This window comes from Bidens hawaiensis, unplaced genomic scaffold, assembly GCF_021521415.1.
Source record: "Bidens hawaiensis isolate Kalapana, Puna unplaced genomic scaffold, B.hawaiensis_p1.1 tig00026235_1, whole genome shotgun sequence".
NCBI lineage: Eukaryota > Viridiplantae > Streptophyta > Magnoliopsida > Asterales > Asteraceae > Bidens > Bidens hawaiensis.
Window position 1 is genome coordinate 245,673 of NW_027494229.1, and position 72,089 is coordinate 317,761.

At 37.7% G+C, this 72,089-nt stretch overlaps 2 protein-coding genes across 2 annotated transcripts; both read left to right on the plus strand.

Moving 5' to 3' along the window:
- The first annotated feature begins 14,781 nt into the window (after positions 1-14,781).
- On the plus strand, positions 14,782-17,515 carry LOC143573191 (uncharacterized). The gene is made up of 4 exons (XM_077058132.1): positions 14,782-14,964; positions 15,073-15,186; positions 15,264-15,518; positions 17,053-17,515. Exons 1-4 carry the CDS (start codon positions 14,782-14,784, stop codon positions 17,248-17,250), a joined length of 750 nt encoding a protein of 249 aa, XP_076914247.1. The 3' UTR covers positions 17,251-17,515.
- A 42,450-nt stretch (positions 17,516-59,965) lies between these two features.
- LOC143573192 (uncharacterized) lies at positions 59,966-60,944 on the plus strand. Its single transcript, XM_077058133.1, has 2 exons — positions 59,966-60,511; positions 60,671-60,944. Exons 1-2 carry the CDS (start codon positions 59,966-59,968, stop codon positions 60,824-60,826), a joined length of 702 nt encoding a protein of 233 aa, XP_076914248.1. The 3' UTR covers positions 60,827-60,944.
- The last annotated feature ends 11,145 nt before the right edge of the window (positions 60,945-72,089 follow it).

Genomic DNA, 72,089 nt, shown 5'->3' on the forward strand with positions numbered 1-72,089 from the left:
ATCTATCACTTCCAAAGGTTGGATCAATTTTCATTTGAAAATGTTTTGAAGCTTCTAAAAAACTGTTAACTGAATAATGATATCACTTCTCAACGAATTACAGAAAACAGTTTAAGACTCAGTCTCCCCGGTCACTCTTAGTTCTCAGGTAAATGGCCATCCCGTATGTCCACAAGTGGTTAACGGGACCAAACACATATGTAGATACATGTCCCTCTAGCTTAGAACAACCGACATAGTTTTAAGCGAAAGAATAAAAAACACAACATGTCACAATCGCCCCGGATGCTTTCAGTCTTTAGGTAAATGGCTATCCTGTGAATCTACGAGTAGATGACAGGACGAAACATATACAAGTATATGTCCTTCAAACTTGAGCAGCCGACATAATTTTAAGCGAAAGTGAAAAAAAATAATAAAAGACACACACACACCTTTTTTGAATTTTTTTTTTTAATTTTCTCAACAAAAACACACACACACTTTTTGATTTTTTTTAATTTTCTCCCCCTAAATTTGTGCAAAAATTTTGACCGAAGGGAAAACTTTTATGTATAAATTTAATCTCAAAAAGACTCAATCGTCGAAAAGTAGTATTTAATAATAATATATGATGAAATGTGATAGTCAGCCAATTGATATACTATCATTTCTCATGTACGTTCAATTCATTTTCTCATTTTTTAGAAAGAAAATACATTATACTTGAAAAACTATACGTGAACATATTTTTGTATTTTTTTTTAAATTTAAAATTTTAAAATCTTTTTGATTGATCAATCTTTCATACCAAAGTGATACGGTTACCTTTTATCTTCAATACATCATTTTCCCATTTGTGAGATACTCCCCCTAGAAATAAGCTTGTTTTGAGATTCTGTATCCTTGCGAGTTGAATGTCTAGAACAAACTTTTTAATATGCAATGTATTCCCTGATTTGTTCCTATACACTTAGAGAGCATATTAAAAACGTTCTATCACCCTAAAATCCCGTCCATGCAACAAATAATCCATTTTATGGTTTAAAGATTTAAAAACAATGGATATTTGCCCTGTCATGTGCCTGGAACAGCCCATTTAATAAACAATGAATTTGTGGTTGTTCCTACACACATAGCGGGATCAGTTGAAAATAGGAACCCAAGTCATAAATGTCTTGGGGTTCCCTTGAGCATCAACATATGTGACCTCTTGCCAACTCATATCTTTCCCATCTTTAACAGAATCATTTGTTAATACAGATTCTGTTTGCTGAGTTTTAAGTTTCCAAGTCTGTCTTAGTTTAGTGAAATTTGATAGAACAGACTTTGGAGTGGAGTAATACGAATTCGAATTCTTAGAACTCTCAACACTCTTTGACTTCTAAAAATTTATTTTTCTTTTAATAGTTTCTAAATCATTTGAGTGCAAACAAGTCATATTAACTTTGAATCCTTGAGTACCTATGACCCATTGTACAGATACTCGTGGTTTTATAAAATAAGCATTTTGTTTAACCATTGGATTCGGTTGAAACCTGTTACCATTTACTTGAGAATATTGTCTTCTAACAGCACGCTAGTGACACTCCTTTGCCAAATGCTCACCGTTCCCGCAGACGAAACACTCCTTCATTATTCTTCTAATGTCAACGGAAGCACTTGCCTCATGGAGGAATTCCTTCTTAGGAAAGGTATTTCCATTCTTCTTTCCCCTTGGTGCAGCCTTCTGATTTTGCTTGTAATAGGGAACATATAGACGATGAACACAATTTCTGGCTATATGTCCTGGTGTGCCACAGTGGTAACATGTTTTCCTCTTAATATAAATAGCACCTAATGATTTATCAACACATGGAGATCCGGAAGATCTATAGAGACCATATTGTCCTTGTTGTGTTGATTTCTTATGTGCCTTTCCCTTGTAGCAACAACTCTGTGTATTATTATTAGTACAATTTTGTGTTGTGGTGTCATCTGAGTTTGATGACACGTTAGAATAAGATTCATTTTCGCTAGCCTGAACCCCTTTACTATCAGAAGCAACATCATTTACTATATCTGCACATGAAGTAGAAGCATCAACATTGTTCACACATTTAAAAACAGGATTGATTTTCTCTAGAAGCCTGATCCAACAATTTCATATTGAACCTGTTTACCATACTTCATGTCTTTTACCTTTTCTTCCTGCTCTTTGGTAAGAGAAAGACTAGTATAGTTGTCATTGTATGGTGGGGGTACTTGACTATCCTATACCCTCACATTCGTTTTCTTTTCACCATAATTAATTTTCAATAATTGAATTGACTACATTACTGGAACCCTCGAATTTTTTGAAATCAAGTTCAGCTCTCTCAAATTTAGCATTCAAGTTTAAAATCTCTACTTTGGAGGCTTCCAGTTTAGCGGTTAGTTCAGCAATTTCCTGTTTGGCATCTAGATGGTGACAACATTTTAAGCTAAATTCAGATTTAAGCTTAGAAAAATCCTTTTTATGTGCTTCTATCTTATCTAGAAAGGCTTTTTCATTTTTCTTAAGTTTAAAGTTTTAAGAATTTACTTTCTTCATGTCTCTAATCAAGTTATCATTGTGGAGCTTATATAAATTAATTTTATCAACGCAATCTTGAGAACATAATTGAAAACTTACCTCTGTAGACGAACTCTGAAATACTACTTGTGAGGGAGCAGATTAATTAAGAGTACTTCCAAACATTGAGATGGGTTGTGGGGAATCCATTGAGTAATTAAAGGAATTAATCTGATTTTCCCGCCAAAATTTTTCGATAAAATATGATCGCCAAAATTTTCAAGAAAAATGTCCCACTCAAAAGAAGCGTCTAGGAAAAATTTTGTTCAAGACAAATTTTTCCGACTTTCCCGCCAAAAAATTCACCGAAAATCACCAAAAAAATTTATTTTTGCCAAAATTTTCAAAAATGAATTTTTACTTATAAGGAGTATTCTGGAAAAATTTCGTTCAAAAATAATTTACCCCGACAAATTACTCTTTTTTTTTCTTTTTTATTTATTTTATCGAGAACCCATGACCGATCTCTGTATGACCGAAAACTATGGTTTGTCTGAAACTCTGACCGAGAACTAACATAGACCGAGAACTAGCTAAAAACGTTGACCGAGAACCAAGTATTCTGACCGAGAACTAAGTATTATGGCCGAAAACTAGTGTAGTTGACCGAAAACGATCAAAATGGCAGAGAACTCTTGGTTTTTAAGCCGAAAACTCTTGTTTGTAAAACCAAAGAGGATCAACTTTGGCCGCAAACGGTGAAAATCTGCCGAGAACACCCATGAGCAAGTTTGACCAGGTAATTTTGGTAACAATTAAATCCCTATTTTGGTGGGATTTAAACTGTTTCCAAAGATAAGGCAATCTTTGTGTAAGAATAGCCTCGTCCTTCTTCTCCGATCAACACCACACCGGAAAAACTCGTTTAACACCAAACAAGTCAAAAACTTGAATCTGTTGATATCAAACCTAGCCTTGAAAGGTTCAACCTGGCTCTGATACCACTTGTAAGTCCCGAATCTGGATCACTACAATATGATATCAACCCAAACACGATGTTAGTGCGGAATCCTAACACCGTGATGATTCAAGAACGATGTAGAAGAACAATACATACGATTCTATTATAATTAAATTGTCAAATACATAAACCGGTTCACACAGAATATTATGCTCTCTGGATGAGGTGGCTATCAAAGTGTGAGATCTCTAGTTCTGCTCAACAACCCCTAACCCTAAAATGATTAAACATGCTTTATATAGTTAGCATTTACAAGAGGCCCAATGACCAAGCCCAACTAAGCCCAAACAGAAATCAAGATGATTTCTGTATTGCTAACCCATGCAAACCAAAATCCCTATGGATTTCGGTATTACATGCTCCAAGCCATAAATTCCATCTTGTATAATACTTTGACTCTCGTAGATTATTTCTCTTTTGTATTGATCATGTCATGGTCTTTTGATATGCGTCAGTCTAACCAAATCATGACCCAACAACACCAATACCTCCTCCTCTTATGAGGGGAAGAAGCACCAATACCTCCTCCTCTTGAGAAGGAAAAAGAATCACCAATACCTCCTCCTCCTGAAGGTGAATCATTAACATCTCTTTCCCCGACATTCGCCTCTACTATAGATACTTCCGGTTCAAAGGGGAAGGAGCATGTTACAAATGTTGAAGCTACCCAACGCGCCAGTATTCTTTCCTCCCCACTCTTCGCCTAGATTCTTTGTCTCCCCATCACCATTTCTAACGGGTGAAGGGGAAGCTTCTCATTCCAAACAGTCACCATCGAACTATTATGGAATGAGAAACCCTAGGGAGGACGACCAACTTTACCTCCCTGCATGGACCTTGGTGTGGGGATCGCGTTTTTCGGATCCTAGAGTATGTGCTGGGTATATCAATCAAAGGGTACCTCCTGCTGAACGCGCATTTCAGCGTGGACGACCCCGCTATGAACTCAGTCAGAATTTCTCGTCTGTCTTAGCCAACACCATGGCTAGTGGGCAGGAAATTCTTCGGGAGTGGAGGTCTATAGGGTAAAGGTGGGGAGAAATGACCCGTGCTACTAATGTAGCCAAAAATGAAGCCGATGAGCAACGCTTGGCAGCCAACACTGCCAAGTGGAAATTGACTAATGCTGAGATCGCTCTGAGGATTGAGAAGGACAGGCATGTTGTTGCGGCTCAAAAATGGAAAGAGTCATGTGATAAACAAAATACCATCCTTCAAGCTGCACGGGACGAGGCCCAGAGGAAGAAGGAGGATTTGGTTAAGGCGCTTGATGCCAAGTCAGCCCTTGAGGCCCAAGTGACCCGCCAAGGTACCATTATTCAGGACCTTGAAGCGGATTCTAAGTTACAGAAGGAGCGGGCTGAACTCATGGAGAAGAGATCCGTTGATATGCAAGTCGCCTACGATTCGCTCCTTCTAGCACGTGATGGAGAGGAAGCCCGTGCTACCAAGCATCTAGAAGATAATCAGAAAATGTCTTATGGGCTCCGCGATCTTTGGAAAAGAGCGATGCGGGCTGAAAAGGACTGACATTGGCTTTTACACAAAGGTTTAACCTCAGTATGCTATCTCTCTCTTCTTTTATTCTTTCTTTCTGATTTTTAATCATGCCATCCATATATTACGAATGTTTTCCTGATAGGTCATCAACCATATTAAAGAAGGACCTGAATTGACGGATAGCTTTGCCTTTCTGCTCTCTGCCTCTTCCCAATCTGGCCGTCTAATCAGTTTTAACGAAGGGTTGGAGTATGCGCGGGCTAACCGTCCTGTTGAAGAGCACCCGCTGCATGGACTTGACGTCGCTCAGGAGGATAACATGCGTATAAATGAGTACGACAATCTTCCGTTCCCTCTATAAGGCGTGCTTCCAGAATTTGCAGTGGCGGGTGATGGTGTGAATCGCCTAAGGGAATATTTGGAAAAGAATCCGAAGACACTCCGCCAACGCCTCATTCCTCGTCGAAGCCTAATTCACCATCCTCTGAAGCCAAGGATTCTGTGAATCGCCTAAGGGAATATTTGGAAAAGAATCCGAAGACACTCCGCCAACGCCTCATTCCTCGTCGAAGCCTAATTCACCATCCTCTGAAGCCAAGGATTCTAAGGACTCGTCCGCCCCAGATTCCTAGGATAGGCTAATTTTGTATCTTTTGTAACTCTATCTTGACTTTGTAAGCATCTTTGTTAATATGAATAAAAGAAACCTTTCGTCTCTTATTTCTTTTTGTCATATATTGGTATATTGGATCCAAGATATTATCCTTAGATATTTTTGGGCTTACAAGTGGGAATGAAGAGATGACGTGGCATAAAATCAGTGATGGGACGGTTGAAGTGACGCGTACGGCAGCTTTCTTGCGTTCTTTTTACTTTTCATTTTTTCCCGCTTGACATGTCGTCCTCCAATTGACCATAATTTCTCTCTCCACTGGCAACCTTTACCATCGCATTAATTGCGATGTGTATAAATAGGGTTACCCTCACCTAATCTCATTCTTATCCTTTCTAAATTCTTTTCTTCCTTGAACTTCAATTGTTACGTTTGTATACCCATTAGATTAATGGCTAAGGATAAGAAAACAGTTCGTCTATTGATGACGTGGTGTTTAGTTGGAGAAAACGAGACTTTGAGGACATTGTCAATGTTTTTTGGTTTGGCACCAGAATGGGAGCCGGATTACTCCGTCGCTAGATCCATCGATTCGCAACCTCCGGCGAAGAAGATGGTCGTATATGCGGAAGACTTCACCACTGGGAATCTCCGATTTCCATTGACAAAGATCGTTGGGACTATCCTGACGGCGTATGGGATTCATTTATCCCAGATCCCTCCGTTTGGGCTTATGAGGATTCGACACTTCGAATTCTGTTGCCAAGCCCACAACGTAGCGCCTACAGTTGGCAAGTTTGCGTTTTTTATAAAATATCCAGTCGAGGTGGATGGTACAATTGGGCTACGACCGGGAAAAATACTATTGGTACTGAATAGTATCGTAGTTTACACTAGTGAAAGCCAAAGTTCTTTTGGATTAGGAAAGATTTCATTCCATTTTACATGACCTATCGCAGATCCGATGAAAATCTGCCGGAAGTCCGTGCTACTACTAAGGTGGACCAACCGTGGTTCACGAAACTGACCAAAACTCCAACTCCCATGCGTGAAATACATGAAGGAGCATTCGTCTGTGCCAGCATGAGTCGTCTATGGCCTTTCCTGGACTTGGAACCATACTATGAAAATTCTGATAGATGTACGTTTTCCTCCATTTGTTGAAAATCCGATGAAGTATTAACTTGTTTTGCTTATGCAGGTGAGGGATCCTTCTTTAGCACACTGCTGGATCATGTGGGAGGACTTATGGTGCGCCGCCCCATAGATCCTAAGGATCCGCCTTTCCTAGAACGCACCCACAACAATTTTTTGTTCTTTGTTGTTTTACGTCTGGAACCTATAGTTTCGGAGGCGATGTTTGTGAAAGGTGAGGAATTGCTTGCCAAAGGTGAGGGAGTTCTAAAACCTCGTCCCTTAACTGCACTCACTTCAAGCGGGGTGATAGTGCTTCCTTCCTCTAGTGAGGAGTCATCGCCTCATGAAGAAGGAGAGTTATCTGTTGATACTACTGTTGCCAAAGTATCAATCGTGCAATTGCAGGTCTGACCCACAAGAGAAAACAAAACCCATCCACCAGCAAGGCTACAGATGTGGAGAAAGATATTGATGAAGACGTTGGTAGTGGTGATAAACACCAAGTTGGTAATGCGGATGCCTCTAACCCAACTGAGAAGGGTAAGTCTCCACTACCCCATTTGTTGTTCCGAAAAAACGTAAGAGGATGAATTGGAGGATCACCTCACTCAAATTGCCTCGACTGAGGTTATTCCAGGTACCCTTGTTGATGCCTTTGTGTTTTCAGTTATATCTTTTTAAGTGAAACGTTTTAGTAATGAAAAAATGTGTTTCACAGATCTTGTTGAGAAGCACCCCGAAGGTCCCGTCGAACAGAAGGGGACAACGCCACCTACTTCTCCACCCCGATCGCCACCAAAGAGTGTCCCCGATCCCATCGCCATAGAGGGTACTCCTCCAAGCCAAGGAAAGAAGAAGGATTTTTCAACTCTCTTCAAAGGATCCATTTTCTCCTCGCTTCCTGATTCTCCTCCTGACTTTGCAAACTAGGAAGGACCAAGTGCAATTGCCAGTGGTCCTCAAGCGTCTTCATCAAAACTTCATGAGGATCCCATAGAGGACCGTCTGCATTGGTCTGTTAACCCAAAATTAATGTTCAACGAAACTGACATTTTCCATGAGTACCTCCAACAGGGAATTCCTGCGGCGGAGAGGGAGCGTCAGCGCAAACGTCCTCGGTTTGAACTTGCCAACTCATACTCTTACACTCTAGCTAATGTCGTCTCCACGAGTCAAGAATATATCGAGACTGGCTAACCATGAGTGATTCATATTCGGATCTGGAAGCCGAGGCGGTTAAGGCGTGAAAAGAGGCGGAAGAGGCTAAGAAAGAGGCGGAGGATCAACGCCTAGCTGCTAGTACTACTAGATGGCAGTTGTCTGATGCCAATAAGGCGCTGGAAGCGGAGACGGCACGTCGCACCATTGCTGAGGAACAGAAAACTGTCCTACAACAGTAGGTAGACGACCACGATGGTCTTATTTCTTCCTACATGGAAGAAATAAGAACTTTGAAGGCCAAAGCATCTGCCAAAGATGAAAGCCTTACTGCTCTTGCTTCAAAAAACCGATAGCAAGCCTTGGAATGTGCTGGGCACAAGATGGATCTTGTCTGAGCCAAGGCGGATAAGGAATGGTTGATGGCTGAAGGAATTCCCCAGGTAGCTTTTTCTTCTTCTAATTCCCTTACATGAGATATATATACCTCAATTGTTTTCTAAAACTTCCTATTTACAAGTCATCAAGCATGTTCAAGAAGGTGACGAACTTGAGAATTGCTTTACCACATTACTTATTGCCTCTTCTCAGGCTGGTCGTCAAACGGGATTCCACGAGGGCCTTCAATTTGCCGAAGTGAAGAAACCTCTCGAGGAGTTTCCCTTATACAGCCAAGATACTGCCAAGACCCTTTTCTGAGAAGACGAATGTTTTTGACGATTTGAAGTTCCTTATTGAAGACAAAATAATAGAACTTGCTAGAAAAGAAGACGGAATAGATCAACTGAAAGCCTTGCTAGCAGCTGATCAAGAAGACCAAGAAGATGCGGAAGATAAAGACGAAGATGTTGCATTGTAGTTGTATATTTTTGTAAACTGCATGTATTCGTCTTTCTTGTAATCATCATAAAATCTTGTAATCCCGTTTGAACATAAATAAGAAGTTGTTTCATCCGGCACACTTAGTTTTATTTTTCATAATATAAGTGTTTGTAGGATCTTCTTACTTGTCAATAAAGGATTACATTATGCTCAGTGTAAGAACATATGAGTCACATCTGATATACGGACCAGAAAATGTATGTTAAATAAAACTAAAATGTAGGTTTAATAAAGCTTTCCATAAAAAAGGGCGCAAGCCAGACTGAATTACAAGCAATGACATTAGATTTCTTTCTACTAGTCTATTAGGCACGCAAGCCAAAATAAAAAGTAAATAGCAAGTCTTGCTAGATGTAACACTTCTTCACTGTGCCACATTCCATGTTCTGGGGATCTCAGACTCGTCTAGTTTTTCCAACTTGTAGGCACCCTTTGATAGTACTTCTTTAACTTTGTAAGGGCCTTCCCAGGTTGGGGCCAACTTGCCCGAAGGCTCTTGACCAGATGCTTCATTGTTACGGCAGACGAAGTCTCCCGCATCAAAAGTACACTTATGGACCCGCGAGTCATAATATTTTTGCTGTTGGCGTTTATAGTTATGCTCGCAGATCAGTGCTAGTTCCTTCCTTTCTTCGAGGAGGTCTAGATTCATCCGCAATTCTTTGTCATTATCATTGATCATCAAAATTCATGCGGATGGGACCCAGATTTCAGCCGGGATCATGGCTATAGCGCCGTAGGTTAAACTGAACGGCGTTTCAGAATTACTTGAATTCTTCTGAGTCCGAAAGGCCCAAAGTATATGGGGTAGTTCATCGACCCAGCCTGTTCGTTTAGTACCCAATCTTGCTTTAATCCCTTCTTTGATTGTTCGGTTGGTCCGTTCGACCTGACCATTAGCCTACAAATGAGCTACAAGTGTGAAAATCTGGGCGACTTAAAGCTCTTTCGGCCACTATTGCAACCCGTTATCCGCAAACTGGTTCCCGTTGTCACTCACAAGTTCTTGCGGAATGCCAAATCGACAGATAATGAATTCCCAAATGAATTGTTTGACACTTGACGCCGTAATGGATGCGACTGGTTTGGCTTCCACCCACTTTGTGAAGTAATCAACTTCCACAATTAAAAAATTGACATGTCGCTTCTGGGAAGGGTCCCATAATGTCAATAGCCTGTTTTTGGAATGGCCAGGCAGACGTTACCGGAACCAATTCATTCTTCGGGCGCAGCGTATTGGGAGCATGACGTTGACAAGAATCGCATTTCCTGATTTCTTATACAACATCCATATGCATCCCTGGCCAGTAGTACCCGGCATTCATGAGTTTCTCTACGACCATTCTCGGGCCCGCGTGAAGACCACAAATGCCTTCATGAACTTCCCTAATCAAGTAATTCGTGTCCTCGGCGTCCACACACCTCACCATATTTTCTTCGTTGAGCTGCTCAAAGCACTGTTCGTACATTATGTATGACGTACTGCCAGTATCAAAGAAAACATACTGCGAACGATAATGACCAAAAAGGGTGGTGATTATCAAAGGATTCTTGTTGCAAGGGCCTCCTTTAACCCATGGAAAAATCACAAGTTCATTCTTCCATTCCTCATCAAGAAATTTTCTCCTCTTCCCACCAACTTTATGTCCGCCTTGGATCATGTGAACATTCAGGTCTTTAACTTGTTTTTTAGACGGGCCCTGGTTATCTCGCGAAGGAGCTTTACTAGTCCCTGGTTTTGCATTTTTGACCAAATATCCAAGTTTTCCAGATTTCACTGCTGCTTCGATCTCATTTTTCAAAGCTAGGCATTCGTTCGTGTTATGCCCTATGTCATCATGAAACAAACAATGTTTTTAGCATCAAGAAAGGATCTCCTCGTGAGTGGTTGAGGTTTCCTGAAATTCACGTTTTCAGTAGTAAGAATTTCTGAAGGTTTTTCGACAGTGGAGTCCAATTGTTGGTGACTCGTGCTGAAGAATTTGCATTGTTCTTGTTTCCTATCAAAGACCTGGCATCGAATGGTATTGATGCCTCCGCAGACGGCTGGAGTCTAGACCAAATTGTTCCTTTTGCCTGCTTGTTCGGCCGCGGAGTCTGGAATTCCACCTTTAGGTTCTGCTTTCGACTATCAGTAGCCAAAGTATTTTGAGTCCTTGCGAACAGCTTTGCCACAGACATAATTTCATCCCAAGACGTGGGCATTCCATCTCTACCGGTTAGAGTCCAAATCAATTCATCGCTCCTCACATTTTTGCGGAAAGCTCCCCGCAACATGTCTTCACTCACTCCGCCAATATTGAGACTCTCATTGTTAAACCGGGTAATGAAGTCTTCAATAGACTCATTATTCCGTCTAACCACGTCTAATATTTCGGACGGATCACGAGTGCGTTTTTCTGCTGACTGAAGTGTTGGGAGAATTTAGCAACAAAGTCATCCCAACTCTTGATTTGCCCGTCTGGCAACTTCTAAAACCATTCACGTGCTGCCCCGGTGAATGTTAAAGCAAACATGTGGCACCAATAGGGAAGAGTCCAACCGCTGACTCCTCCCACAGCCACAAAATTCAACAGGTGATCACTAGGATCAGTCATCCCGTTGTATTTTCCCACAGATGTTGGAATTTTTGCATTGACCGGGAACGGGGCTGTTGCAATGCGTGCAATGAATTTCGATATTTCAGAGAAAGCTGTCGGATGATAAAGCTTAGTGAAGTCTTCCTCAGCATCGCTATGATAACCCGCCTGGCGAACTATTGCCTGCGGACGACTAGTTCCTTCTTGCATATGAAGCCTGCTATCACCACTGTAATAACTGATATCACCTGGATGATATGACGAATCGTAGCTGTCATATTCTTCTTGGTGGGAGGACCATACGAGGACGGTCATGCCTTCTCCAAACTTCTCTAGGGTCTCTCTCCGTCTGAACACTGTGACGGATCTGACTCCTCCTCACCGTTGCAGAAGGAAAAGGAGATCTCTTGGGAGATTCATCATAAGTCAGAGTACGAGCATAGAGTCGCTCTTCACACACCCTACGCTCGTACTCAGCTACAACATTTTCTTTCTGAATACGGAACCACTCATCGGGAGATAAGGGTCCAATAGCTCTGGAGCTACGATGATGAGTTCTCACCGGTTCAGAATCGTCGGAGTCATCTTCTAGACCTAATTTTGTATGAGTCCGGCGAGTTTCCCTTGTGATTCGCCCCAGATTGCCAGGATTAGAACCTCCCGGCGCCGTGACGTGTCCTGGGTCAATTGGAGTAGGACCTCCTGGTGCTGTAACACGCTCTAGGGTACCTAAAGTACCTAGGGTAAAGCCATCAGGTGTTACATCATCAATAGTTCGTGAAACAGCTGCAGGAGTTTCCGTCGGCCCTTCGAGAAATTGACTCATATCGTGCGAACCAACAAAAACAAGAGATTATCACAGTTCTAACACAAGCACGGATGGCGCCAATGAAGAAACACGGGTCTACTCCCCTTAACGGGTCCTAGATCCAATGAGTCCACAGGGTAGGATACAACAACAACCAACAATGATATGAGCTCAATCTCCCAAAGTCTAGTGACAGAAACCTGCAAAATATACACCGTGAGCTCGTTACGGGAAGGACATGAGGGGGGTCTTCCCATAACCACCCTCCGGCGTGAGAATAAGTACAGTTCTGATAGAGAGAAAGTACTTAAGTATTTAGAGTAGACAGTGGGAAATGAATGAATACCTCATGGAGATTGAGAGGGTATTTATAGCCAAGTGTGGGAATGTGATTGGGCCAGCTGTCCCGTTCTAGAATATCTCTTGTAACCGACTAGACACGTGCCCTCATGTAATAGGTTGAGCTATACGTCCCATGTGTATGGTTATAACAACCTGGACACGTGTCTCTTTGTGATGGGGACGAGATAACCCTGGCCATGTGCACGGTTATAAAAACCTAGCCAGCTATCCGTCATTTATTGGTTGAGGGGTCACGTATTCTCCGAGAAATGATCTTGGTAATTCTTCTAGAAGGTAATTAGTTAATTACACATGTCCTGTGACATTGCCTTCCAGCCATCCTAGTGGGTGAATATGCCACTCTGCGGATGACTTCTAAGGGTGCTTGGATGCTTCCGCGCATGGTCTCTAGGACGTACCGTTGTTCTTCCTTTAATAAGTTATGCGGGTGGCATATGAGGGGCTTCCCTCTGATCCGCGGGCGATACTTAAAGGTATTTGGGTCCTTTTGATACCCTCCCTCTATATTTATAAAAACTTCACAAAGGTTTTATTAAAAAAAAAACTTTTTGAAAGAATCATGTTTGTAAAAAAATCTTAATTTATATGTCCAGCTTTAGGTCTTACCAGGTTAGTTTATAATCTCTCCTTTCACAAGTTATCTGTGCTCCTAATTTGAGTCTTGATTAACCTTGTGTCCATCTAGATTTGGATAATTATTTTTGGATTTCATGCTTGAACTTACTAATTACTACTCTTTTCGTCCCATTATAAGTGTTCAGTTTTAAAAAACACAAAATTTAAGGTGAATTGAATGATTACTTTTTTTTCCTTACCAAATGACAATAATGTCATTGAAATGTGAGTCCATCAATATTATTTACTAATATTAGTTGTGTGTGTTTAAGGGTAAATTTGGAAATTGGCTAATAAAATTTGAAAGTGGGCACTTGTAATGGACAAATAAAAAAATGTGGACACTTATAATGGGACGGGTGGAATATAACTAGGGTTAAAGATAATTTATTAAGGTAATGTCTGATATGTAGATATGGTAGGCAGAAATGCGGTATAGAATGAACCATTGTAAGAGAATGATAAAAGATGGTGTTTTGTTGGTCAATGAAACATAATCGTCTGCTAAACAAAAAATCGCATTCCCTCTAAGCCAATGACGGATCTTGAATATGTAGTATGGACATGCCGAAATTTACGAGACCCTTTTTTCCTACTTCTAAGTTTTGGATCGGCAGTCCAGTTCAGGGCCAAACCCTATGAAACATGTATCACAACAATTGACAAACTAATCGTTTAGATAGAATTAAACATAAAGGGACTGATTGTTCAACAATACCCAACATCAATGATCATAGATTGTCAAATACAAGTACAACAGTTCTAAACATGAGAAAAACTAAAAAAGTTACAATACTCTACACCCGTGGTGACTCGAATACACTAGCCGGATTAATGCCCCATGACTCCATCACGTGCTCGTACAAGTAAAATTTAGCAGCACTTATGTCCCACGACTTGTAACACAATAAACACGTATGAAGTATTATTATTCGTACAACAAACCAAATAAAAACTATACAATATTTATACCCCCACCATCAGCTATCCGTCGAGTATACCCAGAACCAATTGAGAAAAAAAACACAAATCGAAACCCGTTTAATTTATACTATACAGGACAGGCTCGCGGATTTGGCGCGTCAAACCCATTTCATGTACTCCCGAGTGTTGTGAAAATCATGACTAATCGTCGATTAATCCCCCATTAATCGATCGACCCACCCCATTAATTAGTTTTGGGTTAATTGGTTAATTAATCAGTCAATGGTTAAATCCAGCTAAAATCATGATTAATCAAACTTAGTCGACGTTTTCTGGCGAGTTTCCGCTCAAAGTCGATGGTTTTCAATAAGTTTCAGACCAAAATCAACGGTTTCGAACGAGATTTTGGCCTGGTAGTATATATAAAATTTAAAGTTATACACTACGTTAAAGTCCGTCCCGATCCGATCCGAACCAATTAATGATGATTATCGTTAAACCGCACAACCCAGATACGACTTTTACAAGGTTGCACACCCCCTACTTGGAAACACAATGTTAATTTTGGAGAAAGAAATAATAATAATAATAATAATAATAATAATAATAATAATCGTATTTGTGAAATCAATTGGAGAGAGAGAGAGAGAGAGAGAGAGAGAGAGAGATATGGTGGCGATATCGGTGTACAAAGGGAACCTCCACCGTGCAGGCGACAGTCCACGTGAATGGGTGATGCCTACCCGCAAGATCTCTCTTAAGGATTTCAAAACCCTCCTCCACCGACGCTCCAGGGCACTCCAACAACCCACCACTTCCTCACACCCTCACCATCATGCCCTTCAACCGAAGGTAGCTATCTTATTATTATTATTATTATTTCTCAATTAGGGCTTTTTCTTCAACTTTACTCATCCCCTAGAATTAAACCATTCTATTATTATTATTATTCTTTTGCAGCCCCCTATGGACGACGATTCTTTAGTTGACAAAGAAAAAAGGAAGAAAGAAGTTGAAGACAAGTTGCAGATCCTGAAAGATAGAAAGCATAAACTGGTACAAGTGCTCAAACAGGTGATGACTTTGCAAATTACAATCCCATGTTCATTTACAGTCATTCATAATCACCGCTCTTATTATGTTGATGATAGATTTTAAATGCCGAAGAAGAGCTGCGAAGAAGAAGTAATAATGTGCAGGGTCGCCCGTCTGTATCCCTGCAGGTGGATGTGACGGCAAATGACTCTGCTTCAATGAGTAGGCATGCCACTCCCCGACCTGGTTCAGAAGGCGGAGCAGATGCTGATGACATTTCAAATCCTAATTTGCATTCTCGCCATATGGCCAGGATGAGCAGCATGTCGCCGTCTTCAGAGTCTCTTCCTAGGAGGGCCCCATTCAGCATGGTAAGACATTAGTAACTAGTTCAACTTGTGTTATATTTCCTTTGCCTCTGCTGTTTTTGCTAGTATGTTTTAGTTGGAACATCTGGTAGAGAAGCGGACACATCGATACAACACTTTTAGATCAGTTACAGTTTCTTTGATGGAACCAGGTGCTTTTTAGCTGTAATTTATCTTTCTGCAGTGGTTGCTAGCCACCAGTAGATACAGTTGAGGGATATTTTAGATTTACAGAAAAATGAAGGTGATAATGATTAATGGGCTGTGAGCATTTTTTTTCTTTTTTTTGTTCTGGTATTTATACATCTTGTAGATGAATTAACAGCAAAATTAAAGATTTGTTTGATTCACAAAGGAAAGAAACACCAGTCAACCTTTGGCTTCACAAATTGAGCCCAGAATCAAACAAAAGATAAAAACGCAGAACACAAGATTTGATCAGAACTTGATCGGTCCTCTTTATTAACGTAAATAAACCGAAAAATAGACTTCAACCAAATACTAAGGGGGTATTTGTGATTCCTTGTTTTACCTTCTAACTTTTTCCCAAAAGTTAATAAGTCACGATATTGTGACTTATTAACTTATCCCCTCAAAATAAGTCACACTACCAAACACCTTTTAACTTTTCCAAAAGTTAATAAGTTATAAGTAGCCTAAAATAAGCAATCCCAAACACCATGTGAATGTTGACCCATTATGTAAGACTTAAAAACCTAATCATAATTGAATTCTAATCCTAACAAATAGAGAAACTAAACAACCCATAATTATCTTGACCCATTAAGATAACATAAACCAAATAAATAAGCCTTAAAACTCTTACCTGTGTATCCCTAACTAATAATTAAATAAACCACTAAAAGATGCAAATGCCCTGGAACTCTTTAATCCATTGCTTAGTTTCACAGACCCTTGCACGCCAAGTCTTGAACCTGTTTACTTTTCACACGACACACGTGAATTAAGCGATCAAGTCCAACAAAGTGACTTAACGACTTTCTACAATATTAGAAGAGAGAATGGTCTTTTTTCTTTAGTTAGTTATTAGTGATTACTAGATTAGTTGAGAGACCGTGTTTTTTAACGTATTCATTAATTAATATTATTTTACTCTTGATTAAATCATGATTCATCAATAAGGTAAGTCTTTTTTATCCTTTTATTCAAACAACACTGGTCGAAGTCGTCACTCAAAGTATTGTTTAGTTTTTAAAAGATTTATGTATGAAAAGATATCCCCAGTTTTACATTTTAGGTTTATAAGGTGTTTTTTGAGTTAATTCTTCATAAATAATGTCTTGTATAAGCAGCCGTTTAGTGTTTCCTGAACAAAAATCCTACGCGTTTAGAACTGATTATTTTCAAGCGGCTACACTAGTAAATTGTCTTTTTAAGTCTAAACCACATTGTTTTATTTCGTGGTTTTTGTTGGTTGAATGTCGTTTGGATTTTGAAGAGAAAAGGTTTAAGACAAATAAAATTGATTTTTGATCGATTCTAATATTAATGAAAGCGTTTATGGTTTAAGATGCAGGTACCAAACTCGTCACGAGGGATAGTTGCAAGTAGTCCATCACGGTTTGCTCCTACGTCAAATGGTCAAGCAAGTGTATCTGTTACAGGAACAAACTATGTCGCCTCGTCTCCTTCACCTTCCCCATCACCTTCACCAGCCGGATCAGGTGGCACCTCGGTCTTCAGGGATGCTGCTATTGCCAGTCCGTGGAACTAGACTACTAATCCTTTACTATTACGTCGATCTTTCTATATAACTCGCTGTCTAAGCTTTGTATATGTACACGTTTACATGTTTTGTGTTTAGGATATGAAGACATCAATCTGTTTTTTTTCTCTACAACTCTATTTTGGTTTACTGCAAGAACCCCACATATATACTTGTTGCTATAATTAAAAATACCGAATGTAAAATTGATTATGCGGTTCTTGTGACTTTCTGCTTAGCTTTGTATCATCAGGGTGTGTTTACGTTTATCTTGTACTTTATAGCAGTTTTTTAAAACCAGTTCAAATCGGCCAGTTGAACCGGTTAAAACGGATTTCGCACAGTAGGCCGGTATTTTAAGTCTGGTAATTTTGACCGGTTTGTTAGAATATCGTACCAGCGTTTTTTTGTCTAAAATACCGGTTTTACAGGCAAACTGGTTTTAAGCCTGATAAATTTTTTATATCTGCGACCCATATTTTTTCAAATTACTTTTAACCCAACAATTAACATTCAAACGTGTAAACTTTAGAACTATTTTTTTAAAATTGAGTGTTTTTGCATTATTTTTTTAGTATGGATTAGCTTTTGAATTATTTTTTTGTTATAGGAATCATTTAGTTTTGGGTTATCTTTGGAATGAAAATTATAAGGTAACTATTCAATCGGTTGAACCTTCCGGTATAACCCGGTTCAACAGGTTATACCATTTTTTAGCTTAATCAAGTACAAGTAAAATACTGGTTTTTAAAACATTGTTTTATAGTTTATAAGATTGACAATGACATTTGGTCAACCAACATAAAATTGAAAAGAAATTTTGATGTCTGAGTTGCTTGGAAAAGATAGCCCTTAGGATAATGGAAAATTTCCAAAATAGCCCTTCTAATGAGAGAGAATTCTCGAGATGGCCCGCTAGATTTCAAATTTCTATTATAGCTCTCGAAATCCGTCTTTCACGTGACATTGGGAAATTCTCCGTGACTTTTCAAAGACCAATCATAATCTGCCACTTGTCAATGCTTCCCACCTACCACGCGACTTTTCTGGTCAAATCCGTCTTAAACGTTCATTTTCACATCAAATCTTACCTGATGAAAGCCATTTTTAACGTGATGTTTCAAACGGTTTCCGTCTTCCACGTGAGTTTTCAAAATTGTGGTTTTTTGAGTTTTTTTGAAATTCCTCTCCAAAGATGAATTTCAAATGAATTTCGTCTTTTAAAAAAATTATATTCATCATCTTATTCATAAACTCCCACCATTTCGTCCGCCACCTAATGCTACCGGCAATGTTGCAAAAGTCGTTAGGCGGTCCCTAGGCGGCCGACCCCCTTGGAGGGAGTACTCGGAGAGTACTCGGACACGATAAATATAAAGAAAAATAATTTTTTGGGTAAAATATATATTTCAAATATCATAAGTTTACTAATATTTATAACAAAATAAGTGAATATCAATATAAATAAGGGAAATACATTTTTAAATACAAAATTATTCTAAAAAATGTTAATCATTAATTAAAAAAATGGTATTCGTTCTTTAATATTATAGAAATACGAATTATGTTGTATTTTTAAGTCAAAATAGGACCAAGTTAACCAACTAGATGTATTTTTGGCTGATGTGACCACCTTTGAACAATTTTTAGTAACTAGGCGGACTTAAAGAAACTCCCCTCGGCACCATACCTTGGAGCGAGTACTCAGAGAGTACTCGGCTTATAAAGCTACTTTTACAACATTGGCTACCGGACGCAACCACCACCAACATATTGATACTCTCAAACCAAACCCTCGTCATCTTCTTCATCTTTTTTACTATTTTGCAATTGCATATAACAGTATATATATATATATATATATGAAAACCAGTAGAATCTCTGTCATTGTTTCCATTTACACGCAACATCTATACAATATTATAAATGATTCACTCAACATTTGTCAATATTATTTTTGTGTTGGTGGATATGAATATTATTATAGGTTGGAATAACATCTCCTAGTAAGTTAAGGATGACGCTGACTGGACAAAAGAAAAAAGATGCAGCAAGAACATCTCCTTGTAAAGTTCAACAAGAGACAAAGTTTGTTAATAACAGTTTATTAGCTTCAGATTCTAATCAAGAATAAGGTTTTTGTGAAGATTATGAAAAACAAAAGGAAAATAGAAGTAGATAATGAACATTAGTTGAAAATCATCTTGGTAGTTGCGTTTTAATCGAAATATGTTTCGGAGTTGAAATCCAAAGATGAATTTCAAAAAAAAACTCAAAAAACAATTTTTTTGAAAACACACGTGGAAGACGGAGACCATTTGAAACATCACGTTAATGATGGTTTTCATCAGGTAAGATTTGATGTGAAATCCAACGTGTAAGATGGATTTGACCTGAAAAGTCGCGTGGCAGGTGGGAAACATTGACAACTGCCAGATTATGATTGGTTCTTGAAAAGTCACGGGGAATTTCCCAATATTAAGTGGAAGACAGATTTCGAGGGCTATAGTGGAAATTTTAAATCTGGCGGGTCATTTTAAGAATTTTCTCTCCTCAAAAGGGCTATTTTAGGAATTTTTTCTAGGATAAATTATATTCTATGTTTTTGGTTAATATATAATAATAATCCATGTGTTTTCAAATTGGTTTCCTTCACTCATATATATATACATTAGCTTTTGAACTCGTGTATTATACGGGATTTACCAAACAATAAAAATAAATTAGATCTGTTATTTCAATTGTGAATCTCAAAATACTTATAAATTAATTTAATGTAGATTTAATTGAAAAAAACAAACGGGTGGTTAACAAAAAAAGTACTAAAATAGCATGGTTTTAATGAAAACGTCAGGTGATGATTTGCAAGAAATTAAAAAAAAAGTACTAAAGTTGCGTAATTGGTCAAACCTCAAGTAAGAAAACGAAACTTTTTTCAATAATGAATAAAATTCACACTATGTTATAACCCACTTGACAAAATGGTTTTGACCCATGACCCATGAATAACTAGAATGAACGAGATTATATATTGGGAATTAGGAGAAATATAGGCTTGACACCTAAGCTTTAACATTTTCTTTTATTAGTATTGTGAGATTAAATATTGTATGGTACGTTTTATAATTCAACTTAGTAAGGATGATAATATTTGACTAAGGCCATTGTTAGTAGTGACTGATGGAAATCAAAAAACATGTACGTTAGTTTTGGTTGTTTTAATAATAACTAGTTGTACATTTGTTGGTTGTTTTTTTCTGTTTAGCTAGACGATTGCGCCGGTGTACCTTCGTTTCAATTGTTTCTCTATTTATCTAGGCAGTGGGTATGATTTGTTAATTGTTACAAAAGTTTCTTCCATTTATGGTGCTACGTTTAGCTAGGCAATTTGGTGTACGTTTAACACCAACACTTATCGTCTATCACCCACCTTGCAACAATCTCACCGGTCACACGATTCAACCACATATAAAACATAGTACGTTATAATAACTTTACCATCAAACCACCTTACTTTTCTATTACTTGATTTGGTAAGAAATCTATAAATACAAAAATCTGTTTTTATTTAAAATATACCTATTTAAAAAAACTAAACAAAAAAAACTAAAAAACCAGTTGTGAGTAGAATAGAACTCGCGACATGCTATAAACTACATTACTACACTACCACCAAAACAACTTTCATTTTTGTTACTTTTGTTGCTTTAAAATATTAAATAGTAAAACAGGTTTCAAAATATATAAAAAAAACAAAAAAAAAACTTAGTGGCAGTCGCTGATTGGACCTCCCCAAGATCCCTGTAGCAACTTAGGTTTCCTTTAATATATAATATAATATGTGGTATACCGATGTTGTCAAATTTGTTGTGTGATTGGGGTGGGGCCGGAAAGTTAAAAAGTATATTACCATTTACATGTAATGAATCCCGGGAGTGCTTACCTCTTAGGACGGCAGCCACTCACTGAGGGCTAAGGCTCCCCGTTGTGAAGATATGATTTAGGCACCATGGTCCTAGTCATCAACCCATGGAGCCGTTAAACCACAACACCCAAATAATCATGATAGGGTCCACTCCAAATAGCGCCTAGCCATTTTTAGCCCTCCAACGCTATGTCAACAACAGTGGATGGGGTCTAATTCAAACTCACAGATCATATTTAAACAAACACACATTTATTTATTTTTTCTTTTTTCTTTTTATTTTATTTATTAGTTGAACAAAGTTAATCCACAATACATTAGTTAAGTTAAACTCCAATGTTGGTTGGCAGTGACGTGGCGCGATAACTAGCTCTTGTTGATTATCATACAACACACAACCTAGTAATCCTTTGGGGGCCTGGCACCATGTTCTAACCTGGGTTTGCCTTCGCGTTGATCTCCTACGGAGCTTAAACGTGCACAAATGCAGTCATTGCGTTACATGATCTTTAAAAAAAGTGTGTGTTTTTAGCTTGTCAAAATCTGAAATCCGTACCAATTATCCGTGATTATTTTGCCTGCTACTTTGCTAAAACATTCCAAATTGACATTTGATTGTAATTTGACCTAGTACTTTGTTACGTTATATCCGTTTTGTTTAGCTGGTATTCAATTGTCACGTCTAACCCTTTGTGCTGGATGTGACAACATACCATCCCCAATATTCTACTCGATCATTCTTGCATGATCTTATCTTATTGATTTCATGTAAAACATTTATGAAAAATACATCTGTTGTAGTTGACTCTAAAAACATTTTCAGATTTTTGTTAAACACAAATATAATTTTTTGTATAACTCAGCAGACATCTGCTCTTCCTGGGGTGTATCACTAATATACACACATTGGCCAACGGAATCTCCAGGAGTCGTGCCCATTGGAGATATGGTTTGAGCTTGACGAATAGTGTGTATGCAACTTGTCTATTATATTTGAATCCAAACACATGTCCATTTAGTGTGAGTGTTTTTATTTCCTATTTCTATTTTATGTTATATCATTTTAGAGATTTCATTATCTCATGTAAACATTTTTCAACTATTTAAGACAAACAACCCGTTTGTCCTATAAGAGTAATTTTGTCTAATAATTTATAAAGGTTAAACATATTCACCTTCTTACTCTGTCGGTGAACTTGTTCTAATAACATTTGGGTTTTCAGATGCTTAACCTTTTATAAATAGGTTTACATAAAACTTTGGGATCTTAGTCGAATCCAGCTGTAGACCATACTAGTCCAGTTTTATCGTTTCAAACCTGGTTTATAATTTCAAGTTCGGTTTTTAGGTTTGAAACTTAATTTTCACCAATACAATATTTTTTAGCATTAGACAGACCGTATAATGATTATATGGATAATATAACCATTTGTTCGACTTTATATGGATAATATAACCATTTGGGTTTCATAAGTTTATATGGGTAGTCTCATATTAGACGGGCCGTCTCATTTTTATACGATCTGTATATGTGCGACGAGATGCCTAACTTGAATATACACCCTATCTTTATAAGACAGGTCGTATGATTATTACACTGTCCTTACATAACTGATTTTGTTAAAAGTCATTTTATCAAAACGATACTCGTTTTTGTGTTCAAAGACCTTTTATATGCTTAAGAACATTTGTAAGGTTTTCGTATCAAACTTTAGTTAGGTTCAATCGATAAAAGGTTGGATCTTCGCCTAAACATAAAAAACACGAATTAAACAAGTCTTTAAGAGTATTTGCCTTACTTCCAAGCTTTAACATAAGCATTCCTATAACTTAATATCACTTGGACAGAAGCTCCTTTTGGATCTTAGAACTTAGCTATGAAGAATGAGGCCTTTAACACCTTTCTTCGTGATGAAGAAACCTCAAGAACACCAAGCACACACAAATACAAGGCTTTTAGGTATGGAATGGTGTAAAAATGTTATATCAATGCATCTTACAAATCAAAACACTCTAGTAGAACCCTTCTTATAGAGATTGATTACTTGATTGTGAAAAACAAGCCCCTTAAACACCTTTCTTTGAGTGGAAGAAACTTAATAACATAAAAAAAATATTCTTTCTTATTGATTCTGGTTGTAAAATGGTTTTGGAATGATCAAGGGATAGATTGGAATGTTTGTGCATGATAATGAGTGTTCATTCATCTCTTTTATAGGCCAAAAAGAAGAGATAAGCTCAATTTCTGGCGAGCTGTCAAAAGTGGCATTGCTGATTTTGCGTTGAGACGGATCGCGTGAAATTTTATATGGTCATTCTAATCAGTCAGAGCCGCCATTCAACTTTTAAACCTTTATACGACTTGTCGAAATTGTTAGACGGTCCGTCTAACCAACTTTGGGCTATTTAAATTCTCAACCCTAAAGTTAAACTTTGAGTTAATTACCATTTAGTCCCTTGACTTACAAAGGTATCAAAACGAAGGTCCGTCCGAACGTTACTCTTACGCATACTTATATCTTCTTTTTGTTCAGGATATTTACCTTGGCCCCTTTAACTATTAAAGGTTGGCAAATTCGGCATGAATTTTTCTGGATGTTACATGAAGAGATCAAACCGGTTTGCCTTCTATATTCAATCTTCACTTCTGATTTTGCATCACCAACCGAATGAATTTCTCTATTTCCTCTATTGAGATTTTATCGATGGTTATTTATTTATTTGTTAGTGTTTTCTTGGTTTCATTATAGTGTTTGGTGATGCCCCAAATAGTCTAGTTGCCACTCCTTAATATTGGTAAAGAGTGAGATATCGGTGATAGGATATAGCCCTTAGGATATATGCATAAGTTGCCTACTCCATGTGACAACTGACAACATTAATGACTAATGTAACAGTGTAATAAAATAATTAACTAAATAAAAGTAGTAATGTTTAAGTACAAATTTTCATATTTATGAGAAATATATTAATAAATGTTTGAAAAAGTTTAAATTCGACACGTAGCGAATACAGCGCGAAATGATCGTCGGGATAATTTAAAAACCGAAAGGAATTCAAACGTGTCTTAAACAACACAAAAATTATTTTTTTATAAAAATATTAGTAATAAGATATAAACTTAATTTTGGAAACTCGAATCCCGGAATTGCGAAAATAAACGAGTAGGATCCAATGTAGCACACTGTATAATCCTGAAATCAACTATTTCCAAAAATTATTTTCTTAGATTTGTATTATCTGAAATTCAATATAAGATCAAACCTGACAAAAATTATTAGAAAATAGAGTTCGTTTGGTTAGCAAGCGCACACTAGATGTTAAAACGGAAACTTAAGATTATTGTTTAAACACCCTTAACCAACCCAACCCTTCACCTCTTAAAACCGGCGCCCAACCCACCACCCCTCTTTACCCATTGAAATCTATCCTAATCATTACACTAATGTGTTGGTGTTGGAAGCTTCATTATCTAACTAAACAAAATATCACTTACACTACTCTAAATTTCAAACTCATCAAGTCTACTCTCCTTCCTTATTCCATATAACCGATTACCATCATCATCTCACTATTTCTTCCTTGTAAACACAAGAAAATTCACCATGAAAGATCTATTAGATCCAACTTAAAATATAAAGCAAAAAACACCACTCTCCTTCTCTCTCCACCGCCGGCCACCACTTAGCACCACTATTTTACCTTTTTTTCTCTCATTACCATAAAAATAGAAACTAGTAAAATTTCAAAGACCAAGGATGAGATAGGAGGAACCCAAGTAGATTAGGAAGTCATAGAAGCAAATAAATCAAGAACTCTTTAGGAACTTATTACTCTCTTTTGTTCTTCTTTATCTTCGCCCAAATCCAAGGTAAAAATTTAAATCACAAGTATTGTAAATTGATTATTATTGCAACTTGATATTTTACACATGGGTTTAAGATGACCTGCAAACTAGATTTAAGAGTTAATGATGAAGTTTTGTGTACATGTGTGTGAACCGTGTGTATGTATATGTGTGTGGATGTGGGAGCCGAAAACTCACATGCATGTATACATACATAGAATTTTGCTATATTATTGATAGCCGATTGTAAGATATAGTTAATAAACTTGTTAAAGTGAACCTTGATCAATCTGGTAGTTTGAAGGTTGAAAGTATTGAAATGTGGAAAAAATATAGGATTGAGTTTGGCCTTGCAAGTTGGCTAAATTAGTGTTGTTAGTTTAAACCCAAAACGTTATGAATAATATGGAATTTTGTTAATAACTAGGAAGTTTATGCTAGATTGTTGATTTGACATATTAAATCAACATTTAAATAAGTTTGATTGTAACTGATTCGAATTATTGATGTAAGATTAAATTTATAATTGGAATAGAAACTTTTGTTGATTTTTTCTTTGACTTAACTATCTAGCTTGCATGTACTTGAAAATTAGTTAGGAATTTGTAACATCAACTTTTGATAATAATAAATAAAAAATTATATTACTTGATGGTGTGTTATTATTTAGTTAAGTTAAATAAAATTAATAGATTATGGGCTTAGACAATAAAAGATAGAATGAGAGATGGTGATGGGTCTTAGATCTATAGGCTTAGGGGTATATAAACACCCTTAAACCTTCCCAAAACCTCATTTCCATCATCCAGCCTCTATACACACTCAAAAACATACACAAACACTCTCATCCTATTCGGACCTAGATCCGAGCTGAAAAAAAGATTAGAGTTCGCATTCTAGCAACCACGTCAAGCAAGAAACACGTCTAGATTCATGTGTTGAATCCGAGCCGCAGCAAAACTGAACCATAAAGGTACGTTTTAGGTTAAATGTTAAGTTTTAAGGTCGGTTTTCTCTAGAATTTGATACTAAGGCAAATCAGGTCTTATCATGTGAGAAAAATGTAAACTTGAACGTAAACAAGATGTTTGAATTGAATTGGGACAAGCGAGTGATGTTTGGACCTTATTAGAATGAGTAAACGAAGTTGTTATGACCCGGAACTCGTTTTATTAGTAAAATAGCTATGACGGGATGTAAGGAAGTGATTAGAATGGAAATACTCGAAAACATGTTTGAATCGAGTTATGAAGAAACTCGATTCGTTTGGAAAATAAATTGAATCAAATTAAAGCGAATCGAATCGAATTGAAACTCAATTCGATTGGTTTGAAACCTCGATTCAATTGGTATGAAAACTCGATTCGATTGGTTTGAAAACTCGATTCGAATGGGTTGAAAACTCGATTCAATTGCTTTGAAAACTCGATTCGATTGGTTTGTAAACTCGATTCGAATGGTTTGAAAACGCGATTCGATTGGTTTAAACTTTAGTTTTCTGATGAAGTTTTTAGTAAAGACTTATTAATGAAAATAAAATTTTTTGAATTGAAACGAATCGAATCGAACTGAAACTTGATTCAATAAGAATTGAAACTCGATTCGATTAGAATGACACTTTATTAGAATGAGACTCGATTCGAATGGCTTAGTGAAAACTCTATTCGTTTGAAGATGCATTTTTTGTGATGAAGTTTTAATGCAGCTTAACCCTAGCCAGAGGCTATCCCTATTGGACCCTACTAGGGCATGCCGACCCTGGAACCCCACTGCCAGGGGCGTTGCCCCCAAACCCCTGTTAGCTAGGGGTTTCACTAATTCATAAGTATGATATAGTTAGAGGTAGTTAATTGATACCTGTAATTATTACACAGTTAGCCGTGCACAACTAAGAAGGGGTATTACAATTAACTCAGAGAAGAACATGACACATGTGAGTTCTAGCCCCTTTCTCTGTTATGTTTTTCGGGGTTGTGTGCATACTCTATGTGTTAAGTTAATACGCTTGTTATATTTGGTAATTGTGTGATATGCGATTGTGTATGTATAGTAGTATGTTATTGTATGTACGAATGAAAGAAGGTATGTATAGATGTATGGTTGCATGGTTGTATGAGTAAGAAGGGAACCTACCCTAATAATATTTGCGAATGTAGGGAACATGCCCTAATTAAATATTCGAATGTAGGGAACAGACACTAATAATATCTGTGAATGTAGGGAACAGACCCTCATAATATTTGCGAATGTAGGTAACGGACCCTAATAATATATGTGAAGGGTGTGGGGCGAAAGGCTCTATAAAACGTAAGGATAGTTATGTATGTATTATGTAAGTTAAAGAAAGATTGAAAGAATGAATGTATGAATGTATGTATGGAAGCAAGGCAAACAAGTTAAGTATGTAATATGTACCCTCGAGTACGTATATATATATAAGTATGTGAATGTATTGTATGTTGCCTGATTAACTAGAGCTCACTCAGCGTAGCTGATTTTGCGGGTGAGTAGAATGAGACAGCTGACTTGAAGAGGGACACATGGTAGAAGAATAAAGAAGCTGACATCTGAAGATTAAATTCATGATGCTTGAACTTAAAGACATGTTTAATATTGTTTAAATTCTAAAACTTATGTAATTAATGTTGGCCTTTTAATTATTTCAAAAAAAGTTTTAATTCACTCTAATATTAAAAACTGTGTTTATGAGTAAATCAACGTTAAAGTAGGACAAAAGGATCGGGGCCTTACAGAATTGCTAGGTTCATGTTAGAGAAAATAATAATTTAAATTACTAATAAGAATGAAATAGTCAATATTGTTGAGTTTGTATTAGAAAATGATAACTTGACTGTAGCTAAAAATGGAAACTTTTATTTTAGTTGAACAAAAACTTGGTTTTGTGTGAGGAAAAAGAAAGCATGACTTAGCTGTCGAAATGGTTGAATCCATGAATGAGATAACTAGGAATGATTTTTATCTCTTACTTGAATTATGATGGTAAAATGGTTGGAAAAATATTAAGACAAGAATGATATACTATAAATAGAAACTTTATTTGTTAAACACTTCAACAACCTCCAGTTAATTGAATAATGATATAATACTTGAACATGTTTACAATTGAGTGAGATACATGATGACTTGATTAAGGAAATGCATACCATTTAATCACACAGGATTATGTATCTTTTAAAAGGCCAAGTTTGGTATAATATGATGATAGCATATAGGAGCAAGCATCTGATTTCTAAAGTGGTATGATTACATTTTTTTCGTGTTAAATTACCAATCTATGTATTGTTATGATTAGTAAATAAAGACATGAGCTTGTTGACTTGAAAAATTGGTTAAAATTGTAATTTGGCATTGTGTGTTCAAATATGAAAAGAATGATAAATTATATGTTAGAATATACATAATTGGTGCATAGAGTGTTTGGTGTGATTCTTTTGGCTTAGTTTGCTTCTCGGTAACTTTAACGGTCAAGAAAACAAAATTTTAAATGAGGAGAAGATAGTAAAACTTGATTCTAGATGGTTCGTGTCGCGGTAACCGACACGAAAACGTTAAAATTGCTATTTTTGAGAAATAATAACTACAATGAAGAATAAAGTGTTTTTGTAAAAGAATATATAAAACTTATATATATTTACTTAAAAAGTGTTTTTAAAAATTTAAAACATGAAGTTTCATACAAAAAGTTAACACCGGTTCACCGTTAAACGCGAGACCGACAAAACCGACCAAACTAACTAATAACACTAAAATCTTAATAAAAATAAAAATTATAATATTCCATCAACTAAAACCTTATTTTTTTAAAAAATAAATAATATTGAAATATAAATACTAGTAAAAGAATATGTGTTTTTTGGTGCAAAATTGTATAAATATACATGTATTATAATTTGTTATTGTTGAATAGAATAGAAATATAAGTCAGGAAATTTCAGTGCTTGTGTGATAACCTATTTATACTAACGAAATTGCCGATGTGTCATTTTAAAACTTAAAACTTTGGAATAATTATGAAGAAAACGTTTTAAAGAAACGAATAATAGTGTCAAATATTTTAGTTGGCAACTTAAAACATAAATTTTAACATGAATTATATAATAACAGGACATTACATTGGACTTATCCGGCAAGCAAAAAAAAACTGTGAGTTTCTCGTAAAGCCTCTAGTTTTAATGTTTTTAAATGTTTTATAAATGTTTTTGGGTGAAAGATATATTTAATTTAAATGCATTTTATTTTACAAACCGTGTTAAATGAGATTTGGGATGGCAATGGGTCGGGTTTGGGACAGGTTTAGATATTCCCAAACCCATACCCGATTAATAAAGCTCATCCCAAACCCGTCTCAAACCCATCGGGTTTTTATCGAGTAATTACCTATCGGGTTTCGGGGATACCCATCGGGTTTTAGCAAAATGTCCGTCGAGTATACCTGAAGAAACACTAGGTGACCCCGGCAGATTAAGGATAATCTTAGGGTTAAGTAAGCGTTTCCCACGAGGGTTAGGTCCGGCAAAGATGGTTATTCTTCTCAACTTGCAAAACAGGCACCGTAAGCTCGTCACTGAGAAGGGGGGGGGGGGTTCCTCCTTGTGACCACCCTCCGGTGTGAGAATCAGACTAGATTGCTCTGGATATTAGTGTATATTGAGAGAAATAGCTAGAGAGAAGATCAAGATATCGTTCCAAGGTGTTGGAGTATTTATAGCCGAAGGTAGGTTTCCAAGCAGGTACGTCCAGCTGTATATAATATTCCTTTTCCACCAACCATGGGCTATGTTCGTGCCACGATGGGAGTTGGTGGGTAGGCAACGGCTGATAGTGACATTTTGTACTGGAGCGTGCTCCTCCTCGTACTATTGTCGGTGAGCTGTCACCCTGTGATTGGTTCATGGGTCGCTTTTGTCAGATCTTGTCTATTTGTCCATACCTTGGTAGGTATAGTACAAAAGATCTTCTAGAAGCGTACGGACTGGCTCTTTTGGGCGGGAATATTCCCGCCCTGCTCATTCCTTCAGGTGACATTACTGAAGTATTAAGAGTTAGTGCTTTATGCGTGTAGCCTTACTGTTAGTGCGGGTGGCCTTCCTTCTTGGCTTGTATCCACAACTGCGGGGACAGGCAGGGTACTGTACCAAGGGAGGCTTTCCTACGGGAACTGCTGGCTTACTGCGTGTAAGGTCTTCATCTCTCTGAGCATGGTGGGTCCTGCGGATCCAGTTGGTCTTTGGGCAGACGTGCCTCTTCAAGGTGAGTCTTGCGGGTCCAACTGGGCTTTGGGGGACCTACCTCTTCAAGTCCCCCCAGTCCATTGTTCTTCTCATGAATTGTTAATAAGTGAGGTGAACTTTTAGACTTTAAGCAAGGGGTTTTAAAGGGGTTTTCGTTTTTTAAGGTTCTCCGTGGGGATTCTTCCCGCAGTTTTCCTAATGTCCCTTGCAGAAAATTCCCGACTTTTTCTGCCTGATCTTTGGGTATGATGCGGGTAGGTGCGTAACCTCTCCGCAAGTCGGGAGGGTTGAGTTTCACTTGTGTAGATTCTCCATGGGGTATTGGTAGTTTTAGACATAGTGATCAGTTATATTAAACAACCAATTCCACCTTGAAGCTTCAAACAATCTAGTTCTCAACGTTCCCGCCATACGGGGGTGTTATTTCCCTTTCCGCAAGCATGACCCATAAGATCCATCTTGGGTTCAATTCCCTGCAAGTGCTGAGTATGTGAAGGGTTTCGCCTTGACACTGTACCCGCACTTGTCTTTTGGTTTCTTGTTTTCCAATGTATCTTCTTGGCTTCAATTCCCTGCAAGTGCTAAGTATGTGAAGGGTTTCGCCTTGACACTGTACCCGCACTTGTCTTATGGTTTCTCGCTTTCCAAGGTAAGGGGGTATATTCCCTCTTATTTTTGAATCTTTTTGGAATTCGGAGAGTTGGTGAAAGGATAAGGACAGTCCAAACGGTTGAAGGGACGTTGGCATCTTCTAACGGTTTCAGGACGTGCAGGAATTTATGACGACGTGACAACATGTGGTCAATCAGGACGCTTTTTCAGGCGCGTGGGCGCGAGTTTCATGACGCGCCATTCCGACACCTGTTGCCAGCTTGCTTTATCCACGTGTCGCCGTGTCATTGCGCCTGCGCTTTCTCTCTCATCCGCATTAAATTCATCGCATTCATTGCGATGAGTATATAAGGGGGGAGAGGGTGTATCTCGTCCCATACCTTCACTTCACCTTTCTTTTCGTTTTAAGCGATTTCCGGCGAATACTCATCTTTTCCGGCGAGCATTCTCCTGAAACCGCTTTCTTTCATTAACATTTAAAAAATGTCTTCTTCTACTCATGACCCCGAGGTTAACGTCGAGGAGTCCGACGTTTACCTCGAGAACCCGACGTCCACGTCCGATAAGGACGATAAGAGTACTGCTGGCGAGTGCCAGTGTACTCTTTCTGTCGATGTATACCATTACATCGTCAAGAAGTTCATGCTGGAGCCGTGTGAGCCAGAGTTCCCGGAGGCCAACCAGACCGTATACGACGCCGCTAATGGCAAGATAGGGGTCTACGCTTCGTTCTTCCTATATGGGAATCTAAGATTCCCATTAACGAAGTTCGTGTACCGTGTTCTGGAGAAACACGGTGTTCACTTGACGGAGGTGCACCCAATGGCAATTGCCAAAGTTCGCCATTTCGAATGGGTGTGCCGTAGTTTGGGTATCGAGCCTCGCGTCGACCGCCTGATGACCTTCTACACTTGGAGGTGCATCCAGGGTTGGTATACCCTTGTTACTCGGATCAAGGGTTTGAAGATCTGCGCTACTGAGCGTAGTCTTCGTTCTTGGAAGCGGGAGTTTTTCAACATCTCCGCTCGCGTCGTCCCCATCGCGATGACATTCAAGAATGGGAGGGCCCTTCCTAACCTTCACGCCTCCAATTACCAGGAGACGGAATGGTTCACCAAGATCTCCCATATTCAGACTCCGGTTTATCGCTTCGCGGAGTCTGAGATGGTGATGCTTGGGATGAGCCGCGTGTGGAAGGATGCCGGGTCTGGGACGCCACAAATACCCATCGTCCTTGAATACGGTTTGAACTATATTCCTTATGGTATGCTCCGTCTTTTGTGTTGGTTTAGGATTTTCTTCTAACATTGTTATCTTTTTATTTCAGAAGGGAACAACTTACAGTCGCTCTTGCACCCGCGGGAGACTGGTGGTCCCGCACGGTTGGGTACTCGTGATCTCGATGAGAACGAGTTGCCCATTTTGGATCAGACTGCGGATAGATTTGTAGAAGTCTACCCGCCAGGCCACGAGATTTTAAGCGCCACTCGGCCAGGTAAGGAGTTTTTTAATCCTCGTCCTCTTCATGCTCAAACTTCTGCTGGAATTCCTCTGATCTTGTCATCTTCTGATGAGGGATCCGCGGATGGGCCTTTCATTGTGAGGAAAAAGAAGGCGGCTGGCGTGAAGGGCAAAGCGAATGTTGCTTCCTTAGTTGACCTGGGGAATCAGTCTGATTCCGAGACTGAAAGTGAGGAGGCGGTGGGGAACCTTGGTGGTGGTGACGCAACCATTGCCTCAGAGGTTCAGACAGTCACTTCCGAGGCACCAAGCGTTGCGACGGTGACTGGCGTGAAGAGGCCAGTTCCATTGGGTCCATCTCCGCCTGTCAGGGCTTTCAAGATTAAGAAAACCCGTAAGTATATTTTTTGTGTACCTTTTCCGCATTTCCTTCCGCCTTTGTTTTTTATATCTTTTGTTTTTCTTCATGCTGAAGTGGACTTATCTGCTTTCGAGAGCGGTGCGGGAGGAAGCGGTTCAGGACCCACGACGATAGGTTTGGTCAACCTATCCGAGGCGATGACCCAGGCGGTTGCGCCTGTTTCTGGTACTGGTTCAGTTGCTCATACTGTTGAAGCAGCTGTTCCGGTTATGACGTCATCTGTCATGGCTGCTGTGCCGACGATGGCGTCCAGTTTCGTTGCTGCGTTGAGCAGTTCAACTTCTCCGCCGGCCGTCAGTGCCATCTTTACTACATCATTCACCAGGCCGGCGGTGACTTTTTCCACGAGCTCATCTGCGGCGGCTACCACGATTATGAGTTCATCTCAAATGAGTTCATCTCCGATGGTCTCTTCCTCAATGGCTTCTGCAGTGTCACATTCGGCGTCAGCGACTACCTCGTCCTTGGCCGGTTCTTCAGGTATGTTTGGAGTTAGGGCCTCTAGACTTACCTCTGTTGATGAGGGGGTCCAATCTTTGCCTCCTTCCCATCTCCTTGACCTCTTGGATGGATATCCTTTAGGTTCGGGTGATGGGTTTAGCGGCTATCGGCTTGTTATCGACCCTACAGGTGCGTGGGGTTACTTTGGCCTGTTATCCATTCTTGTCATTTTTTCCTAACTGTTTTTTGTTTTTGCAGTTTCGGATTCCAATGAGGTTTATGCTCCAAGGTGGAATATCCGCCGGGGAACAACCCTCCGGACGGCTGCAGACTGCATCGACTGGGCGCGCCATGCCGCTCCAAGCGGTGCATTGGGGGAGGCAATGGCTAGCTACCAGGAGGGCAGGTTGTCCAACGAGCTCCGAATCCTTCTCGCCCGGATGCAGCCACGTGTCGAGTTACTTTGTCGTGAAAACGACAAGTTAAAGATTGCGCGTAGCTTGGAGGGGGCTCAGGTGCGATCGCTGCGGGAGGAGAACAAGAAGCTTGCCGCCACCGCTGCGGAGAAAGAGAAGGCCTTCAAGGATCTTGAAGCCGAAATTCAAGCTAGGCATGAGGGCCGTTCCAAGGCTACCCAAGCTATTAACGAACAGCTTAGGTTGGCTAAGAAAACTGCGCATAATGCAACTGAAAGGGCCACCAAAGCTGAAGCCGTTGCTGAGCCTCTGCGCGCTGAGAATGAAGAATTAAAAGCTAAACTGGAGAAGCTTCAGCAGGCTCATGAGGCTTTGGCTTTGGAAGATTCCAAGAAGCTACATGAGCCCTTGGATCAGAAGGGTGTGCTTGATCGCACTGAGCGCAAGCTTAAAAGCGTTGAGGAGGCTGCTGCCAAGGAAGTGCTGCTCGCCAACTTAAACAAGAATGAGGCCGAACGCGCACGCGATCAAGCTCACGCTACCCTTCAAGAGGCTCTGTCCAATAAGGACTGGCTTCTACGAGAAGCGTTGCCGCAGGTACGCATAGCTCCACAACTCTTTGCTTTTTGCTCTTTTTCTTTATACTTAGAAATTTTTTTTTTGTAGGTTGTGCATCAGATTTTCTCGAATACATCCTATGATGATGCCATGAGTGCAGCCCTCAACGCTTCTCATGAGGATGGAGAGAAAGCTGGATTCTTGCTTGGTCTAGGATTTGCAGAGAAAGGCATCCCGCCTTCCAAATTTCCTCGACATGATGTTGACACTGAAGCTGCCTACGACCAAGCTGTGAACCAGTATGCTGCTTTTTCTCATCCGGTTGTGGAGAAGGTGAACGAAGTTGCTGCTACCGATGACGGGCTAGCTGTTCTCAAATCTTTCCTTGAACAGCCGCAGCCAACTGATGGTGCGGGTTCAAGTGGGTTTGGAGGGAGTGGTCCCGAAGCCTGAATCTTGAGATTCCTCCCAGCCGTTAGGTTAGATTTATATTTTTTGTAGGCGGGTAGATACCTGGCCATTTTGTAATGTTTGAACAGCTTTTAATGTGAATATAAATGTTTTGTTAATGCCTTGCCTTGTAAACATTATATGATTTGTTCATGCATATTTTAGTTTAACTTAGAAATTTTCTAAGTGTTTCGAATAAGTTAACCTTTCGACGCGTGTCAGATAATAGGTTAATGTTCTGTTTCCTCTATCATGATTGTGCGGGTAGGACCGTCACTTTCACTTAGTAGGATGACCAAACTTCATCTATGTCCGACCTGCGTGAAGGTTTTCCTCATCTTCCCCTTAGAAATTTTTGATGTTTTTGTGTTTATGCGGGTTGTGCCGCTTTCCACACGCAACGACTTACTTCCTCCCTCACTTATTTATGCGGTGAATACCGGCATATCAGTGTGGTCAGTTCATAAGTATAAAGGCAAGGCTATCAACATCAATGTGATAAGGAGAATCATTTCCATTAGAAGTGGCTCTAGGCCTTTTCTTTACAAGTTTGGAATTGATCTACATGTAACATCTACGTAACTGAGCTCCATTCCATGTTCTTGGGATGGGGGTGCCATCGAGCCTTTCGAGCCGGTATGTGCCCTTTCCCAGAACTTCTTTAATAATGTATGGCCCTTCCCAGACCGGGGCCAGCTTTCCTGGGCGCTCCTGATTTGAAGCCTCGTTGTTACGCAGTATGTACTCCCCGACATTGAAGTTGCAGAGTTTCACCCGCGTGTTGTAGTACTTTTGCATTTGTCGCTTGTAGTTCTCTTCACGCGCTGCGGCTAAGTCTCTGCGCTCTTCGGTTAGCATAAGGTCTAACCGTCTTTCAGCATCATTGTCTTCTGGTTGAGTCATGACTCTTGGAGAGGGTAGACCGATCTCGACTGGAACCATGGCTTCAGTGCCATAGGTGAGGCTGAACGGGGTTTCGCCCGTGCTTGCCTTTTTCTGCGTTCTATTTGCCCAAAGGACGTGTGGAACTTCGTCCACCCAGCCAGATCTATGCTCCAAGAGTCTTTTCTTTATGCCGTCGGCGATGCTTTTGTTTGCTCTTTCCACCTCACCATTACCCTGCGGGTGTGCCACTGAGGTAAAGGTGTGGGTGATTTGAAGCTCTTTCAGCCACTTTTGTAGCTTCTGGTCAGCAAAGTTGGTGCCGTTATCGCTCACCAAATTCTGTGGAAGTCCAAAACGACAAATAATAAATTCCCAAATAAATTTTTTGATATGTTTTGCGGTTGTTTGGGCTAGGGGTTTTGCTTCTATCCACTTGGTGAAGTAGTCGATGGCTACCACTAGGAACTGAACGTTTCCTGCTGCTGTGGGAAATGGGCCTGTCACATCGACGGCCCACTTCTGGAATGGCCATGAAGAAGTGACTGGAACAAGTTCGTTCTTCGGGCGATGCGTGTTGGGTGCGTAGAGCTGGCAGGATCTACATTTTCTGATGTAGGCCAGCGTATCCGTATGCATCCCCGGCAAAAAGTATCCCGCGTTGTTTAGCTTAGCTACAACTGCGCGTGGACCTGCGTGTACTCCACAGATGCCTTCGTGTACTTCCCTTAGGAGGTAGTCGGCATTTTGGTCGTCAACGCATCTGAGGAGTGGGCCAAGAAAATTACGCCTGTAAAGTATGTCGTCAACAAGTTGATAGTTCAGTGATTTACAGCGTATCTTTCTTGCCTGTGTCTTTGACTCTGGTAGTATACCCGCTGCAAGGTAATTTATGATTGGTGTCATCCATGTTTCCATGCCGGTTTGGATGACACAAATTTCCTTGTGCGGGACTGATGGTGCTCCAAGAAGTTCAACGCGGATGTCCTTTCCCAAGTGGGTGAAGGCTAACGATGCAAGCTTGCATAACGCATCCGCAGATTTGTTTTCGCTTCGCTTGATGTGCACAACTTTGCAATCGTTAAATCGCGCATAAGGGTTTTTGCTTGTGCGAGGTACAGGGCCATCGTGTCGTTCACGGCCGTGTACGTCCCGTTAATCTGGCTGGCTACTAGCATGGAATCCACGTGGGCTTCCAAGTTTTTCACCCCCATCTTACGCGAAATTCTTAATCCGGCCAAGAATGCTTCGTACTCTGCTTCGTTATTCGTACTTAGGAAGTCCAGCCGAATAGCGTAAGTGTATTCTTGGCCTGCTGGATTAGTTAGTTTCAACCCTGCGCCTGAACCTTCGTTGTTGGCTGCTCCATCAGTATAGAGTCGCCAGACATCGTTAATGTCTTGTGCTGGAGAGGGTTGAGCCTCTTCCTGGCACTCTTTTTCCCGCGATGCGGGGACTTCCGCAATAAAGTCGGCCAAGGCCTGGCCTTTTATGGCTGGTCTTGGCTTGTACTTTATCGCGTATTCCCCCAACTTAATTGCCCATTTAGCTAGGCGCCCTGACAATTCGGGTTTGCCTAGAACGTTTGCAAGTTTGAAGTTGGTAAGAATGGTGATTGGGTGACCTTGGAAATATCGTCTTAGCCTGCTTGAAGCCTGTACAAGCGCTAAGACTAATTTTTCCAGGGTAGAGTACCGGGTTTCCACGTCTGTTAAGACGCGGCTTACATAGTAGATGGGCATCTGGATGCCTTTTCGTTCTACTAGTAAGACTGCCCCGGTTGCTCTGTCTGTGGCGGAGAGGTAGAGAATTAATTCCTCCCCCACTTCTGGTGCTGTGAGCGTTGGGAGTTCGATCAAGCGTGACCGAATCTCTTGAAAAGCTGCTTCCGCTTCTGGTGTCCATCGGAAGTGCGTTTTCTTCAAGCAATTTCTCAATGTTGACACGAATGGGAACGACCTATCCGCATGGTTTGCCAAAAAGCGGTTAAGTGCGACTAGTCGTCCATTCAGTGTCTGAGCCTGTTTGATGGTAGTAGGTGATTCCATTTTCATAATGGCTTCGACCTTTTCAGGGTTCGCCCTGAAGCCATCTTTGGTAATGATGACTCCTAAGAACTTCCCTTCTTCCATCCCAAAGGAACACTTGCTCGGGTTGAGCTTCATGTTTATTTTTCTGAGCGTGTTGAAAGTTTCTTCGATGTCTTTCAACATCGCTTCTGGCTCAAGGCTTTTGATGACCAAGTCATCCATGTAAACCTCTAAGTTCCTCCCGATCTAGGCATGAAACTCTTTGTCCATCAGGCGTTGGTATGTGGATCCGGCATTCTTTAGTCCGAATGGCATCATTTGGTAACAAAATGTGCCATCGGGCGTCTGAAATGCGGTTTTATCCTGATCGTCAACAGCCATGTGGATTTGATGGTATCCTTTATACGCATCAAGGAAACATTTAAGGCGAAACGGTGCTAATGAATCTATTAGGTCTTTAAAATCGATGCACATGCGCCATTGTTTGTTGGATTTCGGTACCATGACGGGATTTGCAACCCATGTTTGATATTTACTAACGCGTACGATGCCTGCGTCAAGGAGTTCCTTGACTTGGGTTCTACACGCGTTAGCCTGCTCAGCACCCATTACGCGACGCTTTTGTATGACCGGCGTAAACGCCGGGTCACACTTGAGCTTATGCTCAGCCTTACTTCGAGGTACACCAGTCATGTCAGCTGGTGTCTACACAAAGATGTCGGCGTTTTTTTGCAACGAGCGTTTGAGTAAGGTGCGTGTGGGATTAGTGATCGTTGGGCCAATGGTAACAGCCTGGTCAGGGTATTTGCCATTGAAGGCCCATTCTTCTGGCTCAGAGGTTGTTGGTTTAGCCATCTTTGGTTTGGGATTAGATGAGACAGATGCGATGCATACCTGGGGAATACCCGTGATCATCGCGACGCCCTCAGCTGTTGGCCATCCCATCATACCATGGACCGAAGACACCACAGCATTAAATCTTGCCATCCCATCTCTCCCGAAGAGAATGTCGTATGTGTGGTGTGGCATCCTCATTATAACGAAGTCCACGTCTTCTGTGCGGGAGTACTTCCCGTCCGTGAGAGTGACGGGGAAAGATAGGATACCCAAGGGGGTGTTTGTGCTGCCGTCAAACCCTTCCATCGAGGCGTAAACCGTTTCTAGGCGTTCTTTGTCTTCGTCGTCTAGCTTGTCGAAGAACTGCCTATACATGACCGTTGACGAAGCGCCATTATCAGCAAGAGTGCGGGAGGTGATGTAGTGCCCCAGCTGGCTTTTGGTGACTATGGGGCCTTCTTTGTTGGGCCCTCCTGGCACACGCGGGAAGCGCACTTCAGCTTCCTTCCACGCACTTGGCTCTGTTGTTCGTCGTTTTCTTCTTCTGACGTTGCCATGAACCATGTGAATGTTGATGTCGACGGGCTTTCGTCCATTGCCCTTGTACCGATTGTCATTCCTCCCTCCGTTCTTGATTGACGCCACGAGGTGTGTGAGTTTCCCATCTTTGACGAATGTTTCGACGATATCCTTCAAAGATGTGCATTTCTCCGTGGTGTGGCCTTTTGTCCCGTGGAAGTCACAGGATTTGCTCTGATCAGCGTTATGACGCTGTCGGATTATTGGAGCCTTTGGCCATGGGAGTTTCTCGGTGGCAAATATCTCGGTGACGCTTTTGGTGAGTGGCGTCCATCTGGGATTCCGGTTCGACGAGTGCGTGTTGTCCCTTCCGCCTAAGAGAGGGCGAGAACTGGATGAGGTGTCAAAGTTTATCCTTGACTGCCAAATACCAAGCTTCCTTTTTTATTTTGTCGGGCGGTACGGACGTTATTTTCTCTTGTTCTCTGCGTGTAGAGGTTTGTGCTCTGGGGAAGATTTCTACCCAGTTGCTTCTCCGTCTCGGCAAAACGTTTAGCTGCCGTCATGATGGCATCCCACGTGGATGGCATGCCATCTTTACCCGTCAACGTGCGGATGAGCTCTGGGTACTCAGCACCCTGGATGAAAGCGGCGCGAACAAGATCTTCGCTAATAGTGCCCAGACTTAGCTTCTTTGAGTTGAAGTGAGTGATGAAGTCTAGCAAAGATTCGTCTTCCTCTCGGATGCAGTTGAGGATCGTCCATTGCTCTTCAGTATATTTTCTTTGTTGACTGAAGTGCTGGCTGAACTTGTGCTGGAAGTCTGCCCAATCATAGATGTGGTGGACCGGTAGACGATCAAACCACGCTCTGGCTGCCCCCACGAGCGTCATCTGGAACATGTAACACCATGTGGGTTCCGTCCAATTACTGACAGTTGCCCCCGCTATAAATCTGTTCAGGTGATCGTCCGGGTCAGATATGCCATCGTAAGTGCCTATGTTGGACATCTGTTTGGCACTCTTTGGAGCGATTGCTTCCGCAATGTCCCTTGCAAATTTGGACATTCCCGCATTCGCAACAGTTGGTCTGAAAGTTTTGGAGAAGTCACGTGGGTTTCCCCCCGTGTTCTTTGGTTTGAAGGTTCCCTCGAAATTTATTCTCGAGTGGAAGTCTGCTTCTTTACGCTTCCCTTTTGCCTTATGACGAGGGTTTGCGTCACTGTCAGATTCTTCCCAATCTTCATCATCCAAATACTCGCAATCATTGCTCATGTTGAGCTGTTGTCGAGTGCTTCCGAATTCATCATTGGGTTGTTGGAGTGAACGTAAACGTTCGTCCAACTCGGCTTGGAATTCTTTCTGACGTGCTTCCGCCCAAGCTTTAACTTGATCTAGTGTTTGTCAGGGAAGCCTCGTCTGTTATTTCTCCACCTGGGTATCAATGAATCCCAGGGGAGGATTGTTTACTGCACTTTCCCCGGCTTGGGTAGCCGGGGTAGTGTTCGTAAAAATCGTGTATTCACCGGTGTTCCCCCCAGTAGCTGGGGTTGTGTTTACCGGAGTTTCTTGGTTACTCGGTGGCTTTGGCATCGGAGTAACCTTAACCATCTTTCCAGAAGTTTGAAAAAACTGAGAAAGAATTAGTTCTAGCTTAATGCACGGATGGCGCCAATGAAGAAACACTAGGTGACCCCGGCAGAATAAGGATAATCTTAGGGTTAAGTAAGCGTTTCCCACGAGGGTTAGGTCCGGCAAAGATGGTTATTCTTCTCAACCTGCAAAACAGACACCGTAAGCTCGTCACTGAGAAGGGGGGGTTCCTCCTTGTGACCACCCTCCGGTGTGAGAATCAGACTAGATTGCTCTGAATATTAGTGTATATTGAGAGAAATAGCTAGAGAGAAGATCATGATACCGTTCTAAGGTGTTGGAGTATTTATAGCCGAAGGTAGGTTTCCAAGCAGGTACGGCCAGCTGTATATAATATTCCTTTTCCACCAACCATGGGCTATGTTCGTGCCACGATGAGAGTTGGTGGGTAGGCAGCGGCTGATAGTGGCATTTTGTACTGGAGCGTGCTCCTCCTCGTACTATTGTCGGTGAGCTGTCACCCTGTGATTGGTTCATGGGTCGCTTTTGTCAGATCTTGTCTATTTGTCCATACCTTGGTAGGTATAGTACAAAAGATCTTCTAGAAGCGTACGGACTGGCTCTTTTGGGCGGGAATATTCCCGCCCTGCTCATTCCTTCAGGTGACATTACTGAAGTATTAAGAGTTAGTGCCTTATGCGTGTAGCCTTATTGTTAGTGCGGGTGGCCTTCCTTCTTGGCTTGTATCCACAACTGCGGGGACATGCAGGGTACTGTACCAAGGGAGGCTTTCCTGCGGGAACAGCTGGCTTACTGCGTGTAAGGTCTTCATCTCTCTGAGCATGGTGGGTCATGCGGATCCAGTTGGTCTTTGCGCAGACGTACCTCTTCAAGGTGAGTCTTGCGGGTCCAACTGGGCTTTGCGGGGACCTACCTCTTCAATACCCAACTCAAAACACATCGGATTTTTATTGGTTTTCACAAAATATATAACTAATCTAGAAGTCAGACTTGGACAATATATTTAGAAATTATGATATAAATTTTAATATATATTGATTAGTTTATATATAACGTACTGTATACTAACTTTTGATGAAAAAACTACGCCTTTTTCATGAAAAAATATATATACTGATCAGTATATATATAATGCATGATATATATATATATACTAGTTTTTAGCCTGCGTATTACGCGGATTTATTTAAGGTTTTTTAATATTATTTTAAATATATAATTTGCTATATTAATTTAATTAATCTACATGGACTATAATTGTCGCTTTAAATACCATTTTTGTTGTTTTTTTTCTTCCATTGACATGGGCTATATTTATTGTTGGTATGGAGTTTAATTTCAAGTATACATAACGAGCTAATGAGCTAATGTATAGTTGTTCAAAATATTAGCCAACAAAAAGACATTACGGATGGTCCCAAGGATTTATTTGTTGTGTGGAGTTCAAAACATATAATAATAATAATAATAATAATAATAATAATAATAATAATAATAAATCAACAATGTCTCAACGATCATCAACAACAATAAGAAATAGTTCATAAGGTTTAGATGCAACAGTGCAACACAACTTAAAAGAAAAGGTTGGTGTCAATTATATTTCTGACCTTCTTAGCCAACAATGTCTCGAGCAAAATACATTATCTGTTATACAATCTACATTAGACAATCATTCAAGACAGTAACATGCTGGTGTCAACTATATTCCTGACCTTCTTAGTTCTTCTGCAGAAACATCCCTACAATCCATAGAAACCATGATCCTTAAGTTCCAAATTTGAAGGAGAACTTACAAATGTCCACCCATGCCAAAATTACCATTTACCTGACCCGACCAGCACATTGTTACCCAACCCAAAAGCGAAGGAAAGTTGCTCACTTTGTCAATTTAAACGGTTGCATAAGTAACGAAAAGTGAACGTCTTGATAAACTTGGAGTTCGGTTTTCTCAACTTGTCCACTACTAAACTCACATAGAAAGTATGCAACTATGTCAACTTCAAATCTCAAGTGCAAAGAAGTATACTTGAGTGGTTCTCTAATAAGGCCCGTTTAACCAAAAACTCGTTATGGAGCTTCCTAATAGTTGTAGTTGGTTGTCTAAGTTGTTCCCCGAACCATCGTATTTTTTTATCATTCCAATCAACAATAATTAGCGGTTTCTTGAATTTGGGCACAGATTTTAGTGCATGGTAATTACATTTGCATTTTAACCTCTGCATGCATAAAACAAAGTTAAAAGATTTATTTTAATTATAAGTAAAAAAGAAACTCAGTAGCGAGATGATACCTCGAAAGTAGAGTTGTTCAAAAATCTGTGTGGCTTGCTTAAAAGTCGCTTAAAATCAGCTTGTTATTTTTACCGAACCGAGCCTGCTCAGTTTGTTGATGAGCTGAGCCCAAGTCAAGGTAAGTTGGACTCGTTAGGCTTGTTTAGCTGGCTCATTGGCTCGCTTGCCAACTCGTTTAAAATAAAGCCCAAATTTTAATATATATAACTCGTAACCAAAAGTGTAAACAAAATTTTTAATGTATATAAATTGTAAGTTTGTGGTATCTTAATTATGCACATTAAAAATAATATACGTTTTCTTTATGTATATAAAAAAATACAATTTTCTTAAATAAAGAGCATCGTTGTACCTTGTGAAACAGCTGTTGTACCTGCACTCGATCAATATGATATTTATGATTCATAATTATTATTACTACTTACCTTGATGAAATGCTCATACTGTCAGTTACCAAGACTAAATACACCATAGTTATGTTTTTCGAACCAAACTCCTTTCTCATCATCTTACACAAATAGCAATAAATTCAAGATTAAACCCTAGATCTTAAATACATTACTTTAATCTACAATGCAGAAAACATTTATAATTTAGCTCACTAAACTATTTGTAAAACGTGGCAGCATTATCAGTTTTAGACCATATTAGTAGACTAATAATATGCTAATATTAATAATTGTGTAATAAAACCAGTGATTTATAATACATGAGTTTATCTTTCTTCCTTAACCTTCAAGAAGTTAAAACAAAGACCATAGAACGGAATTGAAGATAATTTACTCATACTTGGTAAAAAGAACTAAAACTAAATAAATCGTCATTTTCATTATGCATACTCGTATTCATCAGGCATATTCTTCTTTATTTCTTTATAAGTCATACTGTCACATACACACAACATTTATCTCATCAAGTGCACACCATTGTATCTATAACAAAAAGTTAGCAAATTTTATGAATAGCAAGTAATCAAAGAATCAATTCATGTGATATAAAAAACTAACCTTTGGGAATCCAACGATTTGATTTCTAGTCAAAATTGTTAGTTGCAATGTGTTTGTCCATATTTAGGTCACACCACCAAAAAGGCAAAAACACATAATATTATCAAAAATTATGTTCAAATAAAAATAAACATATTAATGTAAAATGAGTATGAGTCCTTACAGAAGCAGCCCGTTCGTTTTTTAGTTACTTCTCAACAAAATTAGTAAGCTTTTAGGCATAAAGCTTCCCGGTTAAACTGAAAAAAGTAAAAATATGATAAAAGATAAAAGCGGGTCAAGAAATATAAGACATTCATGTTAGAGACGAATGTGTGATAGCTGTCAGGGCTTGATAGCTCAAAAAACATCATATTAGCTTGTGAACAAAAAAACGATTAATGTAAAATGTTATATCTAATGATAAAGTCAACTGAAGCCACAAAATTACACATATCATTTGTGTTGTAGTAGTACCTGTGTTGGTGCAAACTGCATAATTCTTACAGCTACCCGTTACACAAATGATGAAACACAGATTGCGTAAAAACATTAAACACATATAAAAAATAAACCAGATTGAAAAATTACCTGCATACTCTACAATCATGATCAATTTCAAAATTTGAAGTTCATAACCTACGATTACCATAATGAATTAGATCACTTTCATATGACAATTAGATTCCAAAGTTCATTTAGTATCATCACAACATTGCGATTAATTTTTCATATCATAGCATTTCCTAAATTTAGAATAACTTACAATATCATAGTGCCTTGCGAGAAAGTAGTAAGGCTCTCGAAGATCTTCGTTTTCTTCTTCACCCATCTAGATGCCTAGGTCTCTCATAACCAAAAAATTCAAGGAATTTTTCACTCTGCTTCCCGTGTCTAGAAACATTTATTATTCTAGAAAATATCTGCCATAAAGATGATAAATTAACAAAATAAACCAAAGCAAGTGAGAAGAAAATTAGTAAATATATAACAAAAAAACAAACATGAGGCCAAACCTAAGCAACAACCTTTACATAGGCATTTGACTACACCTTATACGATCTCCAATAATCAATTAGGCTAAGTACCGGATAATTGCATCAATTATGCAAATCCAAGACCTAGATATATATCAAATTTATTTCACTAAAGAAAATATATCTAACTTTCTAAGTAGAAAACACCAATTTACCAATATTAATTAAAGCCTTGCTAGTTATGTCCTACAGAGAAAGCGAATCATCCTCTCATACTTACTATTAAATATAATCTTCCACATGAGAAACAAACAACATATTTAGAATTTGTTCTTAATTGAAAGTGTACTCGTATTTGATTGTTTCAAAATTTCGAATTGAAGTGTAATCAATCAGCTGATTAATATCAATACAAAACAAACGGATAAAATTATACCTTTTGGAGTCCATGAATGAGATCACCAGAGAGGTGAAGCTTGCTGCCGTCAGCCACTGAAGGTTTCATGAAGAAAAGATCCGAACAGAGAGAGTGGAGATTGATACGAAGGAGTGTAGAAGAGAGATGAAAGATAGAAGGGTTGGTATCCGGGTATGGATCACCGTTGACCCGCGAATTTTATAAGCTAAACGGGTTAAATCGATGAGAGCTCACCATTTACAAATCAAACAGGCTTAAGATGGGGTGGGGAGCGACGTGAGAGCGACACATAGGATCTTATGATAGACAACTATATAGATAGTTATATATATATATATATATACATATATATATATATATATGGGAGACAATCTTTTTCATTAGCATAGTTCCAGTACTTTTTAATTATATCATCTAATGATTGATGTTAAAAATATATATTTAAGAAAACTTAAGTCGGGTACGTTGAGTATATAATCGGGTAAATGGGTACACGTTAGCAGGTAATCGGGTATATTACAAATCCCAAACCCGTCCCAAACCCTAATGGGCCGGGTATTTCCCGTCCCATTTATGTCGGGTTTCGAGTTTTCCCATCAGGTTCGGGTTTCACTGCCATCCCTAAATGAGATGAGTCAATTTGAATGTAATAATTGTTAACCTAAGTAATATGGCGTGCAAATATTGGTAGATCTACCGGGATGACACCCCTCATTTAGCCAGATGTAACAGGTTACGGAGGTTAGAACATTTCGAGTTTGGTATGTTTCGAGTTATCATTTTGATATTTATACATGTGTTGTACTCTGTGCTTGTTTACGACTAATTCGATTTGTTTAAGAAATAAAATGTTGAGTTTTAAAGGTAAATACTATGTTCAGAACGGTGAGGAATAAATATCATCGTCGGTATTGATAAAGCATTGAGGTGTAATAGTCACTAAACTATTATACCATGGATTTTAAAAATACATTTTGTCTATTTGAGAACTCACCAACATTCATATTGATAAATGTTTCAATATACTTTTCAGGTAAGTGACGGCTTCACGAGGGGCGTGGGAAGAATGTGGTGGTGTGTTTGAACAAGTATAAGTTAAAAGTTGGACTTGTAATAATTTGAATAAATATTGTGCCTTATGACACATGTAAATTGATGATTGAATAAAAGTCCAACTTTTGTTACAAAAATGAGTACTTTGTTTTGATTGATTAAGCGGTGTCTGTCACCACCCAGACGACTTAGTCACATTCTTCCGTTGTTTAAATCAAGTTTTTTGGGGTGTGGCGCCTCATACGCCGGTGACTTAATTGTCTAGCTCCCTACGACGTGAACATTAGCGTATGAAAGTACACTTCATTTTCTTTAGTCGTTTGCAACAAGCTCTTGTTTTCACCATTTTCTTTTTCATTTTTTAGCTTAATCTTCATGAAACTTTCATATAATCTTGTAAATTCACGTATGAAGTGATTAAGTAAAATTTATAAAGAATTTTCACGAAAAAACGCATAGATTAAGCAAAACTTGACTTGAAAAGAGATATATAGTAAACATACCTAAATATTTATTGTATTTGTCAGTTATTTATCACTGATGTGCATTATATAATGACATGAAATCTTTTTCCCAACAATCCTTTCTTCAAACCATTCAAAATTAGCGTTTATAGCCAAAACAATTTTTACAAATAGTTCATTGGACAACGAAACCTCGCTTGAAACATCCATTCGTTGTATTTTGGGCTAGCCTTCTATCCAAACATTAGGAGCCTGTTCCCAATCGCGTGGCAATACTTCTTTTTTATTGTGTCATGTCTTCAACCTCGGATGCCGCTGCGGCAATTTGGCAAAAAGTTAGAGCCAAAAAGAGGAGGTCTTGTACTCACCGATTGGTAATGTTGGAGGAATAATATTAGGCTTATTGTGTAGAGCAGTAATAGAATAGAAGAAATATGAGTAAAAAAGTAGAAAATTTGGTATTAAAATAATTTGTTAAATAGACAGAACAACAAAACTAGTCCTTTATGTTTGACGCTTTCTCAGTGGATGTTAAGGGTGTTCAAAACCATATATCCGGACCTTTTGGGTTATCACACCCCGACCTAAGGCGAAAAAGTTGGGGCGTGAGCTGATTGCTTACAGCTTTCAATGTAATATCATGCAATATTTAAAAGTGGCAATATCTATTTAATTCTATTAAATAATCAAATACATCAAATACAAACAAATATATAATCCATAAGATACAACAAAACAATTTATATTTTTAACGATCTTGATTAAAATTCTTTTAACTTAAACTTTTCACGAAGTCTTCACCAAATCTTGCAACTAGTTTAAACAATAACCTGCATATGCGTAGAAAATAAAATAGATTTTGTCAACAACACATGTTGAGTGACTAAAACACCAGTGACTACAATAATAAAATATAAGAGAATACGCAAAATGTTCATGTAAGATAAACAATTAAGCCATAGCATATAAACAATTCACACAGATAATAAAGAAAGGGTTAAAGCGTTGCGATGCGAATCGGGCATTGGTTACCAAAGATGGGTCGGTTAAACCATTGTCATGCGATTGGATGTCGGCCACTACGACAATCGTATGATCATACTATTAATGATGGACCTCTCCGAATGAGGTAAAATAAAGAAAGTATGTAAATAGCAAGTTAGGCATAAACTGATATACACACAAGGATTAACAGTTGTCGTTGAATACTATATAATAGGTAAATAGATAACGTACACATATGTCCCCAAAAAAATTAAAATAAGTAAAACGGGGAGTGAAATACTCACCATAAAAATTAAGCAAGAGATAATGATTCGTTAAGAAAAAAGGTAGATCAAACTCTTCGGGAATTACCGACGAGATATCCTAATAAAGAATAGTTGCGGAAATAAATATAATTTAAACAACGGAACTAAACTAAATAGAGATTTGGGAATTGTGATGATGACCGGGTGTGTTCTTTGCGAAAATTAAGTATTACATAGATTTATTATTACTTTTACTATTTTGAAATATCACTTGGATTTATCAAAGTTTTAACATAAATAATATGATTTTAATTATATAAATACATAAAAATACTTAAACAAATAATTATAAAGATTTTATAGCTTATATAAAGAGATTTGTTTTAAATATTTCTTTTAAATTAAAAATACATTTAATATATTTATAAACATTTATAATTGTTAAAAATCTTTAATTATTCTAATATATATACATATATAGTCTTATGAAAAGACCGAAAACGACAATTAAACGATATCGGGTTAGTAAAATAAAGTATATTTATGAACCATGTCAATAATATTAATTAATTAATTAAACAAAACCAAAACCTTTTTACAATCCTTATTATTTAAACCATTAACAATTATTAATGACTATTATACATCCATATATACATACATATATATATATACACACACACATTTATATATGGTTTTTAACCAAAGTTTGGAAAAGACTAGTTAATGTGTCGGCTTTAAGAAAGCTATGAATTTATTACAGATTTTATAATATTTATTATTTCTAAATATTACATAGTGTTTTAAAGGATTAATTTAACTAATATATTAATCGAAAATTGATTTCCAAAAAATAACAACCCAAAAAAGGGCTGGGGGTGGCTCGAACCTGCGCCCCCAGCTTGTCCAGAGTCTTGACATAACGCGGCTCGAACCTGCGCCCCCAGCTTGTCCAGAGTCTTGACATAACGCACACAACCGACTGCGCTACTGAGTTAAATTGATAATACTATCTGCGCAAAACTTTAAAAACAAACAACGAAGAAACCTAGTTCATATGATGAACCCTAGAAAACATAATCGATTAAACCCGTTTGTTTTTGTTTAATTAACCAAAGGGTTATTGTTATATAAATCAAGACGAACATGTTTATGTAACTGATTACCTTAAACGATGAGTGTTGAGTGGTTATATGATAACAACGCCGGTTTATACGAAGATCAAGAACACTAATTAAACAGCAACGGTAACTTAATTGAATAGAGGGGTTTGCTTAGCGACAATATAAGGATGGTGCGTGCAGATTGAATTGAATTATAGAGGTCGTTATAATAGAGATTGATTAACGAGTACAGACGTGTTAGTATATCAAGAAATTCGTATCACATTTGATTGTTTTAACATAATTAAAATCGTCGGTGAGCCGCTTATAGCAAGATAATCAGAACCTTTGATTCAATTTCTTAGTTTATGACAAGAATTAAGGACCAAACTAAATCAAATTAGGTTCGGGTTTGCGAATTGGGTCACGATCATGGGTTTGGATAATGGGAAAACGTGTTAGGTTAATAATATAATAATATAACAAAAATTGCAAATGGGTCCCTAGACTTTGGAGGTGGACACATAATAGGATTAAAGTATATTTATCAAAGTTGTTTTCATATATTAAATAGATATAATAACAATTAAAGCTAAAATAATAAATACTTGATTAACGCAATATTTTCTTGGTAAAATTTTCCGAACATAAAAGGGGATCGGGTAACGGATATAAAATATAGATTTGAAAATCCGAGTTGTTACATGGTAGTGGATTTCACTATCCGAATCCGATATTTCAGATATCCGAAAGAAAATCTAGAAAAAAAAGGAAAAAAAGAAACTACACACATACACACAATCTGTTTTAATCCAACAACTAGGTTTTCAATCCAACAACATAAACAAGAAAATAACATCAAGGTTTTCCAATCCAAGCAAATCCAAGAAAACAACATCAGGTTCAAAATACAAACTAACAAGGAAAGTTTGAACCATCAATTGCATATGGAACAGTGAAAGCGGCAGACAGAGGTGTTGGCCGGTGATGGAAGAGTGGAGATGATAACCGGAGCCATGGAGGTGGTGCAGATGGATGGGAAGAGATGGTGACAGAAGAGTGGAGATGGTGGCCAGTGATGAAAGAGACAGTGATAAAAGAGGGAAGGAACTGCTGAATGATAGAGGCTGCTGAATGAAAGAGGTGGTCATTTGTTTTCAAATTAGGGTTACAAGTTATTAGGTACACGAAATAATAAAAATAAAAAAATATATATATTAAATTTATATTTCGGATAGATTGAATATTCGAACTATCCGAAAAATACCAAAAATACTATTCGAATACGAATTGTCGGATATCCGGGGTTTGGATATCCGAAAATTCGGATAGTTCGGATATGGATAATCGGATACGAATTCAGATACTTTTGAACACCTTAGTGGACATCATTTAGCAAACTTAATAACATAAAACATCCTTTAAATTTTAAAACTCTATAACGCTTTGTCTTTTGACCCTAACCCAGTTAAGATTTTCCGTTAAATTTGATCACGTGCAAGGCACATGAGGGTATCTTTTTAATTTTACATTTATATTTCATAATTTAAACTAAAAGAATTAATCTATTCATAAATACTCTCTCTCTCTCTCACTCACTCACTCACCCTCCCCGACCACATTCTGCTACCCACTCCCCCATTGTTGTCGCCGTTGTCTACTACCCACCTCCACCACTGTCACTGACATTTGCTACCCATTGCCACCACCACACCAAACCAACCATGAAATATCCACCATCTACCCAACACCTATAAATTTTTCACCACCACAGCCTTTGATTAATCACCGTTTACCACCACCACTAAAGTACTGTCACACCCCACTTTAGGGCCTAGGCGTGTGACCAATAGTTGGTACCTATTTTGTAAATACATCAGAGTTGCGGGTTTTATTTCAGCGGAAGTCTTTAAATAAAATATTATTACATTGAAAACTTATTAAAAAGTCGGGTTTAAATACCCGTTCATCGTTTACAATACATTTCTTTAGAAAACATAATTTATAATATTTTCAAATAAAATATCTGAGCCACAGATAGCATCTAATGACTATAACTCCAATCTTCTATTCCTCCTTGCTTGTATATTCTAACCTTTCTTGTTTCCCTGTAAAATGGGGGGAAAATACGTTAGCACAAAGCTGGTGAATAACGCTGACTCTAAAATCTCTTTTCAATACCTTTGTGAAACCAACAATAATACCTTTATGACTACTCATTAGGCACCCAACTAAATTGGGATCAAATTACCCTAAGTACCATGTACAATTAATTATATACGCAATATCATTTCTCTGAACAGTCCTGTAGACCTTCAGCTGCATGTTGATGATATGCATGGCCTCGGGGAAATGCCGAGTCACCATGTATGTTTGGATCCAGACACATGTATACTCTTAATCAGAGTGTCTGTTTCTTATTATTGTAACACAAAGTTTTAAACATTCAGACTCATTATAAAAGGTTTGGGGCGTATTCACCTTGTCTGTTTATAATCAGTTTCTGTTATTGATTCCTGTTTTCTGATTTCCTCTTCTTGTTTGTTACATCGAACCTATAGTACGAGAATAACGTTTGTATAAATAACTAGATCAGCGATCTAGCTTCAGACCTTTAGTCCGTTTTGTATAGCTTTAACCTTGATAAAATCATTTGTTTATATAAAACATTTGGACCTTTAGCCCCCTTTCTTTATTTACCAATGATATGCTACGTTTCTTCTTCAGGAAGAAACGTCTTTACTAAGTTTCTTCTTCAAGAAGAAACACTAATCAAACTATATTATATTTCTTAATAATAAAGAAATACTATTTAAATATAACCTTTGCTTAAGAAAAGTTATATAATACTTAATCGTAATCAAGGTTTAGCTATACCTCCGACTATGGTCTAAGCCATTTATAATAATAAAATAATAACTTAGGCAGAACCCCTTACCTCGCACGGGTATTCGGAGTTAGATGTTCCTAAGTTTATACGGCTAGCACTTCTACTCTATGCACGTCTATCGAGGCGTTCTTGATCAACTCCTCTTGGCACACAAATCGAGACAACGTTCGGGTGTCGTCGATTCGTGCACGTACTTCGAGGAAAACACCGGGTTATATGGCACGGATTACGATGTGATATTTGTCGGGTCGATGGCACGCAAAACGGTGTTCGGCACGCAAACCGAGGTAGAGAGAGTGAAATTCTAGTGAGAGAGTGAGAGGTGTGAGGGGAGGGGGGAATGAGCCCGTGGCCCTCCATTTTATAGCCATTTTTGGATCCCATTGCGGTACGCGATGGGTCCTACTTCTTCCGCCGTCGCGTATCGTGATGACTCCTTTCCTGAGGTCACGCCACGTGTCGTCGCGTGGTCTGACACGTTCCGCCACGTGTCATGCCCTGTTGCCACGTGTTACCTGGGTGTGACACGTGTGTGATGCGTCATCATGACCCATCGCGGTACGCGATGGCCGTCTCCTTGGACTCGTCGCGTAGCGCGATGGGTCCCTGGATAATATTTTTCAATTTTAGTCCCTCGCCTTTGATAGCTTGTCATTTCTAGTCTAATTCTCGTTGTCCAAAAATACTAAGCCGTCGTCGTATCGGTCGCCTTCGCCATCGCCCTCGCCCTCGCCATCGCCCGAGCTCGTGCACGTGCGCGTCGGGTGCTACGCACCCTCCGCTAGGATCACTTGGTGCATGATATTCATAAAAGAATATTACTGTGGAAAATCTCTTTCTTATAAAGAGATTCCATTTTTTTACCACTTTCCATGTGGGATGGATTCCATCTTCCTTATTTATACCTTAGTGGAATGCTTCCACTTTCTTACATCTTCCAATGTGGGATGAAGTTTTCTCTTTACTTATTTCCTCCATGTAAGAATACTTAGCTTTAGGAAATATTTTTGTTTCCTTACTTTTCTTATATTTCCTTATTTAATACTTTGTCATTACTTATCTTGAGATTATTTTTGATTCCTCAACTTTCCTAAGTTGTCAAATTTGGATCGAAATTTTGGGGATGTTACATCCTCCCCACCTTGGAATGAATCTCGTCCTCGAGATTAGTTGAGTTAAGAGTGAATGGTTCTTGCTTTTGTAATTGTTGATTAGATTCTATATAATCTGATTCTTGCTGTTATAATCTGTATGTAGAATGACTAGGGTCTTTATTTTGTTGTTAACTTACATCCTCGAATGATGTAACCAGTCCATAATTCAGAATATCATTAGTAAATATAAATTGCTAAACATATTGATCAGTTGTGTTTAACTATTTACCTTACCGTTATGTATTCTAAACATTTACTGATGTTAACTATATTGTTGTTTCGATTAAATCTGTCGAATCTATTCTACTAAGTTGTTGTTTAGATTCAGTCTATCGAATCCATTCTATCCTTGATCTTGATCAATGATATTCTCTGTATTCTAACAGTACCCCTGTACTTTGATTTTATTTGCTATTACTTAGCGATTGTATTTCCTTGAATATCTTCGAACTCTTTTCCTTTGACTTTCTGGTCAACCTATCAGGTAGGTAGTATAATATTCCATCAATTGTATTTCGTGAATGAATTCCTTCCGTTAATATATTGTCATTGCATATTTAAATATTTTCTAACGTTTGGTATATCATCCTCCTAGATGATATATTTTCTCAACGTTTCGGATGAACTTTTGAACCTCTTGATTGTTCTTTAGAGGTAACAAATATAAGCATTCTTGTGTATTTAACACGATCTATATGCTAATATTTCATTTATAACTTAGGGACTTAAATACCCTTCTTTGATTACAAAACTTCTCGTTTGAAAACGAGTTACAATTAATATACAAAAGTTAGCTAATCTATCTTGACATTTCTTTGATGTGATTTTGTCATTCATTAATCTTGATTAGCTTTTCTTTTCGGGCATTCAGTCTTAAAGTGACCCGTTTCTCCACATGTAAAACATACTCCTAGCTTTTTACGACATTCATCTATTGTGGGTCCTGCTCTCTTGCAGTATGCACAATTATTTGAATTTTCTAGTCGACACTTTCCAGTATGTTTTCTTCCACAAGTCTAACATGCTGACTTGGGAGTATTTTCTTCCTTTCCTAACTTCTCGGAATCTTTTGGTTTCTTTTTTTCTTTATCATTCTTCTTTTCTTCTTCTTGATTCCTTATCATGCCGTTGATTAAGTAACCGGCCAATTCCATCGCCGAATCAACTGTTTCTGGAATATTGGATCGTACCATGTCTCTTATTTCTCTTGGTAGTCCATATATGTAACGAGTTATTTTGTTATATTCTGGAGTTACTAGATGTGGAACTAGTCGGCAGTATTCTAGGAATTTAGTGTTATATTCCCTAAGATTTGTGCCAACAATCTTGTGATTCCATAACTCAGTTTGAATTCGATCCATTTCATGAGTTGGGCAAAATTTCTTTAATATTAGACCTTTGAATGTTTCCCAACTTAAGTTATACATCACTTCTCTCCCTTTGCTCATCAATAGAGCATTCCACCACTCATGCGCCTCTCCTTTAAACATTAAGGCGGAATACTGAATCTTCTCTTCATCAGTAAACTTACTTGTTATCACTATTGTTTCCATCTCCTCAAGCCACCTCACGGTTGTGATGGCTCCTTTATCTCCGTGAAACTCCTTTGGTCCATAATACTTGAAGTCTTTGAACGAAAATCCACCGATTTTGAGTTTCTTTCGTTTCTTATTCTTTAATTGATTATCAGACGTAGAGCTATCATAAGCTTCCTCCTTTCTTGAAGGAACAGATTTACTTCGACTTCTCTTGTTAGATTTTGGTTGACTTTGACTTGTAGAAAAGTCCTTCATAGCTTCCTTAATCATCTTTTGGATTCCTTTTTTATATTGGGCGGGAATTTCATTATCCTTATCTTTATTCTTATTGTTTTCTTCATTTCCCGATTTCTTGGGAGGACTATTGTGAGAGTTTGCACTTTCTTCTCTTGACATACTACAATAAAATTTTAAAAGATAAGTCTAATATTCGAAGAATTCAAAACATATCTTTTATTCATCTTATTGTAGTTTACAAGAGTGCATATTATTTGTTACAATTTTACTCTCTACAATTACTAAGGTTTTATTTCTTCCAGCGAACGACTAATTTCTTAATCTTGCTATCTTTCTTGATAGTCTCCTCTTTTTCTTCCACCTCCATTTCTTTCATTGTTTCTTCCTTTTGGGTGTGAGGACAATATCCTTCTCCGTGAGAATATTCTTCCGGATAGGTCATTACTTCTTTTTTCCTTTGGTATTATTGGTTTCTTGGATCTACTTGATCCCGCTTCATATGTGGGAATTATTTGAGCTAGAGGAATGTCAGAATCATAGGAATCTGAATCTTCCTCCATTTTTGTTTGGCATGTACTTTCAACGCTAGATATAGGAATTGGGAGAAAAGACGTTCCCATAAATCCTTTTCCTTTACCAGATCGAGGCTTAACGGATTCTTCGCTAGATTGACACTCGGACATCTGCGCGAGGTTTAATTTTAGGGATAGGTAGACGCTCCTATCTTATTTGTTATATCTTATCCGTATTGGTTATGAATGATTTCTTGATACTTTTCAACTAAGTATCTTGTTTGCTTGAATCAATATTCGCATAATAAGTTTTCAAAACTTATCCTTAATCAAAGCCTAGGTATAATTAAATACCTAATTCGCTAACATTGATGGCTCTGATACCAACCTGTCACACCCCACTTTAGGGCCTAGGCGTGTGACCAATAGTTAGTACCTATTTTATAAATACAACAGAGTTGCGGGTTTTATTTCAGCGGAAGTCTTTAAATAAAATATTATTACTTTGAAAACTTATTAAAAATTCGGGTTTAAATACCCGTTCATCGTTTACAATACATTTCTTTAGAAAACATAATTTATAATATTTTCAAATAAAATATCTGAGCCACCAGATAGCATCTAATGACTATAACTCCAATCTTCTATTCCTCCTTGCTTGTATATTCTAACCTTTCTTATTTCCCTGTAAAATGGGGGAAAATACGTCGGCACAAAGCTGGTGAATAACGCTGACTCTAAAATCTCTTTTCAATACCTTTGTGAAACCAACAATAATACCTTTGTGACTACTCATTAGGCACCCAACTAAATTGGGATCAAATTACCATAAGTACCATGTACAATTAATTATATACACAATATCATTTCTCTGAACAGTCCTGTAGACCTTCAGCGGCATGTTGATGATACGCATGGCCTCGGGGAAATGCCGAGTCACCATGTATGTTTGGATCCAGACACATGTATACTCTTAATCAAAGTGTCCGTTTCTTATTATTGTAACACAAAGTTTTAAACATTCAGACTCATTATAAAAGGTTTGGGGCGTATTCACCTTGTCTGTTTATAATCAGTTTCTGTTACTGATTCCTGTTTTCTGATTTCCTCTTCTTGTTTTGTTACCTCGAACCTATAGTACGAGAATAACGTTTGTATAAATAACTAGATCAGCGATCTAGCTTCAGACCTTTAGTCCGTTTTGTATAGCTTTAACCTTGATAAAATCATTTGTTTATATAAAACATTTGGACCTTTAGTCCCCTTTCTTTATTTACCAATAATATGCTACGTTTCTTCTTCAGGAAGAAACGTCTTTACTAAGTTTCTTCTTCAAGAAGAAACACTAATCAAACTATATTATATTTCTTAATAATAAAGAAATACTATTTAACTATAACCTTTGCTTATGAAAAGTTATATAATACTTAATCGTAATCAAGGTTTGGCTATACCTCCGACTATGGTCTAAGCCATTTATAATAATAAAATAATAACTTAGGCAGAACCCCTTACCTCGCACTGGTATTCGGAGTTAGATGTTCTAAGTTTATACGGCTAGCACTTCTACTCTATGCACGTTTATCGAGGCGTTCTTGATCAACTCCTCTTAGCACACAAATCGAGACAACGTTCGGGTGTCGCTGGGTCGTGCACGTACTTCGAGGAAAACATCGGGTTTATGGCACGGATTACGATGTGATATTTGTCGGGTCGATGGCAAGCAAAACGGTGTTCGGCACGCAAACCGAGGTAGAGAGAGTGAAATTCTAGTGAGAGAGTGAGAGGTGTGGGTGGGGGGGGGGTGAAATGAGCCCGTGGCCCTCCCTTTTATAGCCATTTTTGAATCCCATCGCGGTACGCGATGGGTCCTACTTCTCCCGCCGTCGCGTATCGCGACGGCTCCTTTCCTGAGGTCACGCCACGTGTCGCCCCGTGGTCTGACACGTTCCGCCACATGTCATGCCCTGCTGCCACGTGTTACCTGGGTGTGACACGTGTGTGATGTGTCATCATGGCCCATTGCGGTACGCGATGGCCGTCTCCTTGGGCTCGTGGCGTAGCGCGATGGGTCCGTGGATAATATTTTTCAATTTTAGTCCCTCGTCTTTGATAGCTTGTCATTTCTAGTCTAATTCTCGTTGTCCAAAAATACTAAGGTGGCTCGCGGTGATGCGAGCGTGCGAAGTGCAAAGTGCGCCATCAAAGCGCCACATTGCGCCCAACGCCCTTCACCGTCGCCATCGCCATCATCCTCGTCCGAGCGTGAGCGCGTGCGCGTCGGATGCTACGCACCCTCCGCTAGGACCACTTGGTGCATGATTTTCATAAAAGAATATTACTATGAAAAATCTCTTTCTTATAAAGAGCTTCCATTTCTTTACCACTTTTCATGTGGGATGGATTCTATCTTCCTTATTTATACTTTAGTGGAATGCTTCCACTTTCTTACATCTTCCAATGGGGGATGAAGTTTTCTCTTTACTTATTTCCTCCATGTAAGAATACTTAGCTTTAGGAAATATTTTTGTTTCCTTATTTTTCTTATATTTCCTTATTTAATATTTTTTCATTACTTATCTTGAGATTATTTTTGATCCCTCAACTTTCCTAAGTTGTCAAATTTGGATCGAAATTTTGGGGATGTTACAAGTACCATCCTTACTTCCGCCACGAACAATCAGACTTTGAATGAAAATAATCAATACCCTTTAGTTTCTTCAATTTCTTTAACCATACACACACCCTATAATCATCTTTAACTTAACCTCTTCCTTCTCCTCCTCATATTCTCTATTTCTCTACACCACCACAACGGACGACGTCGTCACACTGCCAACTAACCACCAACACACTACACCACCAACACAACCACAATAACACCACCATACTTAAGATCCGAAATTAGGGTTTCCAGATAGCCAATTAGGGATGAAATTAGGGTCTCCGACGTACCACAACCACCATGCTATTAAGATATGAAAGCGAAACCGTAATCGAGGTTTTGGTACACTTACTGTGCCTTCATTCGATCTGCCGCTGATCCAATTGGACTTCTAACCATCGTCTAATACTACAATCACTACTAATCGCCGCCAAAGGGGGCTTCTTCTGTTCGCTGGAAAACGAGAGCGGCTGTACCCTCGAATTTCATCACAAATTGGTTTCCTCGTGATGCCCAAACCCCGTTACTACATACCAGTTTTGTGGCTGCCCTGATGATGGTGGTTGGCAGGTGGTGGTAGTAGATGGAGGTGATTGTGGCTAGGAGAGATAGAGGTGAGAGAAAGAGAAGAGATTAGGAGAGAGTTTGTGTGATTGTTATATATAATCTTTATAGTTATTAAATAAACATGGAATGTTACAAAAGCACATTCATGTGTCTTGCATATGATCATATTTAACAGAAAATTTTAACTGGGTTAGGACATATGACAAGACATGATAGAGTTTTTAAATATAAAGGGTGTTTTCTTTTATTAAGTTTGCTAAATGACGTTAACTGAAAAAGCATGCAAACATAAATGACTAGTTTTGCTATTATGTCTTGTTAAATGGTTGAGATATAAACTAGACTTAAATTTATTTTCTAAAATGTTCCGGCAGCTAGAAAAATGGTTATATGACTATCGTTCTTTGGAAACGTGGGGTTCACGATCTTAATTTTTATACATGAAAGTCAAATTCCAGCCGCCTACAGTCGTGTTTTCAATTTACCAAATGAATCTGATTGTTTTTTCGAATACACCCCTTCTACCATTGTTAACCTTAAATTTATTTTGTCGTTGCATATGTCAGAAGCAACAGACATTCTGGTTCAATGACATGATGGTGATGATTAAGGTTGGGGTCTTTAACATCTCAAGTTTGAAACCTGACTCAAGAGAGTTTTCCCACAGTGATGGGTTTTCTTCTTGAAGGTGTTGATGGGTAAGTCATATATAAAACGTCAAATAAATATGAACGATTAATATTCTGTCTTAAGAAAATTCACTCAAATATCATATGTTTCCAAACGCTTTTGAAAAAAGAAATTGCATGTGCTAGGAGTTTTAGCGCCAGTTAGAGAAATTATACAATTAAATTGGTTACTCCAAGAATACCATATAACTGATTATTTTTACCACCAACACATGCACATAAAACAAAAGGTGACAAAATACCATTATAATATTTAGGTTGCACGTAAACCGGGTACTAAAACAAGGCTTTTGCCTTAAAAGAATACATATATTAAAAAACTAAATCTTAGTTCTGTAACTTTACTTCAAAATTCGCATTCAAAAAGCATTACCCTTGTAACGTAACAAAATGATATCATAACTGTAAAAAAAAAACCCTTAAGTAATTTATCTTAGTAGTAATATTTAACTTAAAAAACAAAGCTAAGAAGTATAATAAAAATAGTAATATAAAAAAGAGGAAACACTCCAGTTACTAAAATAGATGTGAGAGACACATTTGACCCATCCATCATCCTATACCTTTAGATCTAGCCACCCACTCAAAACAGATCCCTAATCAATCAATCAATCAATCAATCCAACATCTAGCCTCCATTTTTACTCTCTTCTGTGTGTTAAAATGTACGAACCACCTTCCCCGGAGGATCCCCCCATCACCACCGTCCAAAACATATCCAATCACTTCTCCAAACTCTACCTCAACCACAAAGCAGCAGCGTGTTTGACCAAGTCACAAAGTCAAAGAACCCAAAAGCCCCATTATTACTACTTCAATAAACCACTCAAGGAGGAGAAGAAACCTAAACAAAAAGAAGAAGACAAAATCAAGAGAGCCATTGTAGTAAGTCAGAAGCAAGAAAATGATGATGATGATGATGATGAAATGAAGAAGAAATTACCAAAAGGGTATAATAATAATAATAATAATAATAATAATAATAATATTGAAAAGCCAATAGCAATAGGGATGAGGAGGGGTAGAAGGCGGTCATTTGGCAGCAGCTCACAAGCTGAGTTGACTGACTTCTTTGCTTGTAATGGGGTCAAAGTGGTTTCTGCTGACATGCCTCCTTATATGCAGATTCATCTTGTTGACCTCACTAGAACTACTTATGATAGATTGGAAAAATTCACTGCTAAAACACTAGCTTTCACTCTAAAAAAGGTAACCTTTATTTTTTTATTATTATTTTTTTTTGTGATAACCCTTTGCAAAATATTTGATATGCATAAGCCCTTTACAATGAATGTGAATTGGTAGGTAGTTAGGTAGGTCAAATTAATCAGCAGCAACATTTATTAAATTAATGATTTGTGTGTGCAGGAGTTTGATGGAGTTTATGGACCAGCATGGCATTGTATTGTGGGATCAAGTTTTGGATCATTTGTGACACATTCAGTTGGTGGGTTTATGTATTTCTCAATGGATCACAAGATTTATGTTCTTCTCTTCAAGACTGCTGTTCAAAGAGCACATTGATGATGATCATTTCTTCATACAGAAAGAAACTGTACAATTTTTGCTGTAACCACTTGTACCTCATGCATCAATAGTTGTATTTTAAGCTCTGAATGGATTATTATAGCATGTTTTCACATCAACTGTCTCTTCCACAATCAATGCCATAATTTTGTTTTCAGGGTCAAACTTGGTATTTAACATGATTTAATTAGGACACAAGTTTGTATTATTATTTCAACCCTTTGACCAATAAAATAAATACATACCATTATATTGTTCAACCAAATTAGACAAACAACCAAACAAATTAGATTATTAGGAAAAAGTTAAGAACTGAAAGAAGCAAAACCACCTTATAACGTGCAAGAACATATGTTAACATTTAAGAAAGTCAGAAATTATACCATACCATGTTGAACAAAACACAAACAACATATGAAACCAAAGTTTACAATTCAAAATTCCATCAAGAAGTTGCAGACCAAAAGCAAACAACCTCATACTGTACAACATATATTGACTTTTATGGTCAAACTTAGAAACATATTCCACAATGTGATAGGGATCAAACAAATCTGGTTTGATGATGGAAGTACAACATTGTTTCACAACAATTCCAGCAAACATGTCTCAAGTAATAATTTGTTGGGCTGTTACGGATGGAGAAACGAGAGCATCTATGTTAACATCACTTGGAGTGAGCGATATGACTTGTGCACCTCTAATATGACACCATCTTCTACTATTTGAACCGAACAAGATAGTGCAACTGCGTAAAGAATTCAACGCCAGATAACAAAATAGAATTATCTAATTAGTATAAAAGAAGAGTTTGATGCCACAAAGTGAGTACTTTTTGTTATTGTATATGTATTAATGGTTTTGAGAAATGAATCATGTGTTGGTGTTGGCTGGGTGGTGATGTTGGTGAGGGAACTTGTGTATGCCGGTTTGGAACTCAGGTTCAAGTTTCCGAAGCAACAAATCATTGTTTTAATTTTTTAATTGTGTTATATATTTCTTAATTTCTCATATCTATACAACTTACTTTTGAAACCAAAATGTAAAAGGAAGATATTGGTATTTAATCCATTTAGATATATAACTTTCAATAACAACCATCAAACTTATAATTCTTGTCTATGTCATTTAGTTAACGTGTTTTTCGTTGTGTAAAATAGTATAAAGCGATGCTTAAGCATAAGTTAATAAACTTATAAGTTGTTAAAATAAATTTGTTGTGTGTTTGTATTTAAATATGCTAATATAAAATAAATTAATTCACATGACAGTAGAAAAAAAAAGGCAGATTGAGTTAACTTGTAATTTGACAACTGTTTGTGCCGGTTTGTAACCAGTGTTCGAATCCCTAATGTAGCAAATCATTGTTTCATTTTTTTAATTGTGTTATTTATGTTTTTGTGAATGGTTTATCTTTCAACATTAACTTTAGCGTGGACCGGATAGTTGTGTTGTTAAGTGAAACCGATTGAGTATGCACCCAATCACCGTATTTTGTTTTAGTATCGGTACAGTAATGAAAACTGATAGGATACCAATTTTGTTTTTATTTTTTGTTTTTTAGTTATGGTATCATAAAGAACGTGACAGAGACTGGCCAAATTTGTGTAGACTCATCGCCTCAACGCTCGGGTTTTACCAAAGCCCGAGCTTTACTGACCTACGCCACCTCATTGGTACACCTAAGTTTTTAAATTGTTTTTTTAGTTCTGATGCCATAATGCACATAATCAAAACTAGCCGAATTCGTGTCGACTTGCTGCCTTAAAGACGGGACCTACAATGTTTGAGTTTTAGCAACGCTCGAGTTTTACCTGTTGCGCCGGGTAAAACACTAGTTCTTGTTTAATAAAGTTTGCTGTTTACGTGGTTGCTTCCAGTTTCTTTGTGTTGCAAGTTCTTGGTACTTTGATAGGAACGTGTCATAGTATCTACTTGCAAAACAATAACCAATGAAATGGGATAAATTAAGGTAGTTAAAAAAAAAACCAAAATACCCTTATGGCTCATGCACTAAATTGGTATAGAAAGAAGTATGGAAAAAATTAGAACAATGAATCAAATGCAAGTCCTTTATTAAAATCAAAAGATAAAAGTCATCGGATAAATCCATAATTCCGAACAATGAATCAATCACTTAGGAGAAATTACCAGGTAACTGTTACGTATCAAACGAGTAAACGAGCTAAAGACGGAGAAGAATCATTCACAACTCCTGCTTATGTATATGAACATATTACAACTATAACCCTGCACTATCTAACAATTATAGTTTAGTCCCTCTGTTATTTACCACCTAACATTAAAAACTCAACCCAAAAGACTAGTCTGATAGGTGAGGGAACCCATTTGGCTTATAAACCCCACATCAGTTGCCCATACAACCAATGTGGGACAAGTCTCATACCTTGCAATCGTTTCAGTCCGTAACAATGAACCCTCCTTAAGGGCCAACGTCCTCATTGGTCACGACTGGCTCACTCCAGGCCACCACTTTGAGTACTCGTTGGTCACGGCCACGTTGGTCACGGCTGGCTCACTCTAGGCCACCACTCCGAGTCCTCGTTGGTCACGGCTGGCTTCCTCCAGGCCACCACTCCGAGGTTGGCTCTGATACCAATGTTATAAGCCAAACAGAAGAACTCATCCCAAAAGACTAGTCTGATAGGTGAGGGAACTCATTTGACTTATAAACCCCACATCAGTTGCCCATACAACCGATGTGGGACAAGTCCCATACCTTGCAATGGTTTCAGTCCGTAACAGTAACAGAAGCAGGTCAACAGGCTCATCTGCAGCATAACTGCACTGCAATAAACACAAATTAGCATATTAGAACATAAAACCCTTTTCAAGATTAAATAGCGACAAAATGAACAAGTACTAACCATCTTTACGACCATTCCATCAATCATCATCAACTTTCACTTTCACTCCCTACATGTGACTTTTCTTATTACATAATGAGTCATTCAGCCCGACCTTTTGTTTTATTTTTCCTTCCCTTCCCTTCAAACGTATAATTAAAACAAATCTAATTATATCCTTTCAAATCATAAAGCCTATAACCGTGTTCACCAACTTACCGTCATAAAATTTAAGACCAACAAAACTCAGGTTTTACCGACTCACCACCGCAACACCCGAACCACAACGCTTGGGTTTTACCAACACCTGTATTTTATCGATCGAATAAACGCTGTTTTAAATATATATTTTTTCATAATTTAATCTTTTTACATATTAATTTAACGATTATTTTTCCTTTTAGGTGAAAACGCTTGAATTTTACCAACGTTGTTTATAACGTAACGAACGTAACCGATGGTTACCAAATTCTCCTCGACTCGCCGTCGTAAAACTCGGGTTATACCAACGTCTAGGTTTCAACGTCCGGGCTTTACCAAACGAATAAATGTTGTCTTAAATATATTTAGTTTTTCATATGTTAATTTGGTGAATCTATTTTTTTTGGCCCTAACTCTGGTACTGTTACGAACGTAGCCGACACCGACCAAATACATGCCGACTCGCCTCCACAACACTCAACTTTTACCAATTGAATAAACATTGTGTGACATTCGTCAAAATCGGGTCCTATTTTTACTCGTTTGTATTCGTTTATGATTCGTTTATTATGTAAAGCGATCTGTTTTGTAAACCGAAACTTATGATATAATCAAAATGATGGTTTTTATGTTACAATATTGTTTTACACTTGTTGGGTCTTGAAAACATCTATTTCGGGCCTCAAAACGCGTTAAAATCACTTAAAACGAACTCCGGGGGGCCAAAACTGCCATTTTTGAAACATTGAAATCACCAGCCACCACCCCATCACGCTACGCGATGGGGGACCTCCTTTGTGGTCGTGTGGCATGATCTGGTGCAGACCAGATTGTCTCCCATGTTCCCTTGTTGGTTCTTTGGTCCATTAAATCTGAGTTTTACCCTCTAAATCACTTGTTTAACCCCTCTAAGCTTATCCTATAAATACAAGGCCCTCTCTAACATTAATCCCTACTCATAAATCTTTTCTCACTCAAATTCAAAGATCATACAAGGTTATTTTCATGTTTATGTCGGGTTTGACTTCCAAAGTCAAACTGAAGTAGTTTTTCGTTTTTGTTTGCTAACTTAGTCTAAACTAATACTTGAATCATATGGCACAACATATATATAATATACACCCCTTGTTACCTTTGGTAGTTACTTTTCCGGCCCCGGTTGGTTAAGTCTCAGGCCTCGTAAGACAAGGCTTCATGGAGGACTTGGTGATCTTGATATATATATATATATATAAAACTTGTTTATACATACTAACCATGTCTAACTTCTGCTCATTTTAGTTTGTTTGTTATATTTACAAGTTTCATGGTTAAGGGTTCTAAGAGTCTAGCCTCGGTCTAACCGTAAATAGCTCTAGACCGTAAACCGAACTTTGTTTACTAGTTTTTGTTAAATAATTGTTTAAACATGCTTTATGTTTTGATTTAAGTTTCTTAGATCATTTTTATAAGTTCTATGGTTATGGGTTTGTAGATTCTAAACTCGGTCTTAACCCGAAACTAGATCCGAACCGAAAATCGAACTTTCGTTTAAAGACTTTATTGTTAACTTTTTGGTTGTAAAACTTAAGTTTCATCATTTGTAAGTTATTATACAAGTTCTTGGATATTTGGGCATGTGGAGACCATTTATGAACTTATTGTAAAATGGAAACCGAACCAAACCGAACTAAACCGATTTTCACTCGCTTAAGACACACAAGTGTGTTTTTAGCTATCAAGACTTGTATATTTATTTAAAAATACTTTACAAACTGATTTTAAATATTTTATTAAAGTACTTGGGATGTTGAATCCAACTTGATCTTATAACAAAGTTTGGACCGACAAAACCGAACACTCACTTAACGTGCGCTGTTAGTTCTAAAAAAATAAAACTACATACTTGGTTAAGTGTTAATATATTTTTATGAGTTATCTCATAACATTTAATATTTTGGAAAGTTGACTTTGGGTTTGACCAATTATCAAGACCCGAACCAACAACCCGAACACTCGTTAAAAACCCGTTTCAGTATCTATATTCCAAAGGGACTTGTATTTTTGCATTTTTACCCACCTTATTACTTAACATAGGTTGAGTAAATATTAAGGTTAGATACTTTAACCCGGTTTCGAGCAAACTTACATTTTTAAAGGGTTATTATTACAATTTCTTAAATAGTTGCTTTTTAAACCATAAACTTTAAATGCTTACATTTCTTAACTTTTATTTTAAAGTTTTCATAAAACAACCTTTCTAATTCAATGCTTTTATTTTATTTAGGCTTTGCTCGTTAGACCCGTTCTTTCGATTACCCGACTTTTTCCGAATCAAGTTTCTTACTTAAAAGTGAGTACTTTCATACCCGTTTTCCATCTTTCGTTTTGGGGGTGATATTGCATACCTTATTCAAACTAAATGTTTTATACTTGAGTCGTAAACCACAATCTTTATTGTATACTTTACTTAAATAAATGCTCGATTTGGTGTTCTATGCTTACATGCTTATGTGTTAACGTGTTTACCGCTTTTGGAGAGTTGATTCATAAATCCATGTACTATCTGGTATTCTCTTATAGCACGGTGCCGTTAATGTATTCTTATTAACGACCTCATGAAATCCGAATCTATTTGGTATTCTCTTATAGACGGTGCCGCAAATGTATTCTTATTAACGACCTCATTTTTATCCAAATTATTGCTATTATTTATCGTTTCGTATACAAGTTGTGGAATTTCGTATTATATACATATTGTTTCAAAACTATGAATTTCTCACCAACCTTTGTGTTGATAAACTTTATTTTATGTAATGTTACATGTTTGACTTTTGGTTGACTCGAGACTTGGAGAAAAACGTAACGAAGACCGTTAGGATAGTAGCAAATTGAACAATATATTTATTTTCTATATATCTATGAATATTGTTATGTGACATTTTGATGTTGTGAAGTTAAATGAGTTGTCAAATATTGTCGCTTTAAATAGTGTCATGCGCTTATGAGCAATCCGTCGCATCCCGGCATGTTCCGTCGCCTTTGGTCGGGGTGTGGCACATTGCTTTAAGTCTATTAACTTTTTTATATAATACGTTATACGGGTGCCACTACTTTTTTTTGGTTTTTATTTTTATTATGTTAATTTGACGAAATTTTTTTGAATTTACTTCCAGTACCGTAACGAATATAACTAACACGACCGAATTCGCGTTGGCTCACTATTCTTGCAGTGCTTGCGGGAAAAAGCAGTGCCTTTATCGTTACGAATAGGAACCCTAAATGTCAATATGGATAATTTTTAAAATTGGATTTTGGAATGAGTCAGGATGAATCAAAAGAATTTCCAATGAGGTCAAGATGGGTTGCGGAAATGCTAGTGACTTTTGGTTATGGTTTAGAATAGACTAAAACAAGCTCTATCCAATTTTCTTTTAAAAAAAACCCACTAAACCGAATAGAGACCGAGAAATCGAAACCGAAATCATTAAAACTGAACAAATACCGAAACCAACCGAAATGTAAAAAAACAAAACCGAATAAAAAAAAAAACCCAAAAAAATCGAACCTGAACCGATACAAAACCGGTTTTTTTTAATGGACGAGGACGACCGGGGGGTGGGGGGGGGGGGGATTTTAGTTATTTCACATTTTGCATTTTTAATTTATATTTTGAATTATTATTTTTCTATTATATTTTTTTATTTTTTTGAGGGATATTTGAAACCCTTTGTATTGAACCTTCACTTGGGTCAAGATGTGTTAACTTTACCCTTCTTGACCTATACCCATTTTAACCCTCTATTTTAAAAATCCATCATGACTCTACCCAATCTAACCCATCACCCAAATCCAACCCATTCACATTGCCACATCTAGTTACGAACTTTTTAATATGTTAATTTTTAGCTATAAGAGCGTTGCTACTGTTTCTTGTGTTAACGTACACATTTTTTTTTATTTAGCATCGGTATCTTGACAAACTTAACTCATAACAACTTAATCCAAAGTGGTATACTGCTGCAACATGACGGGTATAGAAATGGATCCCAACTATCCCAACAGGTAAAACACTTTAGGTAAACAAAAGGCCTTATTTTTCTTTTCTAACAATAAACCCAACTTTCAACTTTCATTAGTAGTTTTATTTTATACGCAAAAAGTGAAAAGTAATGATCGAAAATAAAATTTTATGTTCAGATTTAAATGAAGAAGTTCCCATTTAAATGAAGAAACTAATGGTGTTTATTTTTCTAATTTTATACTAGGTTAACACCCGTGTATTGCACGGGTTGGATAATGACAACACCATAACTGATAAATCTCTAAATACTTTATATGACTATGGTGTTATTTGTTTTTTCAAAAGTAAAATGTCTCAGGTCTGCGGACCACATCTGCAAACATCTGTAGAAAAAGAGGTGGAACAAACCTCTACAGTTTGCAAGAAGAAGACAGTTTGTTTTTTAAACGTCTGTATATTGCTAAAATTTTCAACAATCAACATACAAACCTAAACATAAACAATTTTTCAAATGCTCAATTAACCTAAACATAAACAATTTTTTAAGGCATAAATCAAACATAAACATAAAAAAATGATCAAACGGGGAAATTAAAATGAAATGGGTCAATAATCAATAATCAAGAATCCAGAATCCATCCTTATAGATTGAGTTTTTTTTTACCAATTATTGTCGCTGCGCAATCAAAATTTCACAAAATAATTGTGGAAATTACGCAAAATTTAGCAAAAACTTAAAATAAAAAAAATCATTGCATAAAATTTAAAATCAATGTAAAAATTATAGCTACAACTCTACAAAAATTATGGCTAAAATTATGCAAAATATTTATTAGGAAACAATAATTTTCCAATAATTTTCAACCACGAAATGAATCAATATAGTTTTCATGTCAGCAAATCAAATACAATTAACTATCAAAATTACTAGTGGTATGAATATCAAATACAAGTTAGAACTATCAAAATGGCTCAACCAGCTAATTAGCCATCCATTCATCTAGGCATAAAGGGAAATGTTGCTCGGTTATGACCACGTCGTTTACAAATTTCACAAAGTTTAACCGTTTATCTTTACTTAATGTCCATCCTATTCCATTCCTTAGTCTTGGTTGAGCGAGGGCGGCTATTTTAACCACACTACATCATTGTTTACAATAGCAATATAAGACATCGCGTTAATATCTTCCTTTTGAAACAAAATGAAATCATAATCCTATTCATCTTGTCATATTATTAAAGAGATTATTAAACCTTATGAAGAAATGAAATCATAAACTATCAAAGAGATTATTGAAACAAAATTCAACATAATGTAGCAACAAAATTCAAAATATTAACTCTCATATCGTTTTTTAAATTCAAAATATAAACTCTTTCAATTCATTTTTTCACTAATCTGGTCCTCTTGGTATACATTATTATCTATTTTTGCAATTTATGAGTTCATCTTAAAGTTATCATATACTTTACAACTTCATAAAATTTGGTTCTAATAAACAATTTAACATTCATTCTACCTACAAGAATCATAAACCCTAGCTTTTGATTATATACCAATCAATACGCGTCGGGTTATGATAAGACAACATATAATCAACATAACAAATTAACATAAAAAAACCTGAATAAAGTCAAGGTGTCGTAGTTCGTTCACACTGAATGAGCCAAAATCGTAATCGCCGTCTACACTGAAATCGCCGCTTGAACGAAGCAAAACAAATCGAATGAAGCAAATAGTCTCATAGGTTTCACTTTAATACACCTGACTCGATCGATCCTCACGAAATTAGTACCAAACATTAATCAGGTATTTTACAACTAATCTAAATAAAATCGAGAATAAAGACTGTAAAAAAGTTGGCCCTAAATTAAATACGATGTGATTTAAAATTAGTAGTTTCAAATCTGTTAGTAAATGAACAGAACTCATCATGGCTAATAATCAAGAGCAAAAATCAAATTTGAACTATTAAATAGTAAAAGAACGTGTGAAATGAAGGATCGAAGTGTATGAACATCCACGATCATATCTACTCTACAATGTTATGTGCGAAAACCATAACAAGGTGAAAAACACAATATATCTCTTTAACTTTCTTTTATTCATTGATAGCAGTGAAGTACATCATGATATGACAATATAAGAACATGTACAAACTAGACCAAAATTGTATGAATGCAATAGCCAAGCAACCTATATATAAGCATACTTGGACTTATACGCCATATAAGATACACATCGCATAAGTTATGCGCCATGTAAGTTATACAACGTATAACTCTTGAATTCAAACATTACAACATATTCCAAATCATTACTATCCTAATACACAACCTACAAGACCTAAGTGGTAGACATTTATGCACTAACAATCTCCCCATTTGATATTGCTTGGTATTGGTGTCTAAGAAATAGACATTCATGCTCTAAAAAACTCTCCCTTGGATATTGTTTAGACTAGGTTTTCTAGAACATCAATCATTAAGGTAAAAGACCCATGAACGTTATGCCTTCCGAATATCTTCAACCAATTTGACACGTAAGAAAACTCTGTCGACTGATAAACAAGTCTTCCACCTTTCATGAACCAATCCTCAATTTTTTTCACTACTAAACTCATTCCACATAGTCAATCACAAGGGATCAACTATACCAATCGTATCCAAATCCATCTCTCGACATCCAAAATAGATTCATCAGCATATAAGTGATTACATCGTATAAGTGACATGGCGTGCATGTTCAACATTCAACGTGAAAGTTTGTATACGGCGTATATGCAACATCCTGGCTTATGCGGAAATGCCCAAGTGTGACGTACATATTGCTCAAAATGAATGTGACGCTATTAAGTGACAATATTATCATTGATTCATTTAAATGCATCAAGTACAAAAGTTTAAAATAAAGAAAATACAAGGAAGTGAAACATTTTAAACATTTATTTAGAATATCCTTAGTCTAATGTCTTCTCCATGTGTCAAACTCTTATAATAGTACATGTAACATATATATAAAATAATGTCAACTAACTTAATAGTCGGTGAGTCACACAGTTTAAATACTACATAAAAAGAACTGTACAATTCCATGAACTTGTAAAAGCGCAAATAAGGGTCCTTTACACTCGAATCAAGGTTCTGAGTGTATAGAATAAATGAAGGTCCTTTCTCATTAGTACCAACCAACGTACTCGGACCGGGGTTCATTTTTCACTCGAAATACGGTCCTGAGTGTAAAGGGGGGCATATGATGATATTTATCAAAGAAATTCATGCACGTAATTTTGAGCAAGTAACAAGTAACACACAAGTCTAAGATGCGAATTTAGTTTGAAAATATGAATAACTAAGCAATTTGTTTGATGGGATATATATGCTACCCCCAAAATATGTAAAAGCGTTAAAATGGAGTTGTGAGAAACTCACCTTTGAATTGGATGATAACTTGAAATAAAAATCCGAAAGCGCGCTAAAGGAACATAAGTGGTCGAACCTCACAAACTATATATATAAAAGAAAGAAAGTACAAATGTAAACGCTAACTAGCGGGATTATAGAAGTTAAAATGGTTAATTTTATGTTAGAGATCATGGATTATTTTAGACTATTTTATGGTATTTTTGTAATATAATATCTATTTAAATCTTTGACGGTAAGTTAACGGTTTTATTGTTATTTTATTATTATCTAATTACTAGAAATTTAATATTTATATGAGGCTTAAAATGTTTATAATATATTAATTTTTAATGGAAATTTTCTTGAAAACAATTACGTTAGTGTGATATATAATTAACAAAGATGATTTTTAATAGAGAAACTATGATTTGCCTTCTTGTGTAACATCAACGGGGGCAACATTAGCCCCTGAAAACTAAATTTTGGGTGTTGTGCCAAGCCCTCTTGTTGGCAGGCTCAGTGTGAGCCATTCCGTCAGTTGACCATCCAGTTGACCTGTGTAATTACTATTAGGCCCTTTTCAGCTGCGCAATTAGAAGACTTGTCTTTTAGGTAATATACAAGTGTACCCCTGATTCGTAATTCCCTCCAAAATTTTAAATACCCATTTTTATATAGTTTTCACCCGGACCAACACAAAAACAACGAAACGAACGTATATATTTCACTTTATATATATATATATATATATATATATATATATATATATATATATATATCACCC

Bases quoted from the DNA above. Each gene is read 5' to 3' on its own strand.
- LOC143573192 (XM_077058133.1), top strand. From the start codon at position 59,966: ATGTACGAACCACCTTCCCCGGAGGATCCCCCCATCACCACCGTCCAA. The intron at 60,512-60,670 runs GTAACCTTTATT...TTGTGTGTGCAG, and splicing joins TAGCTTTCACTCTAAAAAAG to GAGTTTGATGGAGTTTATGG.
- LOC143573191 (XM_077058132.1), top strand. From the start codon at position 14,782: ATGGTGGCGATATCGGTGTACAAAGGGAACCTCCACCGTGCAGGCGAC. The intron at 14,965-15,072 runs GTAGCTATCTTA...ATTCTTTTGCAG, and splicing joins ATCATGCCCTTCAACCGAAG to CCCCCTATGGACGACGATTC. The intron at 15,519-17,052 runs GTAAGACATTAG...TTTAAGATGCAG, and splicing joins GGAGGGCCCCATTCAGCATG to GTACCAAACTCGTCACGAGG.